A 60,948-nucleotide genomic window follows, 5' to 3' on the forward strand; every position below is an offset into this window, starting at 1 on the left:
AATGACCACTCTACAGAAAAAATAGATTGAAATAAAGCCTTTATTACCAAAAATGATATGTAATAATGGTGATGTGAAAGCATCAAAGACCTAGCAGGGTCATTGTTACAGATGGCAGGATATGGAATTTTAGCGTGACAAGAGTCTTTCTATTAAAAGTCTTATATTTTGGGGCACCTGGGTGGCTCAGTGGGTTAAAGCCTCTGCATTCGGCTCAGGTCATGATCCCAGGGTCCTGGGATCCAGCCCTGCGTCGGGCTCTCTGCTCGGCAGGGAAACTGCTTCCTCCTCTCCCTCTGCCTGCCTCTCGGCCTACTTGTGATTTCTCTCTGTCAAATAAATAAATAAAATCTTTAAATAAATAAATAAATAAAAGTCTTATATTTTGATGATTCTTAATTTTTTTTACAGAACCAGTTCATGTATGCACTTAGGGGTTTTTTAAATATATGTTTTTATTGATCATTTTTTAATTTACACCTAAGACTTTGTGCGCAATCTCCAGCACACTAATATATTTCCACCCCTTTCTTTCTGCCATAAAAAATGCTTATTGGAATGCAACTCAATGAGAGTGACATTGTCACATGGGTAACCTTGAAGCCACGCTAATCTAGTAAAAACAAAAAAGTAAATAATTCACGGACTGTTTTGAGTAACCCTCCCCTAATGACCCTGTGTGTACTTACTTACAGCCTGCCTCCTCTAGTGGACTTCAGCCTCCATGTGGGCAGGGGCAGCCCCAGCTCCAACACAAGTCTGCACATTCTCAGATGCAGGAGTTCATTTTTTGAGTTACTGAATTTTGAATAACAAGATTACATGTTCCGCCACTCATACCTGGTCTGTGTGTCGAGATGCAATAGACAAGATTGCTATTCCAGATTACCACCGTGTTTGCAGATCAGGTAGAGTGTGCCCCAAGTGACCCGATTCACAGCACAGCCAAAACCATAGGAATAGTTCTGTAGATTTGTGGAGCTTACTGCTGCCATTCAGTATGTTATGCTTTTCACAAACAGAGAAATGGAGTCTTCAAGAAGTTAAATAACTGTGTAGATCAAGCAATGGAGCTAAGATTGAGACCACAGGGACCGCCTGCAGAGCCCCCCTGCCCACCCACTCCTCTGCTGCCTCCTGAGGATCCCTCCCCATACTCCAGATTTCTCTGTACCAGCTCATCTAACAAAACTACAGAGCACCACGGTGTGAAGATTTGTGGAGAATGATCAGTCGAGCCCTTGATGAGTCCAGACAGTCCTTGATACATAAATTTGTTTCTAAAAAAGTCAACCTCAAAACCTAATGTCTATCTATGGAATCCCAACCCCCCCCATTAACACCCACAATAAAACGGTAAATATATTCCAAGGAGAAAGCAAAGAGGGGGAGCCATTTTTTCACTTGACTCAGTAAACTTGCTGAATGCTTCGCAGGCCCCAGGCATTTTGTAGCCCTGGGGTATACAGAGGTAACCAACACTCAGGCTTGCCCTGGGAGCCCAGGATACAAAAACAAATGATTTCGATACAATATGCTGTGTGGTCAGTGAAGGGAGAGGTCCTGTCTTGCAGGTAAAGACCCTGAAGGAGCTGATGTCTACAATGAGTCTAAGAATGTGCACAGCAGGGGAGATTGGACACTCCAGGGAGGAGGGAAGCATGAACAAAGACATGGGATCAAGAAAGTGCCTGGTGCCCTTGGGGAATCATGTCAGGGGCCCTGGGACAGAAGGGGAAGGAAGAGCAAATGTTAGCCTTGAGGAAGTGCAGGGATCCCAGGTGATAGGAAGCTGGGAAATTATATTGGAATCTGTCCCTTAGGCCAATGGGACCCATAGAAGTTCCTAAAGTGAAGGGAGCAGCTCAGTGAAATGTAATGGAACGTGCACAACATGGAACCCAAAATGTTCAGACAGAGTTTAACACCTGAGGAGACAAAATCGACCCCAATATGATCTTAAAGCCACAAAACCTGACCTGCACTGATCTGAAGCTATGTATAGACTTTATTTATCCAGTTAATGTTGATACATTTTTCTGAACAGAAATATTAAACTTTTGGGACTTGAGGTGCTACCTCAGATCCTGCTGGCGGTGTTACATAATATTTGGTATGTATAATGTATCACCTTTCAAAAATCTACAACATTCCAAAACCCAGCAGGCCCCAGTGGAGTGGGAAGGCAGACCTATCCCATTCCAGCAGCTCCATGAAGGATGGAGGGGAGGGACTGTGATTTGAGGTGGGGAATCGAGATCAGCTGTTGGGGTATGTTCAAATGATGTAGGGGGAGGGGTGGCATGGTAGAAGAATAGAGGAAAAAGAAATGATTTTGAAAAATGATTTGGAGAGAAGTCAGCAGGATTTGGTGACTATGAGCAATAGGGTTACAATAGGGCAGGGACAAGGACTCCAAGTCTTTTGCCGGGTACCCATATGGATGGTGTTGTCACCTTAGAGATGGTATTCACAGGAAGCAGGGCAGGATTAGGAGGAAGCATTATAGATTACATTTGGACACAGTGAGTTTGAAGTACCAGTGAGACATCAAGATAGAGCTGTCTGACAGAAAGTTGGATATACAAGTCAGAAGCTCAAGGGAGATGTTTGGCAATGCATGGTGGTAAATTAAAATTTGGTAGAGTAATCCCAAGCAGAATTATTTTCCACCTGGCAAGCAGAGGAAGGCAGAGAGCTTCTGTCCAGGCTCTCCAGAAACTCTCTAAAGAAGGGTACAGTTGAGGTACAGTTGTCAGGTACAGTTGAGGCAGGTGCAGGAAAGCAGAGAAAAGGCTCTCAAGTTGCTCTAATTGTCTATTCCTCCTGCCTTCCTTGTGTTGGCTTGGTCACGTACAAAGCTTCTTGCTCCCATTGGGCCCCATTAGCACCAAAACACCTCTCCCTATACAACCTGCCCTACTCTCCTATGGTGGTCACTATCCACATCCTCTTTTGCTAATTCCAGAGAGACGAGTTATCAGGCAAACAACATGGTAGCAAGCAATTCAAGTACCATTACCTGGCAAAAAAATAGAAACACATTGTTGAGTTTCTCTTCTATTGTTATAGAGGTAGAAGAATGTGGGTTTGTGCCTCTTCTGAAACTGGTGCAATAAACAGTTACAGAATCTTCTGAGCTGATTTTCATTAAGGATATGTAGATAAAATAATAAGACAATCATATATTCTTCCACCACCACACTTTTCCTAGTGCTGGATTACTTGTATACATATTTTTAGTCTCCTCTAGATAAACACTGAAATGATTTCAAAAGTTGTTTGTAAAACACAAGTGTGTCCCCTAGTAATAAACCACTGAATTCCAAACCAGAGAGAATGTATAACAGTGTACCCATCAAACAGTCACCAACAAGGTGGCTTTATTCAAAAATGTAGTTCTGGAGCAGAAGATAAACAATGGAATTGCCAACTGACTGCAAAGTCATTTTCTATGACACAAATCCTTCTCATTTAATAAACATAGATGGTAGCACAGCAATTTTCTGTTTTTGTCATTAGAATGTGTTACTCATTTCAAATGGACAGAATTCTGTTGTGGAACATCCACCATGAAGCTGCTAAAAATGAAGAACCTGGTCTTAGATAGAAAAAAAGACAAGATGAAATAAAGGCATTTAGCAATATTGTGTCAATAATATCTCTTGATTTCTCTTTTAACGGCCCAGAGTATGTGGGCTGGATGCTCTATTCCAGGAAAATATTTGAGGAACTAAGTTTTCTTCCTGTCAAACGCCACTATCCCACCAGCCCCCAGGACATTGGGCTTGTATTCCATGGTTAAAGTTGAGTCTCAAGGTCCTATGTGTTTCAAATCATGGGAAGAAGAAAGGTGGGAGAATGAGTGTATAATGTTTGCAGCCAGGTCCAAAAACGCCATAAACCTTTTCTGTTTGCTTCATGGCTAGAAATTAATTAGGTGGTTGAAACCTAGCTGCAAGGGAGCCTGGGAATTTTGTTCTCTAGCTGGGTAGTGATGAACTCAGCTACCCACTAGTTGGGAGAAGGGAATACTGAACCAGAATCGACAGTGGTCCTCACCGATCTGTGGTTCCCACATCAAGCCCAGTGACAAGGTAAGCCCAGGCAGATATTGTGTCAGGATTCCTGGACTACCCATAGGTCAGATCTCCTCTGCATGGAGATGAGGTAAATGCACTCAGAAAATTAAACAGAAAGAAGTGGGCATTTGATTGGGGTACATAAAGGGAAAACTAGATCACTGTCTTCTAAGGTGGACTGTCTCTCACTCCCAGTGGAAACAAAACCAAATCAAGTCACTTCACTTCTCTAGCTTACATTTTTTTCAAACTAAAAGAAGGAGGAGGAGGAAGAAAAAAGGAAGGAGAAGGAGAAGAAACTAATGCTGGTGTGCCAGGCACTATTGAAAATGTCCTTAATCCTGACAAGAACCCTACACCCATAGGGATAGAAGACCAGACTAAGGCACAAAGAGGTGTGCAATCTTATCCCAGGTCACAAAGTTGGAAGAAGTAATGGAGATGGGGATTCAAATCCAGGCAACCGGATCACAAAGTTGATACTTTCAAACACCATGCTAAGTGGCTTGGTGGAGAATAGGTATTTAATAAATGTTGAAAATGATACTAATGGCAATTCCACTATTCTTAAAACATCTATCAGTCTCGTTAATCTTCCACCCCCTGAGAAATTGCAAATAAGTATTCTTTAAACTGCTAATACTCAAATGTGAATTGACACCAGTATGGTTAATATTTCCTTGGGCTCTCAATCTCTTTTTACAAATAAGTAAGCACAAAGTAAGTAAATAAGTAGCACAAAGTAAGCAAATAAGTAGCACATGTGAATTGGAACATGTGATTCTTAAGTCCAGTAGATTCCCATTTTGCGTAGGCATATTTGTACTTCAAGGCACAAAGTGGCCCAGTTTCTAAGACAAACCATTGCTGATTTATTTACCGTTCACCAAGTGAAAAGTCCTCATTCTAGTTGTAGAAAACAAAATTGAAGCCCTGATTGGGTCTCTTCTCCTTTATATATAACTTGTTCGAAAACCATTAATCCATAACTCAACGGTCTTGACCTTCATATCATAAGACATAAGATATAAAGATATAAGATATAAAATATCTTAAATATAAGTAGAAAGGATAATTCTGTCATTGGATTACACATATTAATTCTTTCCTTTAATCTCTCACAAACTTGACAGTGAATTCTGGCATTTGCTTCAAATGCTCAGCCCTTTCTAGACAGCAGTAGCTAATCAAATGAGTTTATAATTTGTTCATACATTTGTCACAAAGCCCTTAATATAGTTCTTTGAGTGTGCTCAGAACCATCGGGTGTGGTTCCCAATTTAGCCTCGTGACAAGCTGTCATGTGTTTCTGAGATTAAAAACAGCTAAACAAGAATTTTGAAACTTAACTCCTGTTCTGAACTAAAAATATAGAATTAATGATTACAGAGCATCTCCAAAAAGGTATTCTATATGATATTACATATACACCTTGATTTTCTTGTTGGTTGTTTTGTTTGGGTTTTGTGGGGTTTTTTTGTTTGTTTGTTTGTTTGTTTGCTTCCACATTTCCTTTGTTGCATGTTTTAAGTCAAGTCACTCTCTCTTAAAGAACCGTGTGCTGTCTCCACGTGAAGGCTTCATTTAAAACTAGGATGGGGGATGCTTTTAGCCTTCACTCATCAGGAAATGCTCATCCCCAGATTCATCTGCCCCTCTCTGGCAGATCACTCCAGTCCAAAACAGTCATCAAGGACAAATATCCTAACTCTCTTTCTCTTTCTCTGAATTTTCCCTTTGCCTGCTGTATAGCAAATTTTAGGAGACCTTCCTTGATGGGAAAACATAAGACTATAGTTGTAAGTAAAGGGAGCTGACTTGTATTTGGATTTCTGATGTGACAGGATCACACTAGCATTGATTATATCCTCTTATCTATGTAATGGCTCTGGAAGGTCGATATTATTTGTAATCATTTCACATTGTTTATATTTTTATTGTGGTGTAGTTGACATACAATAAACTTCACAAAAGTATAAAACTTGATAAGTTTGACATATTTACACACCCCATAAATCAAGATCATTAACACATCCATCATTCCAAAAGTCTTCCCATGTCCCTTGGAAGTTCTTCCTCCCACCTCTGTCTACTCATCTCCAGGAAACCACCGATCTACTCTCTATAACTCTACCTCAGATTGAGTTTTGTAGAATTTTACTTAAATGGAATCCTACAGCATTCAGATACTCCTTTTTGTCTAGCTTCTTTCATTCAGCACAACTATTTTGAAAGTCATCAATGCTGCAGCATATTGCATATTTCAGTAATTCATTTGTTTTCATTGTTGGGCAGTATTCCAATGTATAGATGTCCAACAGTTTAGTCACTCACCTGCAGTGTATATTTGGGGTTTTTTTCCAGTTTTTTGGCTATTATTTAAAAATCTGCATATATTTATAAACATATGTTTCTACTTCTATTGGATGCATATGTTGGAATGGAATACCTGCCTCATACAGTAAATATATGTTTAATGTTTTAAGAAAATGACAAAATGTTTTCCAAAGAGATTATAAAATTTTATATACACCAGCCATGAATGAGAGTTCCAGTTCCTCCAAATCCTCACCAACACTTAGAATGGTCATTTTTTTTTAATTTTAGCCATTTTAATAGGTATGTGATGGTATCTAACTCATTCTCGTTTTATTTTGCATTTCCCTAGTGTGCAATTCTGTTGAGTATCTTCATGTATTTATTTGCCATTCATAAATTGTTTGGTGAAGTGTCTACTCAAATATTTCGCCCATTTTCTTGAGTTTTGACAGTTATATTCTGGATATAAGTCCCTGGACATACAAGTCAAGACATACTTTGCAAATACTTCTGCCAGACTGACTTTTTTCATTCTCTTAATAGTATCTTTGAAAGAAATTGTGCTCTTACTGTGTTTTATCTGAGAAATCTTTACCTAATATCACAAATACCTTTTCCCTTATTTAATTCTAGGGGTTTTATAGTTTTTTGTTTGATGTTTTAGGTCTATGGTTCATTTTGAATTAATGTCTGTATGCAAGGTGTGAATTCAATTTTTTGCATATAGATATCCTATTTTTCCTCACCATTTGTTGAAAAGCTGTCTTTCACCACTGAATTTCCCTTGCATCTTTGTCAAAAATTAACTGTCCATGCTGACAAGATGTGGAGCAACAGGAACTCTCATTCATCACTGGTGGGAATGCAAAATAGTACACACTTTGGAAGACAGTTTGACAGTTTCTTACAAAACTAAACATACTTTTACCATATGGCCCAGCTATTGCAATCTTTGGTATTTTCCCAAAGGCGTTGAAAACTTACATCCAACCAAAAATGTGCACCTGGATATTTGTAGCAGCTTTTTCATTTTTTCAGTTTTTGCCAAAACTTGGAAGCAATCGAGATGTCTTTCAGTTGCTAAATGGATAAACTGTGGTACATCTAGGCAAAGGAATAACATTCAGTGCTAAAAAGAAATGACTATCAAGCCATGGAAAGACATGGAGGAAACTTCAGTGCGCAGTGTTAAGTGAAAGCAGCTCATCTGAAAGCACTATAGGTTGTATGATTCAACTTACAACATTCTGGAAAAAGTAAAAGTATGGAGACAATAAAAACATCAGTGGTTGCCAGGGGTTTGAGAGGTGGAGGGATAAATTAGCAACGCGCAGATGGATTAGGGGGCAGTGAAACTGCTCTGTGTGGTAACATAATAATAAATACATACCATTATACATTTTTCCAAGCCCATTAAATGTACAACAACAAGAGTGAACTGTAATGTAAAATTTGGACTTTGATTATGAAGTTTCATCAATTGTAACAAATGTACAACTCTTATGAGAGATGTTTATAATGGGGAAGGCTATGCATATGTGCAGACAAGAAGTACATGGGAAATCTCTGAAATTTCCCCTCAGTTTCATTGTAAACCTAAAATTACTCTTAAAAAGGCTTAATTTTTTAAAGAGAATATAGTTAAAAATAATGAATTTAACATGTCAAATCTCTTTTTCAGTGATCTTGTTGCTAACATACATTTTCTTTATGGGTATTCATTTTCTGAGATAAAATAGAGAATAATAAATATAACTTTTTAAAATTAGGTGTCTACTTGTGTATGGTCTATTTATGGACTCTGTAGTCTACTCTATTGCTCTATTTATCTTTTTGCCAATTCCAGTCCTAACTACTGTAGCTTTACAAGACTTGAGTTCAAATAGTGTCAGTCCTCCAACTTTGTTCCTTTTCAGAGTTGTTTTGGCTATTCCAGATCCTCCGCATTTCCATACAAATTTTACATTCAATTTGTTTATTTCTAAAAAAAATTTTTTAATTAAAAAAAAAAGCCTGAGAGATTTTGATTGGGATTGCCTTAGATCAAGATATCAATATGCAAAAACTTTACATCTTGACAATTCATAAATATGGTATATCTTTCCATTTATCTAGACCTTCTTTTATTTATCTCAATCTTGTTTTATAGTTTGCAGTGAATTGATCTTAACTATCTTTTGTCATATTTGCCCCTAAATGTTTTTATCCTGTTAAATGTTATTTTATTTCAATATCTGATTATCCATTAAGAATTTATAGAAATACAATTGATTTTTTGTATATTAATTCTGCATCCTACAGCCTGATTAAATTAATTTTTTTAAGTCTAGTAGCTTTTCTGTTGATGTCATCAAAATTTCTACATAGATAATCATGTCCTACTGAAAAAAGACAGTTTTTCTTCTTACTTTCCAATCCGGATAACTTGTATTTATTTTTCTTGCCTTATGACTCTGGCTAGGATCTCTAACACAGTGTTGGATAGAAGTGGTTGGACTGGACATCCTTGTCTTCTTCCTGAATTTTGAAGTAAAGCAGTCAATCTTTCATAAGTATGATGTTTATGTAGTTTCCTTGTATACCTTTTATCAGATTGAGGAAGTTTATTTCTATTCCTAATTTGCTGAGGATTTTATCGGGAACGATTTTATTTTTGCCAAATGCAAAATGTGTTTATTAAGATGATGATGTTGTCTTTTTTAGCTTGGTAACAAGATGAATTACATTGATTTTTAATTGGTAAATCAACTGTATATTCTTGGGATAAGTTCCACTTGGACATGACTTATGACCCATTTTATATATTGTTGAATTCAGTTTGCTAAAATTATATTCAGAATGTGTATGTCTATGTTCATAAGGGATATTTTCTGTCATTTTCTCCTCTTGTCATGACTTTATCAAGATTAATAATAAAACAAATTTTAAACTAATTGCTTTACTTCAATTTTCTGAGCTTACCTTAAAATTGTATATCTTGTTCCTTAAGTCTTTGGTAGAATTTACCAGTGATGCCTCTGAGCCCAGAGTTTTATTTGTGGGAAGGTTTTTAACTACTAACATAATTTAATTATTAATTTAATAATGATATTAATATATTGCTATAGTTATATTTAATGTTAACTTATTATTTTATCATTAAATTTTAAATATTATATTAAGTATTAATATAAGTGGGGTTACTCATGTTATCCACTGCTTCTTGAGTCAGCTTTGTTATTTGATAGCTTACATTTTCCAAGGAATTTGTCCATTAAATCTAAATTGTTTAATTTATTCAACATCAAACATCAGCATCAATTATTTCTAATATTCCCTTATCTTATTTTAACATCTGTAGAATCTGTGGCAATGTCACCTCTTCCTTTTGATATCTATAAATTTGTGTTTTCTCCCCGCCCCCCCAACCATCAATTTAGCTACAGGCATATTGATTTTATTAATCTTGTGAAAAAACAGCTTCAGGTTTTATTGATTTTTTTTCCTATTGTTTTTTATATTTTCTATTTCATCAGTTTCTGTTCCAATCTTCATCTTTCCTTTCCTCTATGTACTTTAGGTTTATTTCCTCTTATTGTTCTAGTTTCTTAAGGATGGCAGTTGAGATCATTGATTTGAGAACTTTCTTCTTTTCTAATATAGGAAGTTAAAGCTATAAATTTCCCCCTAAGTATTAATTTAGCATTATTCCTCTCTTTTTGATATGTTGTATTTTAATTTGTATTCATTTCAAATCACTTTACAATTTCACTTCTAATTTCTTCTTCAAAACAGGGTTATTAGGGTGAGTGGGTGACTGAGTCGGTTAAGAGTCTGCCTTCGACTCAGGTTATGATCCCAGGGTCCTGGGATTGAGCCCCAAGTCAGTCTCCGTGCTCAGCAAGCCTGCTTCTCCCTTTCCCTGTGCCTGCTGCTCCCCTTGCTGTGCTCACTCTCTCTCTCTCTCTCTTTCTCTCTCTTTCTCTGTCAAATAAATAAATAAAATCTAGAACAAACAAACAAAACAGGGTTATTTCGTAGCATGTTATTTAGTTTTCAATAGTTGGGGATCATCCAGAGATGTTTCAGCTAGTTGAAATCTATTGTGATTAGAGAACATACTTTGTATGACTTAAATTTATTGAGATTAGGGGCACCTGGGTGGCTCAGTCGTTGTCTGCCTTTGGCTCAGGTCACCATCCCAGCAGTCTGGGTTTGAGACCTGCATTGGGCTCCCTGCTCAGTGGGAAACCTGCTTCTCCCTCTCCCACTCCCGCTGCTTGTGTTCCCTCTATCACCGTGTCTCTCTCTGTCAAATAAATAAATAAGATCTTTTTTAAAATTTATTGGAATTACTTTTATGGTTCAAATTATCTTCATAAATATTCCTTGTGCACTTCAAAAGAATATATACTCTGCTTAGGGGTTGGGGGGAGTGTTCTATAAATGTCAATTAGGTCAAACTGATTGATAGTTTTGCTTAAATATTCTATATCCTTAATGATTTTCTGTCTACTTGTTCTATCAATTATTTAAGAAAGTTATGGGAATCTCAAATTATGATTGTGAATTTGGCTATTTCTTCTTGCAGTTTTGTTGCATTTCATTTCATGTATATTGAAGTCTTGTTAGGTACACAAAAATTTTGGATTTTTACCTTCTCTTGATGAAGAGACTACTTTATCTTCACGAGATGAACTTCTTTACCTTTGTTATCATTCTTTGCTGTGAAATCAGGTTTGTTTGACATTAAGATACCTTCTCCTGGGGCACCTGGGTGGCTCAGTGGGTTAAAGCCTCTGCCTTTGGCTCAGGTCATGATCCCAGGGTCCTGGGATCGAGCCCCACATCGGCTCTCTGCTCAGCGGGGAGCATGCTTCTCCCTCTCTCTCTGCCTGCCTCTCTGCCTACTTGTGATCTCTGTCTGTCAAATAAATAAATAAAATCTTTAAAAAAAAAAAATACCTTCTCCTGATTTCTTCTGTAGGATGTTAGCATGGTATATTTTTCCATCTTTTACTTCTTATTTTTCCATCTTCTTACTTTTAATCCATCTGTGTCTTTAAAGTTTGTTTCCTATAGGTAGTGTACAGCTGAATTTTCCTTTTTTAAAATCCAGTCTATCTCTGGAGATGTTTACACCATTTATGTTTAATGTGATTATTAGTATGGATGGGTTTAAACCTATCATCTTGTTATAACTCTTTTTTATTATTTTAGTGATTAATTTAGACTTTTATACCATGTATCTTTAACTTATTGTGGTATTATACCACTCCATGGATATATAGTATAAGAACCTTACAATAACATATTTCAATTTATCTCCTTCCAGGTTTATGTCATGCATCTTAATTTTACATATGTGATAAACCCTATAGTACATCGTTATTATTTTTGTTTAAGCAGCCAATTATCTTTTAAAGAGACTTAAATATGAAAAATCTCACATATTTGCCCACATAGTTATTTCTGGTGCTTCTCATACCATGGTATAGATCTATATTTCCCTGTGGTATCTTTTTTCTTCTGCCTGAAGGATTTTAAGATTTTAGAATTTTTAACATTAATAAGTCATATTAACAATTTAGTATTTCTTATAGTATGGATCAGCAGATGATAAATTCTTTCAGCTTTTGCATGTCAGAAAAAATCTTAACTTCACCTTTGTTTTTTGAAATACATTGTTGCTGGGTATATAATTCTTGTTCAGCAGATTTGTTCTTTCAGTACTTTAAAGATGTTACTCCACTGTCTTACTGCTTACATTTTCTCTGAAAAGAAATCTGTGATCCTTAACTTTGTTCCTCTGTATGTAATATGATTTTTTTTAATTGGTTGCCTTTAAGATTTTTCTCTTGCCACTAGTTGTCAGCAATTAGGTTATTATGTGCCTTGGTGCAGTGTTTTTGTTTTTGTTTCCACGTTTATTACGCTTTAGGTTCATAAAACATCTTGGATCTTTGTGCTTGTAGTTTTTATCACATTTAGAAACTTTCTGGCCATAATATATTCAGATATATTTTTGTCCTCTCCCCCCTTTCTTTTGAGGACTCCAATTATATGTATATTAAGCTGCTTCAAGTTATCCCACAGCTCACTGATGCTCTATTCAATATTTTTTAATTCCCTTCTCCATCTTCCTTTTAGACAGTTTCTACTGCTCTAATTTTGAGTACACACATCCATTTTGCAATGTCTAGCCTGCCATTAATCCCATCTGATGTGTTTTTCATATCACACATTGAAATTTTTATCTCTAGAAGTCACGTTTTAATCCTGTGTTGCCCCAACCCTGTCCCAAAATTCTTTTAAAATATGGAATATAGTTATAATAGCTATTTCAATTTATTTTTCTTTTATTCTAAAATATTTGTTAGTTCTACATCAGGTTGAATTGAATGGGTTTGTTTTTTTTTCCTTTTCATTATGTTTTGTATTTTCCTGTTCATTTGGATGTCTGGTAATTTTAATTGGATGACAAACACTATGTACTTTATCTTGCTGGGTGCCAGATACTTTTAAGTCCATAAATTTTATTGAGACTTGTTCTGGGATAAAGTTGGCTTGAAATACTTTGATCCTTTTTGGTCTTTATGTATGTTAGATGTGGGGTCCCTGGGTGCTTTTGGCTCAGATCTTGATGTCCAGGTCCTGGGATTCCAGCCTTGCATTAGGCTCCCCACCCCCTCCCTTCTGCTCCTCCCCTGCTAATGCTCTCTCTGTCTGTCTCTCTCTCTCTCTTTCTCCCTCTCTCTCTCTCTCAAATAAATGGAATCTTTTTTAAAAAATACATTAAGTGAAAATAAATAAAATGCTTTAGGTGGGACTGCAACAGTATTTAGTCTGCAGCTCATTATTCTTCACAACTGAGGCAAGACCCTTCAGTGAACACTACACAATGCTCTATGAATCTTGAGGTTTTCTAGTTTGGCTGGTAGGAAGAGTCACTATTCTTTGTAAGCTCCAAATACTCTTACCTGTCATCCTTGAGGGTGGTCCTTTCTCAATCCTCAGGTTATTTCCCTATATTCATGTACTGATCAGTGTACAGCCCCTTTCTAGAGGGCAGTAACTAATCAAATGTACTTATAAATTGGTCATACATTTGTCACATGCTCCTTAATATAGTTCCTTGAATGTGCTCAGAACCATTGGGTGTGGTTCCCAAATAAGATAGCCTCATGACAAGCCATCACATGTTTCTGAGATAAAAACAGTCACACAGGAATTTTGGAAACTTAACTGCTGTTCTAAACTAAAAATATAGACTAATCATTATAAAACATGCCAACAAGGTATGCTAAATGACATCATATTAACTTTATGCTTGTTTTATTTTTCAGAGACATTTTTTAATTCAAAGTCAAACCAAGAAGGAATTCCTTTGGGGACAATTTTAAGCACCCAGTTGAATGAAAACCAAAAGAAGGTCTCCAAATGGCTTAAGTCCATTATTTAAAGTACTTGCTTTAAAGAGATGGTATTCTGCTTCAAACCACATCCTAGTCCTCTTCTCCAAGAAGAAGCGATATTTCATATAAGAAGAAAAACTTATGACAATTAGTTTAACACAATTTTACAAGGGGTAGGCATAAGCCAAGTGAGTCGACAAATAGTCATATTGTATATGAAAACAAATTTTAACAAGCCTGTTTTTATTTTCGTAATCCCTAGAATATAGTATATATCAATAATTGCTTGCTGCATAAATTAATGAGTTTCAATGAAAAGTTCCCTTCCTTCAAATTTTGGTCAGGCTCTAAATCATCTATTGGATATTATATAGACATATTGAAAAATCACAGGTTTATCTAAGAATAAAACTCAATCATTGAACAATTTTTAAGTTTATTAAAAATAAAAGCACCAAAGATGGTATGACACAAAAAAATAAATAAATAGAATAAATAAATAAAAGCACCATGACTTAAATAAAAGAGACAATAAAAAAATAAATAAAAGACATAAATAAAAGAGCCATGACTACAAATAATAACTTTTAGTTATTCAAATCACAGTAATGCTTTCATTATTTTCCATTTTATTTTTAGTTTTCCTACAATCTGAGCTTCTCCTACTTTAAAAAAATATATGACCCAAGTGTCTATACTAACCAGCTAATTAGGACATAGAACAGCTAATCTGATATTCAGTTCAGCCATTTCAAGGTACTGATGCATTTGAGAACACATTTAGGACCACATGGAACACAGAATAGGGCCATGGCTCATGGATATGAGCTAGATGTGACTAAACTGTATTTTCAGGCAGGTTAATTCCCTTCCTTCAACAGGAAGCATTGTTAAAATAATGCAACTCTCCCACATGATATCGATATATTTTTTTAAAATGAGCATTTTGCATCTGGAACCAAATGAAAGCTCTGAGATGAGCATAGTAGAATTCAGCCTTCTTGCTTGAAAATATTCCAGGAGGAAGAAACAGGAACCATATATACAGGCACATTCGAGTCACCACAAAATTCAAAGTTGCTTCTCTGAAGCAGATCATCAAAAGAAATAGCCTGATTTCTAAGTTTTCACCCATTTACCCAAGAGTCATTTATAACTTGAATCTATCTCACTTCGGATATCAGGTCTGCTCTTAGATCTTATCCAACCAGGGATAGTCGTGATATTATCTCCTGAAGGGTGGAATTTCTTTCCTTGCCAATAATGGCCTGCTTTGGGTACTCCTCTAATTCAATTAGCCCTCATTTGCTAAGCCAAATTTGGGATCACAAACCTCTCCTGGGAAAATTCCAAAGACCATCCATCACATTCTGTCAGTTCTACTTATTCCGTAGCATGTACCTAAACATGTGTACTCTTGAAATGTGGAATAGGGAGAAGGAGAGCCAAGAGCGTGGGAAGTCACGCTATAACCCAGAAAAGGAAATCAAAGCAAGCAACACGGAAATGAGAAGCTGATTAACCACAGATTTGTAACTCTGATAAAGACAAACAATGAAAGATGTATAATTTCATCTCTCTGCTATTAAGCTATGGTTATATAATCACTTATATTTCAGTGAGGTGAATTCTATGGGAAATAAAGTATTTTCCAAAGTTCCGTAAGTTCTTTTAGCTTCACTGAATTTTGGTACCCTTAAAAGACCTCACAAATCTGGGTGCTAGGGTGGCTTAGTGGTTAAAGCCTCTGCCTTCGGCTCAGATCATGATCTCAGGGTCCTGGGATTGGGTCCCACATCAGGCTCCCTGCTCAGTGGGGAGCCTGCTTCCCCCTCTCCCACTTCCCCTGCTTGTGTTCCATCTCTCACTGTTTCTCTCTGTCAATTAAATAAATAAAATCGTTAAAAAAAAAAAAAAAGACCTGACAATTCTACAACTGATAAACTTTAAGAATTCTATTGCCTGTTCCTTTGGATTTTCCTAAAGAAGGAAAAAATGAAACAGTGTTCTGGTTTTGGCTTTTCTTTCAAATGAAATCCATTTACTGTCAAGAAGGAGCTCATCTCCTGAGAGAATCTGTATCATCAAACCTGAGAATACTCTTAAAATCCTTAAAACAATAGGATTTGAATGGGGTTGCCTCTGAGTTTTAATATATTAGTGTAAACTGACATAGCTGAAGAAAATGAAGTTCATGGAAAATTGGCAGTGTTGTCCTAATTACCTTATAATATGGACATTCCAGTCCTACAGTATCTTGAACAAGTACTATATGTTTGTATAATCATTGACATAGAATCTAGCCTGGTATTTAGGATCAGAATATCTGTTTTTTTTTTTCCCTATCAAATCCTCAACACTATTCCATGTTACAGAGAAGTTGTTCAATACATATTTATTGAAAAAAGAATGAAGTGCATATTTTAAAAATTATGTTATAGGAGCACCGGGGTGGTGCAGTCAGGTAAGCAGTGGACTCTTAGTTTTGGCTCAGGTCATTATATCAGGGTCCGGAATCAAGTCCTGGATGGGGCCCCACACTCAGCAGGGAGTCTACTTGAGATTCTCTCTCTCTTTCCCTCAGCCCCTCCCCACCCTGTTCTCTCTCTCTAATAATTTTTTTTAATTATGTTATAAGGTACCTCTTTTATTATCCTATATATCCTATATACTATTCTACATATCCTATTATCCTATATTTTCATCGCTATTATGTTATGGATTATGCTATGGATTTTGCCTGGGATGTAAGGCAAATATGAGGGGGAAAACCGAAGTGAGTAACATTAACAAAAACGAAGAGCCACCTTCCTCTGGATAGAAACCAACAGTAAGCACCAAAAATCATTCAGAGCATGGCCTCAGAAAGTACCGGGCAGCAGAGCTGATCCAATCAAAAACTGATTCTGGTCATCTCCATGAACCAATGCCCCTTCACAAGGGGTTGGAGACCCTCCCAAGACCAATCAGCCAATCAGCCAGCACTTTTTAATATCCTCAGGCTGAGTAAGTCACAGGTATCCAGGAGACACCAGTAAAAGATGCGATGAGTCCAAATTCTCCAAGGACAAAACACTTTTTCGACCCAGTTAGAATGCCAGCGACTACAACTGTCTTCTCTGTACCTCCTATCATCTCTCGCATTTCACCTTAGACATCACCAGCTGTAAGTCTGTACTGAGCACATTATGCCCCCTCAGCCCCTGGTACCCTCCTTATCACATGTTCATCCAATATACAAGGAGGCGTTTGTTGAAATTCTGTGGGTGCCATCAGGAATTGGGTCTATTTATTGCTGATGCCAGCTCCAGACAATAAAACGAAGGAAGGGGATGGAGAGACAAGGAAGGAAAAGAAAAATAGAGAGGGAGGGAAAGAGACTGTGGTCAACCATAAAGAGATGTTTAGAGTATGGCTTCCTTCTGAGAGAAGAGTTATAATTCTAATATTGGCACAGACTAGGTAAAGCCCTCTTTTCATTAGCCAGAAACAAAAATTTCACAAAGCTGTCATTTACCCTGTCCATATGCATACACTAGAAGCCAGAGGCAACAGGCAGGTGGAGCTTACAGAATGTTTCGCAACAGCCCACAAAATGGTTAGGAAAAAGCCTGCATGAATGTTTTTAAAAATGTGTCTCCAAGCTGGCCCATGAACACCATCAACAATGCTTGTCCTTCCCCTGCATGAGGAGGACAGGACCAAGTGTTCAGCTTTGAATGTCATTACGCCTTTTAACTCTTTAGTTCCCAGTACCAGGTGTTCCTGGCTAAGTCCACTAATAACAATGAGAATCATAACCAAGAATGCATATATCTTCAGAAGGCACAGGAAAAAAAAAAAAAAAAAGAGCTGGTTCCAAGTGCAGTTTGCCAAGGGTTATTGAGATATTTGGTATGCCTACAACTTTTTTCAACTAAAATTAAGTTTTAAAAATGGTTTCCAAGATGTCAGATGGAATGTAATTGGTGGGTAATAACAACTCAAAGAATCTTCTTTGACCATTAACCAAATTAACAAAGAGACCTCACTCTGGTGTTTCATTTGCCTCCCTGGTAGCCGCCACAATAATCATCCATCCTTAGAGCCAAGTGTCTCTCAGCCTGATGACTAAGTCAACATAGAAGCAAGAGGGAGCATACACATGAAGAATACTCATTTTCACTTTCCTTCCAATGAAAATGAAACAAGAGGTTATTTCTTATTTCCACATGTGTCTGTCTGGTGAAGAAAATGTTACATCAAAAAAATTCTTGTAGATGATGGATGTTAACTAAAGTTATTGTGGTGATGTAAGTAAAATCCTTACACAGTACACCTGAAACTTAGACAATGGATGCATATCCATTTTATCTTACTAAAACTTGGGACCCAATTCTCCTACAGACCTAAGAGAAAGCAGTCACCAAAGCACACTATAGGTGCTGTTTATTCTCATAATCCCTCCCCATTCCACTTTTACCAATAAAATGTCAACTTTAAAATGTGAAACGTCTATGGAGGAACCCCCAGGGCATTATGTTACATATACAGCACACGTATACACGCACACACCTGAGGGGGCCGGGTGGTCACACATCTTTGGAATCCATCTGGCCTATTTCCCCACCCCCGCGACTTCGTTGCTCTTTTGTGCAAGTGACCACAGACAGTAGATCTAAATTCAGCACATGTGAAGGTCAAATGATGCAGCAAACAGAATTTGACCTCAAACAATATGCCTTTGTCCTTTCACCCATCCCCAAAAACGTGTGCATACACTGAGTTTTGCTTGCTGCAAGTTCATAAATCTTTATCCCAGATTACTCGTTTCTTCATCTAATGCTTACAGAAAAGAAAAGACATCTGGATATGTTTGTTCCTCCCTCTCCGGCCCCCACACCCACCCCACCCCCCGTCCCCTCAACACACACGCAACAGCTGTAAGAGCAAGGAGAGCATGTTTTTAAAATTCCATTGGTTCATGTAGGCACATAATGTGAAGCAGCTCCAAAATGGACATCAAGTAAAAAATACCAGTTTTCAAAAGTCTGTAATTATGTATTTACACAAATTACATAATCCTGTATGTATTTACATACAATTACAGATTATCAAGTAAATAACACAATGTTGTAGTGTTAATGAGATGAAATAGAAGGAAAACACCATAAACTAAAGCCATTCATTTATCTACAACACAGGACCTGGCAGGACAGGTTCCCCAACACTGACCTAGTATGTCCTTCACACTGCCTGGGGACATTCACATGACAGATGGGAGGGTGGTTCAGTCCGTTCCCGCTAAGTCTCTGACCAAGGTGCAAGTGCTGGCACCAATAAGATAGTGGTTTGGCTATCTGAGCATCTGTTTGTGAAAACTGGAACCACCCATTCCACAGTGGCTCGGAGCTGCCATCCAATGGGCTTTGGGTCTCTGACGACAAGAACTGGATGCAAACCCACTCGCTCTAATGCCCAACAGGACAATCCCCAGCCAAAACCCTGAGCCAACTACTCTCCCAGAACACTTATTTACATAAATTGCATAAGTCAATATTTATTTATTTACAGACCATTACAGTTTATTGTATCCATTGCCAAAAGCATATAACATTTTGTTTTTCTTTAAAAAAAATTAAAAAAGAAAAGAAAAAGAAAAGGGTACCCAAACAAAATAACTCCAAAAGTAGACATTAAAGTAGCATTTTCTAGGAATGCATGGAGATTTTAATCTTTTTCGCAAACCAGTTGCTTTTGTCTAGGCCGATTATCTAGCATCTCATGCTACTTTAAGATTACTTTTGGCTACCTCCTAAAACCAATTTCTTCAGTGCTAAGTATTGTACCTATGACATCCTAGAAACTTGCTTCTTCCCTGTGGTCAGATGTTTAATGTTTTCAGCCAAAAACAGCAAATGCTTTTTGGAAAAACTAAAGCCTGAATATGTGCACATTTCAGCAGCAGCAAAGGGTTAAGTAATAAATAAAAAATACTACATCTTGGAATTAAATGCAATTTCTGTTTTGAAAGAGAAAAAAACAAGAAAATAAATGAAGAGGACATTCTGAGTTTATCATAAATCAATTATTTTACATTGCTTCTGTCCCCTCCCCCCAAATATTTCTTAATTCCAAACATTAGACTTAGTTTATCCTTAATGCACATCAGCAGGAGGGCTTTGCTACATATTCGAACTTTGACTATAGAAGGGCCACATGTGCTCATGGCAATAAGTCATGCGGTTCTACTTCAAAACAGCTTTAACTCAACAGTGACATATTTTTATTTTTCATAAAGAATGTGCATCAGAGCAAAACAAAGTTGGAATATTAAATTTTAAAATTAGTTACATAAATCCTAACACATTTTTTAACTGTCACTTTCAATTTCCCAACATAACTGGCTAGAAAGTGTTATATGTGGTACGAGAATTTGTTATAAATTCCTTTTTCTTAAATATTGCTTTAAGAATTTGGCTCTTTTCTCCTTAGTATATAGTAAGAAATAGTCTTCCTTGCCCAAGGGCAAGTTCCAAAATTATTGCTACTAAAGAAATATGTATTCTTATGCTTTTCAGCATAAAATGTTATAAAAGCCTTGTAAAAGATATTCTATATAGTAACCTCCCCTCTAAAAAAATTGAGCGCTGTGAGGACCATTTTTAAAAACAAAACACAGTCAACAGGTATAATATTTTCCCCCCTCATTGTCATTACTGATGAAGATGTATTAGTCTCGTTTTGCAAGTTTTATGTGAAGGGTGCTATTTATTCCCATGTATTATGATGGTTCACACCAAAAGCAATTCTCTATAAAAGATGTTACAATGACCCCTATGATGCTTGTATAATGTCATATTTGATAGCCAAATGTACAAATAAAAAGTCTCCAAGAATGATCCCGTTTAATCTGACTCTTGTCCCTTAAAAAAAAAAAAAAAATTTTTTTTAAAAATCTGTGCTACAGCTCTTTTTTTTTTGTTTTGTTTTTTTCTTTTTGAGGATTCTAAATCAGTATAATGTTTGATGTTAGTCCTGTTGTCCTGGAGGCCAACTAAAATAAAAGCATACTTAATTGTTCAGCTTTGGTATATTCTGCAATAGTTTTAAACATGTAGGATATATGCCAACCCTTGTATTTTCCAACCGTGAAGTTACAATGATGGAATAAGTCACTTATGAGAGAGGAAATATTACAGACACAGAATAAAAGTTTGAGACCCAGTTTTTCTTTAATCCTCTGGGATAAGCTATGAAACAAGCAGTCTGAAGAGTGAATACTCAGTGTCATGAATGATGTGCATAAATTTACAATAATATGGGCACAAAAGAGATTGTCGCCTTTAGTACATTAGGGTCATTAGAATTTCTCATATCCATGCACCGTTATATTTACTTGCATGAATTTACCACAGGTTCGTAGCAGACTTTGCCATTTAATGCTTATAGAGCCTAAAGCTTCCAAAATGCCTATCTGGCCTGTACATATTTCATTAAAAATAAACTCTATATAATAAATAAATATATAAAATAAATAAAATGTTGCCTTTGGAATTTCTATAAATAAATTTAACTTTTTTTTCTTTTTTTTTCCTTTTTTTTTTAATTTTTTTTTTTTAAACTAAGAGGTCTTTGCTTTAAATTCACCGGGATGGCACCCGTGAGCATGAACTGAAAAAGTCCTTTAAGTAAGACTGCACCCTCCATGCCTTTGAAAATGCAGCGTACCCTTGGCGCAGGCCACCAGCCAAAATCCTGATGAGTCGAAGTATGGCAGCTGTGCTGATACAAGAATGAAGTACAACTGATCAAAAATGTAAAAGCGCGTCTAAATCCCAGCATGCATCAGGCCGCGGTCCTCTCTGCTTCTGCTTCTCTCTTCCAACTCCCCTGCTACTCATCCACGCACACACTCACACCCCCGCTCAGTCTCCCTCTCGTCCTCTCACAATAAATCAAGCAAGTGGGCAGCGGCGGTCCTCCAGGAGGACAAGCCTGTTTAAGTGCAGAACAAAATCAGCATGTTCCCATCCAAGCCTCCATCGTACATTATGCATGCGGCAAAGTTTGGCAACAGTGGAGCTGGTGTGATGACACAGCTAATCAATTAAGAACCCACCGCGTGAAACCTTTATAGTGGTTACTTTTTTAAGGGCTCAAGTGAAGAAATTGTCTTTGTCAACTTTGGCTTAGAATATCCTTATATAGTTCGGGTACTTTGTCGGGGTCCACTGGTCTAGGTAAAAAATGTGTGAATTTCTGGTGCCGTTTAGTCCTCGTTCCTTCTCTTGGGGTCCCGTCTTTATTTAATGCAACATAGTATCGCCTTCCAGTGTCCACGTGTTTATATAGATTCGAAGAGTACGTGTTATACCAGTTTTCTTCAAACTGTTCTCTGAATACACACTCTTGGGTTAGTTTTTCCTGTTAAAACAGACAAACAAACAAGTAAGTATTTTGGCAAAATACCTGCTTTCTGTATTTAAAGCAATATTTAATCATGACATAATATAACTCTGGTGAGAAAACACTGATTTTAACCCATTTTAACCATCGTGGTGTATTTGCAAAAGTGCCTGACTGTATAAACTTAACTACATGCTAACTGCTTTTCATGTTGACTGAAGTGCAAAAGATTCCAAACATTTTCTAGTTAGATTTTTTTTTTCATATGCCCATTATTTGAACGAGCCAAAGGATGACCAATGCTATGAGTTGTTCTCATTTTTACAGCAGCAATTAGGACGGCGAGCATCCTGCGAGGGAGAGCCTTAGCCGAAGCCAAAAGTTCAGATAACTGCCTCATCTTTAATATATGCTTTATAAAGTACTTGCAGTGTAGACCAACATGCTCAACATTAGCACTGAGGTTGGATATCTTCTGCCCTCTGAAGCAGAAGAGTTTACTTACCACTCCATAAGAGTGCTTTTCAAACTTCAGGGTTAAGGAAGAATCACCTGGGATGCTTCTTTAAAATGCAAATTTGCAATCTCCAACCCTTTAAAATTCTGATCCAGAAAGTCTGGAAATATGCATTTTTAACAGGCCCTTGGGGGAATTCTGATGCAGTTAATCCACGGTCCACATTTCAAGATAGAATGCTTTCTATGTGACTGAGTCTTCCTGAATACAAAGAAGTAAAAACAATTGTTGTTGCCCTCCTACTTCCTTTAATTTAGACAGAAAGAACCCCCCAACTTAAAAAGCCACATTCTCGGGCACACAGCTACCAACAGAAAAGCTATACTTATTCCTACATTCAAAGTTAGAAGGTTCCACATTTTTACAAATGTATTACATCTCTCCCTCCACCTGAGCTTTATAAAACTCTAAGTCCCATTTAACCCCAGGACCCAGGGCTCCTGCAGTCATGTGTTTCATGGGCAGTAGTCGTGACCAGAATCAGACGCCTTACATCCCAAAACCAAGAGCACACCCAAGTCACAAATGCTATCCTCTGAAGAAGAAACTAGGCAACGGGATTGACTGACCTCTTTGCTCTTCTTACCACTGGACCGCAACTTTTCTAATCAATACCTTCCTTGATGGTACTTTTAAAAAAATGAACACAAAATGACCTTTAAAAATATTCCCCTTGTTCTTGCCCATCTGGCACCTTACATAAATAAGAAAACAAACAAAAACCAACACATGTCCATGCACAGACTTAAAACAGCAGAACAGATAAGGGCATTTGACGTTTTTCCCTTTCTGACATTCAGACCCAGAAGACAGCAAACTAGACATCACCAAAATACAGATGTCCTTTTTCACTGCACACACCTGAGACACAATTTAGTACATTGAGTTCATAGAGGGCAGCTGGGCAGAATCCATCATGTCCTTGCAATGGAGTAAATCAGGGAAGCAAAGGGAGGAAGGGAGAGAATTTGACAAAATCAACAGTCCAATGTGAGGCCGGCTCCCCTATTTCTTCCATGAACTAAAGGCTTAACACCCACTCCAAAGCATACAGCGCTTGCTGGCACCTCCTCTTCCAAGCCCCGAAAGGGTTTGTGACACAATATTACCTCACTGGACAAGTTTTTCTTAAATCAAACAGGGCAAAGTCAAAAGGAAAAACAACGTGTCTGTCAAGGACAGAAACGATGGGGAAATTTTGGAATGCCATGTTCTTGGGTTTGTAGGGACAAAATGAATTGCGGGGAGTGAGAAGTCATGCGGGGCTCCCCCCTCAGCTGGATTACCCATTGGGGTGCCAGGAGAAGCTCCACCCTCAGAAAGAAACCTAGAGGCTCCACATGGAAACCTAGAGGCTCATTCTTCTGAGAAAACACAACCTCTACCCTCCCCTGCGCTGGAGGACAAGGCTGCATGTGATTTCTCTTTCATCTCCATTAAGACTGAAGAAATAAAAATAGTGTGTTAAAGACATTACCAGCTATTTTAGTCGTTACTTCCATCTGTGTAATAAATATTCTCCTCACAGACAAGATTATTCCTGGCTAAAAATGTCTGGTTTGGGTTTGCTGTGATTAAGTAAATTTTCCAAACAAATTATGTTTTTGTTTTTGTTTTTTTACCTAATAAAATGGACCAGCATACGGAACTGCATGTTGAACCTTTAGTTCCTCAAAAAACATGAAAAACTAACTCAAATGAAGCTTTCTTTTTCTCAGCAGGAAATAGTATCACCTGACAGACATTTCACTTAAAAAATAGAACACTTCTGTCTCCTTTTGGAACCATGAGTTATGTACTAGTCCTGTTTGCTTTATAGAACTATCACACCTATAGTAAAATGGACTTTGTTGGATTAGAAACACAGACATGTCACCTCAGCAGAAGACAGGTAGTTTGCACGCTAGTGAAGAGCCCAGCTGAGGCGTCGAAGGCCCACACAGATTCCAGCTTTGCCCTTCACTAGCTGTGGGACATTTACGACCATGTACTTAACCTGTACAAGCCTCAGTAACTTCAACTTTAAAGCAGGTTAGTATCTTGGGAGAGGGCTATTACAAATATGCAGTCAATGAACATGCTTGGCACAGATGAAGCCCTCCATAAACAATGGTGGTTGTTGACATTATGTTAACATCATAACCTCTCACAACAGGGTGGAACTTTGGAAAAGAGCTAATACAACTTCTCCTGTTAAATACATGGGACAGCAGGACCCAGATGTGAAATGCCTTGCCCCTGGTCTGTACCATGGGATCTCTTTATTATGGGAATAAAGCCACTTGAGCAAGAAGTTTCCAGGAGCCCTACTGGAGGCCCTGCATTCTGGAGACCAGTTCCTTCTGGGATTTTTTGCTTTTCTCTAAGCACTGTGATTCCTCCAGACCGGCTCCTGGTGCTATTGCCAAAGGGCCAGGCACTACAGAGGGCCGAGCAAGGAAAAGGCTAGGGCTCGCAGACTATGCTAAGGAATTACATGAAGTAACTGTTACTCTAAGACTCATATATGCTTCCTTACTTCTTTACCTTAACAAAATGTAATTTTTAGAAAACAATATTCGCTTTGCAGGAGGACTACGTAGAAATTATAAACAAAATTCTACAGTGGTAGGGACATCACAATCTAGCAAGGGAACACATTTGGTTTCAGAATTTATGAAAAGATTCTCATTGTATATGTTCTGAGAGGTTTGGGGTTTTTTGTTTTTTTTTTTAGTTTATTGAAAAAAAAAAAACTTTTTTAAAAAAAGTTATAAGTGAAGAAACTGAACTAGCCTTCTCACTGCTCAGAAAACACTGCCCTATTTCCCCTAGCAGGCTCTTACAGCATTTTTTTACATACACATGATAGAACTTTCTAGGCAACCCAGAAAATGAAGTGAATTATTCCATTTAAAACAGTATCATCTATAGCCAGCACTTTTTGTGATGGTTAAGAGTTCAACTGCCTCCTACACAGAAGGATTGTCTGACTTCAGTTAACAAGTTAAATGAGATTGTGCAGACATTACATTGAAAAAGCGCTGGTACATTTCAGCTCCTGTAATTATAACACAATTAGTATAATGCCACTCAGATAAACTGACATACCTTAAAAATTAAAATGATCATTAAGAATTAAAGACCTTTTTTATGCCATGTATATGCTTTTAAATAATTTCTTCCTCTTATTGGGGATTACATTCACGTGTGACTTCTGTTTTTGGACAGACAGATAAAATAGCAAGATTTACAGAATTGCTCTCTTTATGATTGCACTTTAGAACTCAGTGACAAAATACTTAGTCGAGGTGACTACTCTTTATATTTGTACCTCGCAGTAATTTTTCTAAATTAAAAATAAGCAAACGAGTGCAAGTTGGGACAGCAAAAACATATTAGCCTGTATTCTTCTATATATGCAGAGGAGGAAAAAAAACTTCTGCCTTCCAATCAACTCTACACTTTAGAATTATAGAATTCAGATGTTTTAAAACTCACCACATGTTTCCAATGCAGACAGTTTATAGAGTATTCCACTATAAAGTGATCAATTCTTGTTTTATTGTATTTCCATGTTTTAATTTTTTTTTAGATTATTTAACTATAGCTGTTTATGGCATACCTATCTTTGAACTGTTGGATTATATCACTAGGCTTGGGTGGAGAATGTGGATTTAATTCAAAAGTCTACTAAAGTCCATGCTTTGGAACAAAATCTGGTGAATGTTAGCAACTATGGAAACCTCTTTTCATTTTATATCATCAAATTCTAAGCAGTGGGAAAAACTGAAATTAAAACTTCAAAACTTTCACGAATCCTATTAAAACCAAAGAATGAGATAATAATGTGAAAATTACAGCACACCCTTGAGAATGCTTAGGAATGTTATAAGACATAAACTCATATAGATACCACTTTAAAATATTAGACAATTGGAAAATATGTAATCCACATGGGCATTATTATGCCCAATTCATATCTATACCCACTTAAAAACTGAAATCAGAATTTTTCAAAACATGAGGCTCAACAGTTCTCATGGAAAACATAGGCTTATGTCATGCTATCATTTTAAAACATGATTTCTATATTTATATGCATATAAAAATATATTTATGTTTACATATTTATAAACCTATTTATAAACATATATGGTGTAGGTTTAACCACTACCCAAAATGGTTGCATTTATTCAATTCAATGGGTCACTTAAACCAGTTGAGCAAACTAGCCCAACCCGTAAGTTCGAGGTCAGCAACTCTACAGAAACCAACTTGATAGTAGAGTTTCCAAACATTCTGTAAGTTAATGATTTGATGTAATCCCTCGTTCTCATATCTCCCATTTATTACAGTCATGGTATTTAAACCTCCCTCAACCACAATTACTCGTACAGATGTACTCTTCCTCATTAATAATCTAGCAGTAAAGACTTAATGGGAGTTGTTGCAAGGATCGGGGTGATTAAATATAATGACTAAAGGACCATTAATAAGAAGCCAGGTCTTTTAACTCTTCTCTCCTGGGAGAGGTCCCCAAATAGACAGAAAGCAACAAACACAGAGGAGAATAGGCAAGAGGGCACTATTTCTTATTTTATTAGACTCCAGTTCAGAGCCAACCCCCTTGTGCCCTTGATATGGCTCACCGTAAGCCCCCCTCTTTCAAAACCTCTTTCAAATTCCCACTATTCCAGATGGGCCTGCTTTCATATCCATGATCCTGGAATTGTGGGAACAATTGAATCAGTTGTGTCTGGCCAATGTAAACAAAATGAAGCAAGGTGGCAGGCAATTTTTGTTTCGGTCTCATCAAAATGTAGAGAATATTAAAAATTCTGACATTTCTCTCCACTCCTTCCCTCACCAAACACTAAACAAAACAAACACAAATGACTTTCTCTCCAGAAGCAGCTTACTTGGGCAGTTGGGGGTTCAAATATCGAGGCCCATCTGAATCCAGGGGCACACGGACACTTTCTACGCTGTGCGTTCCCCATCCTGTGGTACCAGCAAAGCTGCCAAGACAGAACCTGCCACAGACAGGCTAGTCAATTCAGATGCCTTCCTTAGAATCTGCCTCTAGACACAGATATTTGTTTAGCAAATCATATTAGCTCATCAATTTGTAATTCATTTCCAGAGATGTAGTCCCATAGGGGAAAGAAAACCATGCTCCAGGTGCACGAGGATTCAAATTCGAGAAGTCCAGTATTCACTTTAAGAAACATCGTTGCTTGTGTCCCTATGTGGACCATTAAATGTGGCACATTTAATGCTTCCACTGAGACCCTGACAGGAAAAATTCATGAAACTTCTTTTAGGATCTCAGAACACCATTGTAAAAAGAAATCACATGTAACATTTCTTACCCTAAAGGATGATCTGGTAAGAGTAGCACGCCATTCAGTGACAACTTAAAAAATACATCAAAGACCTGCAAACTCTGAAGAAACCTCCCTGTGCATAGCTCCTAGCTAGCTCTTAGCTCCAGAGGGAAGAGCCCAGAGCAGAGGGACGGCCCTGGAAGAATCTGACTGACACACAATAGCAGAAACCCCTAAAGCTGAACAGCTGGGAGGAGAAATTAAGGAAATAAGGGATCCAAAAAGACAAAGACAATTGAATCCAACTACTTTGTTTCCAAGATAACCATCAGATATACCTTAGGGAGTAGGAAAAGAAAAATGTGCCAGAGGTTTTCTATGATAGACAAAAACGGGTTAAATTAAGAACTTGGTTTGTAAAAATAAAATTAAAAGAAATCAAAAAATGAACCAATACAATGACAGTAGAAGCCCAAAGATTATTTTTGAAGAACTGAAAGATTTGTAGAATTTCCTTATGTAAAGGAATGCCGAACTTCCACAAACACAGACACACACTCTGGGAATGGGGCAGGAGGGGGGATTGATTAATAATCCTGGGCCTCAATTTCCTTTCTGTAAAATGAGGGAACTGGACTAAGACATTTCTAAGGTCTCTTTGGGTCTAAGATTCTAGTGATTCAGTGTTGGAACCTCAAAATGGGAAAAGCAGAGCTATCCACAAGAACTCTGGAAGGACATATTGAACAGGAAATGGAAAAAGAAACTGTTGTGGAGGAAAATAGGGAAAGAAACTAAATAAAATGTGCTGCATCAGTTGCCCACTGCAGAGAGGGTGGGGACAGCTGATCAGAAATGCAGACTGAATTAATGCTTCCAGAAGCAGCCAAGGGAATGAGATTGCTATTTCAAGGAAGAAATGAGGACAAGGAAGAAGACATCCCTTTGGCACAAGGGGCCCTTCTCTCTTCTCCCTGGGAGACCATTAGAATGATCCTGTCCTGGAAGGGGTCTTGCCTACTTTGTCCTTACACTTCGGAGCCTGCCACTATCCTCTTTGCCATGTTGGCTACCAGAAACATGGCTCATTAACAAATGCTTGCCTGACCCACAAACCATACATCATAAGTTCTTCCTTGGAGAATTCATTTGGGAGGAAAAACCAAGTCTTGCAAGAAAACAAACTCAAACCCAATGGGAAAGCTGGACTCGTGCATAGGGTAGACAAAATGCAACCTCAAAGATAAATAATACCGAACTCTTGAACTTCTCAACACCCACCTCCAGCCAATGCTCAGGGGCCCTACCGCCCCATCCCCACCCAGTACCCACAGAGAAACCCTCTGTAAAATAAAATCATAAGGGAGATAAAGCCTGCCTCTGGCATCCCCCTTACTTCTTGGGTCCCCAGCTTCTAGCTCCAATCATACTCATGCCAGCCCAGATTTCTCTGGAACCAAACTTTTCCTCCCACCCCTGACTTTGTGACATATAAATGGCCCTGCTCTCTTAAAAAGTGACAAGTGTTGCTGTCTTTTCTTCTTTGCAACACAAAGGTGACTGTGTCTAACTCTCTCAGGGCCCTTCTCTCTGCTAAAGTGGAACAACCAACTTCCAACAGTAATCAGGGCTAATACCATCAACTAATAATTCCATTGCTCCAAAACAAAATTCATACACTGACATAGATCCTTTTTTAAAACCGTGCTTTAATCCTGAAAAACCAGTTCAAGTGGTAGACATTTCAGGTGTTGTGATAGCCTGGTGAATCCACTAATATGTGAACATAGGAAAAAAAAAAAAAAAAGAATTACAATAATACAAAAGTAAATGAAATCCCAAAGAAAGAAACTTCTTTAACTATGTGGATAAAATAACAATGAGCTACATATAAAAATAAAGTATTTAAAATTAATCTTAATTAATCTTGATTAATCAATTAATCTTGATAAGCAAGGCTTTATGGTTAACACTTCAAAGAATGATTCCAGGGATGCAGGAATGAAGGAGATTTATATCTATTTTCATAGACTTCGTCATACATCTTCGTTCCAGAATTCAAACTTGCGAGAAACACGTTTGCTGTGCATCTCACATCCAGTCAGGAGTCTGAGAGGCTGCACAAGGGGCAGCGTTCCTCACACTCATCCATGAGGAATGCTAAGGGGACAAGCTTGTGCTAACGAGCCACTGCAAGCCAAGCAGTGCGCTGGCTGTTTTATGGGCTTCATCTCCTCTAATCCTCACAGCAATGCTGTGATGTGGCTGTCATTAGCCCTGTTTCACGATTACAGCTCAGCAAGTCTGAGTAGCCTGCCCAAGGTCGCACAGCGAGTGAGCCACAGAGCTGGGATGCAAATAAGCCTTGTGTTTCCACTACTCTGTGCTTTGCCTCCAGCTTCAAACCTTTCCAAGTGCAAGTATAGGCTTCATTATTTCACCAAAACACTGCAAACTGAAATTCAACTTGAAAGATAATGAAAAAGAATACAGGCCACATTGACACAGCCAAGAGAAAAACTATATGAAACACAGCAATTCGTGTGGAAAAAAGGATGGAGGGATGAAATCTAGGGCCAAGCGTGGACAGAATTACATTGAGAACATACAATGCAGCACGGCAGCTAAACGGGTAAAAATCATCCAATGCAAAGCAATCACATCGTGCACCCCAGGGAAAGGGATGCCTTTAGTATGACCTTGGCAAGTCTGTTCTTGGAATACTGCATTGAGCTTTGAGAGCTTCATTACAAGGGAAAAAGCAAATGATGGAGATTTCTATGAATTCCTGTACACACCAAAAAAGGAGTAAGAAAAGAGGGGATCAACTCATGTCAGGATTTTAAGCATTTATAAAGAGGACAAAGACAGCTCTGTATATGTCTCTCCCACTTAACACCATAACCTTTTAATCCTGAGGGGGAGGCCTCAGCAGCAGGGGTGTCAGGAAAGCAGACATTTTTCTCAGCCACCTGTTTGGATGCCGCTGAGTTGTACCTGGTCAACAGACTGAGAAATGATGTCTGTGCATAAGTACACATCGGTCCCCCACATGGCAGAGGCAACAGGGAGGAGGTGGCCCGGCCACCACTGTAGCTGCCTTCAGGGTAGCAGCTCCTCCTTGCCTCCAGGGGGGCCAGCTTTCTTTGTGGGGCTCAAGGGCACCTCCCATGCCATGGCTGAAGACAGTGACCGGAAAAGACCTTCCAATGCCAGCAGTGTAGCCTATGGCAGCAGGTGGGAAAAACAGAAGCAGAGACAGGACCACGGCAGGGACACCAGGATTAAAAATAACGAATCAGGATATATCCAGCAGCCACCATGTTTCTGAGCCCAGCCGCAAAGCTGCCTTCACACAAGCCTTCCTCTCCTCAAGACACCTGCCTATTTTTCTCCATCTCCTCTGTGAATAATCCTGGAGTTCTCTCCTGCCCTGGAATTAAGCTCTCTCCTCTAACTTCTCTGAACCCTTTTTGTACATAATTCTATCATACCAAATTATAATTCTTGGTTTGTATATCTGCCACCCCTCACAAAATTGCAAGTTCTTGGGCCAGTTCTAAGCTGGGAAGAGGAAGCATCATTTGCATTTGTATGTAGAGTTGATCTCATTATTTGTGATAGTTCTGTTCTCTAAAGCCACCATGAACATTGAAGTCGAGAATATGGATGCACTGCTCATAAGAGAAACACTGGGTCAGGTTCCACACAAATCAGTCATAACACTTTCATCAAACCATCAAGAAATAAGCTTGTTTTTTGTGGGTTTCTATTTAAGTTAATGTTGTAGATTCATTAACAGTGAACTCACAGCCAACAGCACTGTGGCTCAGGCTCACACAAGACTCTCTCACTAATCTAGTGTGCTCCATAAGACACATCGCAGCCATCTTGCGTTTGGAAACACCAGATAGCACTTCAGCGCTATGCCTGGGGGGCATTTTAAACAGTAAAATCACCAACAAAAAGCACAAAAAGGGAAAACGTGGTACTAAATAGATCCCCCAAAGGACACTTGTTTATAGTGTGAGCTGAAGAAAGAGAGCAGAGAGCATCACCTGGCAAGACCTCTGCTGGAAATGTGCTCATCAGGCCATTCCCTTCTGCTTTCCCTTGAATGTCTGTAGATGACTGCGCAAGTGCCACTTATTAATGACTTAGAGTCACAGGCAAATTTGTAAGGACACGAATTTGCAAATACACAATCTGCAAATAATGAGGAGCAAGTGAATTTCCAGGACCAGCATGTATTAGTAGTGGGTGGTGTCAGTGATGTTTGTTGGCTCCACAAAAGCCAGCAGGAAAAACTGAGGGAGTAAGTGAGGGAGTGAGTGAGTGAGGGGTATGTATGAGTAAATGGAAGAGTGAGTCAGTGGCAAACAAGTGAGGGTATGAAAGAGTGAAAGTATGAGTATGTGAATTAGGATGTGAACAAGTATGTGAGTGAGGGTATAAGTGAGGTTTGAGTGAAGGAAGATGTCAGCAAGTGAGTGTGTGAACAAGTGAGCCTGAGTGAGGATGTGTGTGTGTATGTGATTGAAGGTGTGAGACAGTGAAGGTGTGAGTGAGTGTGTAAGTGACTGTATAGGCAAGTGGGTGAGGATGAGTGAGTACAGGTGTGAGCAAGTGACTGAGTATGTGAGCAAGTAAGGATGTAAGCAAGTAAAGGTATGAGCAAGTGAGTGTGTGAGTGAAGGCATGAGCCAGTGAAGGTGCGAGGAAGTGAGTCTATAAGTGAGGATATGAGTGAGTGCGTGAGTGAGGGTGCAAGCAAGTGAGTGGGAGCATGAGTGAAGATGTGAGCAAACTGAGCAAGTGTGTGAATGAGTGAAGGCATGAGCTGGTGACGGTGTGAGTGTGTAAGTGAGTAAGGATGTGAATGAGTGAAGGTGTGAGGGCGTGAGCAAGTGAGGTTGAGTATGTGTCTGAGTGAGTGAGCAAATGTGGGAGTGAACACGTGAATGAGTGAGACTGACCCAACTCTGATCAGCCTGTCTGGCATCACTAATTCAAGGAACCGGAGGAGACTGATACACTTAAAAGAGAAGCAGGAGGCTCTACGATTCAGAGCCTGTCTGTGCAACAGGCTCCAGTGAGGAGGAGCTCAGGTTCTGTGTGACCAACAATCCATTCTAACCCGAGAGGTGGTGCTGGAGAGGCGAAATGGAGGATGCGGCGAGGGAAAGTAGCAGTGGAAGAAGCAGGGGGTGCCTGGAGGCGGTCAGCTCGTGCCTGTTGTCCCCAGTGTTTATTTTCTCTTGGTGGTCCTCATACTGCCCAGTTTACAAATTAAACAGATTTCATGCGTGCAGGGAGGCTCAGGACAAAAAAAAAACCATTAGTCAGCATTGCCAGTCAACTACTTAAGTGAAATATCTATTGCACAGATATGCTGTTCTTTTCAAATGTATATATGAACTGCTCTGTAACAAATGCATTTTACAATGTTAATGAATTCACCGGATGTTTTGTCATAATGTTTTGTTTTTTTTTTTTTCAATCAAAAGACACAAGCATAGGGGCCCCTGGGTGGCTCAGTTGGTTAAGCCCTCTGACTCTTGATTTCAGCTCAGGTCTTAATCTCAGCATTATGAGATTAAGCCCCACCTCGGGCTCCATGCTCAGGGAGGAGTCTGCTTGAGATTATCTCTCCCTCTCCCTCTCCCTCTGCCACTACCACCCACCACCTCATGTGCCCTTTCTCTCTCTCTCAAATAAATCAATAAAATTTTTTTTACAGAGTGGTGGGTGGGGGGGGGGGGTATTCCTGGGTGGCTCCATTGGCTAAGTGTCTGCCTTCAGCTCAGGTCATGATCTCAGGGTTCTAGGATCAAGTCCCGCATCCGGCTCTTTGCTCAGTGGAGAGCCTGGTTCTCCATCTCCTTCTGCTGCTCCCCCTGCTTCTTCTCTCTCATACTCTGACAAATAAATAAAAAAATCTTAAAAAAAAAAAAAAAGGCACAAGCACAATTACTATCCTGTGTGACTCCCTAACACTTTCTATCAAAAAGGGAACCTTACACACAAAATGATCAGGAACCACTCTGGTCTGTCCTCTAATCTTCAGAAATTAGGTGCTTAGGAGCCAGGATCCTCAGGAAAAGAAGGAAGGAAGGAAGGAAGGAAGGAAGGAAGGAAGGAAGGAAGGAAGGGGGAGAGAGAGAAAAGAGGGAGAGAGAAAAAGATGGAGAGAGAAAGAAACAGGTGATCTGGGACCCCAATGACAATATATTCATACTTTCAACATGTAGTAAGTGCCAACTGCATGCACGACACTGTTTTAAGTACTGACAGTTCCAGAGGAAACAAAGGCAACCACATCCCTGCCTCCACAGAGCTACCCTTTAGGAAATGGAATTCCAGTAGGGACACGGAAGAACCAGAGCCAGTGGAGGCTCTGCCCCAAGAAACAGTCACACTCTGAAGCTTTCTTCGCCAGACTCCTCCAGCAGACCCTGAGATAGCAGTGTAGAGCAGGGAATAAGAGTAAAACCAAGGTCAGGAAGACAGAAGGGATCTTGTGTGAACTCTGCACCTGTCATGAGGAAGATTCTACTCCGAGACTCCTGAGCCTGAACAAAGACCATGGTTGAGCATGTTCCCTGGTACCCAGGACCTCCTCCTCCAGATGAAAGGAGAGCCATCTCCTGAGCTATTAATGATTAAAACCAAATCCTTTCCAAGGCCTTTAAAGTCTCCAGACCTGTGTTCTGTGACTTTGATCATTACTGAGGTGGGAGGTCTTAAACATGTCTCAATAAATCAGTAAAGCTAATCCACAAAACAACACATACTTAACTAAAATTAAATAAACAAATATATTTGTTAAAAGATGATTTTTCCATGAACTTACGGCCATTGGTACAGATGCTAAGGAAACAAGGCAACCACAAAATAAAAACTAGGCTATTAGAAAGGGGGAAAAAAATTCCAAAAATCATATCTGTAAAGGAAATGCTAAATCCTTCTCTATACATGGTTAATTCTGGTAAAATTATTTTGTACTCACAAAAATGGATGGCAACTCTTATGCATATATATCAGACAAAGTTTATTCATTCACCTATGCTCAAATCACAAATTTACCTATGTTCAAATCACACTAGGTGACCTTGAGAAAGCCACTAAGCCACTAAACCGTCACTCTCCCATCTCTAAAACAAGGACAGTGTATGAACTAAATCAAATAATATAGAAGATGTTCCTCTGAGGTGCTGCCCTCTTTATCACTGAAGAATTATTACTCGATCTTTTGAAAATTGGCAATGTACATATGCAGTAGAAGACGATGCTCTATTTCCCAAAATATCAGTTTAAAACCACCTATTTCCAGAACATGCTGCTAGCAAGTGGATTACTAAACAAATGTCCCTTTTCATTTCCTTTATATTAATTACATGCTTTGCAGACTATCTACAGGACATGCCTAAACATCTACCACCAAAGTAATCTGAAACTGACAAACCCCAGTGACAAATTGCTAAGTCTAGCGGTGCCTTGCCATGTGGTACAGTATTCCATTCCACAAACACACTAGTTTATCGTGCTTGCTCAGAAGCTCTCACAAGTGCTGATGCAGAATGCCCAATGGAGACAAGAAGGCCTCCACTCCACTGCCGGCCTCAAGCTGCCTCTCCAGCATACCACTAAGCCTCCTTGCTGGATTTCACACCTACTGGGATGGGATATTTTCAAAACTGGCATCTGCAGACCCTGGAAGACAAAAGACTTTAATTTGGAGAACTGCAAGTTTTCTATATGAATGTTTTCACTTGGTCATTCCACCTCATGAGAAAGTAAAGGGACTGTTTTAAGGCTATTCTGGGCACTCCAGATGACCACCTGTAACCAGATACTGGCGCCCAAAAATGCAGTTGTGCTAAGTAGTGCTAACCTGTGCTACTTTCACCATCAGGGTTAATAGGAAAAAAAAGACATACCTAGCCCATCATCTGGTCTCCCAAGAACTAGAATAGGAAGGCTGGGCGGGGGAGGGGGGGGGACTATCCTCCTGAGGTGCTCCAAGGAACAGGTGGGCTCAGCTCAAAAAAGCTTCAGGGCCACACTGACAGTGAAGCAGTGTCTTAGCCTCAGACGGATAACATCTTCCGTCATACTAAATCAATTGCGCCAATCTGGATTCTATTGGTCTTAGAGTTTAGTGCAAATTTTAACATTAATATGTTTTGAATTGAAGTTGCTAAAGAAGTATAAGAAGTTCGTGTCAGTTCCTATTCAAGTGACATAGTCACAATCATTTAAATCAGTATGGGTTTCTAAGGATCTGAGATACTTTATTTTTTTCCTTTTTTTTTTAAGATTTTATTTCTTTATTTGACAGACAGAGATCACAAGTAGGCAGAGAGGCAGGTAGAGGGGGTGGGGGGGAAGCAGGCTCCCTGCCGAGCAGAGAGCCTGATGTGGGGCTCGATCCCAGGACCCTGAGATCATGACCTGAGCCGAAGGCAGAGGCTTTAACCCACTGAGCCACCCAGGTGCCCCTATTTTTTTCCTCTTAAAGAGACTGATACATTCCTTTACTCCGTGACAGGTATCTCCCCCCACCTCTACCCCACACCATGTAGACACCTTGCAAGGGAAATTCTTTGACTCGCATACCTCTAACCCAGTAGAGACAACTGCTGAGACCACTGTATTTTTTTTTTTTTAAGTTGATGTGCATAGGAAACACGGTCGAAAATCCATCACACCTTGTTATTACATGGATTCATATAAACCAGGACCCAGTTGTGTCTCTGGAAACATAATAACCAAATCTACTAGGAAACACATGTTTTATAAGCATCTCCACCAGAATGATGGTCAGGTTCCAAAGCACTAGTCTGAGGGCTGCAAGAACCAGGCATGAGTCACACTCTGCCATCTACAAGGCCTGAGTCTTTAAATAAGGAAGAAGAGGACTCTTTCAGTAGGCAACCACATCCTAGGTAGTGCTATCGACACACGGTGCCCAGATACAGCAAGGCTCTGCATCCAAGCAGGTCATGACAGGCCGGAGAGCTGGCTTGGCAAACACTGACCATATGCCAACTGCACAGAACATGTACTGCTGGGCCTTTAAAAAATAGAAAGATTATAAAGACAGAGAATCTGACGCCTAGAAATTTAATCTAGTGGAAAAGACCAACAGGAATTAAAATTCTAGACAGAAAAAAAGTAAGTGCTATAAAAGGGATACAAACCCGAAATCTGCACGTCATCTTTTTGTATCACTTTTATAGATTCTATGCTCTGCTTTCCTGTATCATTATGATTTTAATGATTGTGCTACCTTCTTTTAATGAAAAGGTAAAATAGCTTTCACTAAATGGCAAGCTTCTTGAAGGAGATTAATTGTTTTCATGGTACTCTTTTTTAAAGAGATATTTATTACAGTCAATTACTCTTGATGCTTTAATGTATCTTGATAACAGGAGCACCTAGGTGGCTTAGTTGGTTAAGTGTCTGCCTTCAGCTCAGGTCATGATCCCAGGGTCCTGGAGTTGAGTCCTGCATCGGGCTCCTTGCTCAGTGGGGAGCCTGCTTCTCCCTGTGCCTGCTGCTCCCCCTGCTTTTATGCTCTCTCTCTCTGACAAATAAATAAAACCTTTTTTAAAAAAATAAACACAATATCTTGGTAATATTCAGATAAGTTAGATGAAGACGCTAAAAGTAACTATCCAAGCCTTACTTCTAGTCTCCTTGATAAGAACAAAAGTGACAAAGGTAAACTAATACTCTAATAAATTCGAGTTCTCTGGCCAAGTATGTATGTGTGTGTGCGTGCAGTCTAATACCCTCTCTATGACTCAGGCAGGATACTCTAATCTTTACTTTTGAAAGCTCATGAGCCTGAACTTGTCTGCCCTACCTTTTCTGAGACTCCTATTCATCCCTCAAGATCCAGCTTAAATATTACCACCCAATTTCCTTGAGCAATTATTTAAACACAGTTTTGGACCCCAAGATATTTGTGTGTTTCTCTAATGTAGTACACTTCACACTGCACTGAATTATTTATAAATATATTTCTCCTACCAAATTTTGAGATCTTTGTTGCACTGTTAAGCACTCAGCACAGTGCTAGGCACATAGTGTGTATAAATGTTTGTGAATGAATGAGCAAATGAAGGAATTGATGCATGAGTGAATTAACACATGAATGTGAGAACTGAACCCCGCCCAGAGCCAGAATTTTTCAGGTTGTCCTTCAACCGTATCATGATACGCGTTAGCAATAACGTTTTTCCTATTGCCACATTCTAACAGGGTACCAGAATTCCATGCATTTTTCTGAAGAAATATTACCCCATTCACCTCTGGCCTTTTAGATACATTCCCAACATAAAGTTGTAAACAAAAAATTATGTACATGAAAAGAGAAAATTTATCCCAGAATACATTTTAAATTAATATTTGCTATATTTTGCTTTACCTTTTGAGGGGAAATCTTCTATTTCCCCAGATCTCCTATTTACCTTCTTTCATAATAAGATAAGTTTTTCTCAAGGTTTCCCCAACATTTAGAAACTTCTCCACTTTAGTTTACTGAGTTTTATGCAACTTCATATAGGCAAAAATTCTTTAAGCTACAATTTTTAGTGTACAGTTGACCCTTGAACAATGTAGGGGTTAGGGGCACTGACCCCTTGCACAGTCAAAAATCTGTATAGAGGGGCGCCTGGGTGGCTCAGTGGGTTAAAGCCTCTGCCTTCGGCTCAGGTCATGATCCCAGGGTCCTGGGATCGAGCCCCGCATCGGGCTCTCTGCTCGGCGGGGAGCCTGCTTCCTCCTCTCTCTCTCTGCCTGCCTCTCTGCCTACTTGTGATCTCTGCCTGTCAAATAAATAAATAAAATCTTTAAAAAAAAAAAAAAAAAAAAAAAAATCTGTATAGAACTTTTGACTGCCCCCAAACTGAGCTACTAATAGCCTACTGTTGTCTAGAAGCCTTCCCAACAACATAAATCATTAACACATATTTTGTATGCTATATAGGTTACATACTATAGTCTTAACAATAAAGCTAGCTAGAGAAAAAACAATGTTAAGAAAATTGCAAGGAAGAGAAAATATACTTACAGTACTGTACTGTATTTATTGGGGGGGAAAAAAAAAAACCCTGCCTGGAAGTGGGCCCACACAATTCAAACACATGTTCGAGGGTCAATTGTATTTAATAACAGAATCATCGCCTGTTTCTTTTCTTTCCTCCTCCCAGTCTCATCACATTGAAAATATAACGTTTTGGTCACTCCTCATGTCCACTGCCACACCAAATACGATAACCACAAACCAGATGGAAAATGTGATTCTTAGCCATAGAGGAGCACAGATCTCACCTTCATTCCCCTTTCCTGCCTTAGGTACATGCAAAGGGAAAACCATCTGGCTGCCCAGAAAGCTTTCTTCCAAGCTCTGTACACAAGAAGCAAAAAGATCTTCCTCCATAAACATTTTGTGTACATAGAGAACACCATGCATGAGGCAGACAAGACTCAGGAGGAAAGCCTAAAAAATCCAAAGCATGAATTCCTGAGATCCAGAGTAGGAAAAGACTCTCCAGACCTTGAACTCAAGCTACTCATCTCAGAGATGAGGAGAATGAGGGCCCAGCACTTACTTCACTAGTGGCAGAGACAGAGCGAGAGCTCAAGTCTCCTGACCTGTAGTCATGCATTCACCCCTATACTACCTCTTTCCAGCCCCAGTTCCAGCCCCAGCCCCCTTGGGCGGGACACACCAGGAATGGCATAATCACAGTCCAACTCAGCATGGGAATGGAAGAGGCGGATTCTCCCTTCCAGCGGAGTTCTCAGTACCCCTGAAGACACAAGCAGACCCAGTGAGGCCCACATCCATGTGTTTCATGAAGCATCAGAAAAAGTCGCAATGCTTAGCTCATTTTAATCCAACAAGTATTTATTGAGCGCCTACCACGTGCAGAGACAGGCAAGGTGGCTGGTGAAAAGTACTGAATGCTAGGCTAAAGTATTCAGGCATTTGCCCTCAAAGGCAAGCACTTGAAGGGATCTGCACTGAGAAGTGACACTCATATGTGAGTCTGGAAAGGTAATTCTCCCATGAGTGTGGAGAATGGACCGGAGAAGGGAGAAGCTGGATGCAGAGAAGCCATATGAGGAGATAACTCTTCCACAAAGGAAATCACAATTTGCAAAAGCCCTCCTTATTATACTTTCCTCCGAGCAGTTTCCAAGCCTGAATATGCTCTTTACGTGAGAAACTGTGCATTTCTCAAGCACAGGAAGAAATGGGGGACTTTTCTTAGACTCGTCCCTTTGCCTAGCTGGGGTTCCACGATCGGGTCATCAGTGAGCCGTGTGGGTTTGCGGCCATGTAGCAGTGGAGGAGGGACACATCCTCCCCAGCCACACACTCTGTGTGTGCTGAAAAAGCCCTACATGCGGCAGTTGGGCTTCCCAGAAAACATGCCAAGATGAAGTTCTCCCAACTCTCTGCCACCTGGCCATCACTTCAGGCAGTACCGTCACTGATATTCATTGGGTCTACATTCAGGTTACCTTCTAGAGCCTGCACTCTGTTCTCAGCCTGTGCTGCAGACGGGGGCACACAAAGGCAGGAGGGCAGCCAGAGGAGAGAAGAGATGAGCAAGAAGCCACGGGAGGAGTCCAGGCAGGGAGATGAGGCTCGGCTGGACAACAAACATAGATGCCACCGTGCTGAATAACAGTTCCACTGCTCTCCTTGTCAACCAATAAACTGCAGGAGGCTGTCATGTTGGCAATTTTATCTGAAAGACTGGTCCTCTCTCTGGGGGGAGGGTACTCTACAGGGACATACAAGGTGGTCCATGGGGTGGGGAATAAAAATGGCCTCTGTGTTTACTCACTTGTCACCTTTTAAAATGTTTACCTTAATATGAGTTTTATAAAGTAAAATAATTTCTATGAACTATATTTTATATGTAGAATCTTTAAGTAATTTAATATACAGTGTTGAGATTCATACTCAAAAAAATTGTTTTGGTGGTGGCATATGATCAAAAGAGTCTGGAGACCATGATGAGAAACCATGGAACTTTCCACCCACTAAAGGTTGGATTGTACCCTACACACAAGAAGCAGTTTACCAAGTTCAACTGTGACCAACTTAATTTAATCCATAAATTAAGTCTCCATATACCTAAAACTGAAAAAAAATTGAGGGGGTGACAAAAGGAGAACATCATTTAATGTTTTAAAAGTGTGAAAGCCAGGGCACCTAGGGAGCTCAATCAGTTAAGCATCTGACTCATGATTTCAGCTCAGGTCATGATCTCAGGGTTGAGAGGTTGGGCTCCGTGCTAGGTGTGGAGCCTGCTTAAGATCTCTCCCTCTCTCTCTGCCTCTTCCTCCTCCCTCTTTAATAATAATAATAATAATAATCATATAGCTTCTATCTTTGCACTTAAAAGCACTGACAAAGATAATTTAGGCAGTAAATAACTTTTTTAAACCACAAACTGTGTTTAAAATGCTAAACCAAATCTTACACTTAAAAACATATTATAAAATAATCTATTATCTCAATGAAGCACTTTTTCTAAAAAGGCTAACAAATCAACCAATCTAGATTCAAATTTTACCAAGGCAGAAAAACCAATCTCACACCATTAAAAATGGTGTGTGCTATATTCAAATTACATAGGCCATTTTTTGTCATCTGGAGTGTTTGAGTAAAAATTTTATACTATTCCAACCCTTGTGCGCACGCACGCGCGCGCGTGTGTACACACATATATATATTTACTAACATGTGAGTAGCAAAGGAGTAGATCCAGAAAGTGTTTCTCCTAACTATATATGAAAATGCCCTTTATTTCTGTCTCCAAGTCTGCGTTTTCTTTTAATTTTCAATTTTTTATAGATTCTATCAAAGTTCTCTTATGTAGATAACATGGATTAAATTCTCATTTGGCTACCAATATTGGCAAGGAAAAACTAAAGTTTGATTTCACTAGGAGCCTTTTGTTGAAAACTCAAGTTAGTCTATAGTAACTAATAATCTATGATTCACAGGCATACATTTAGCAAAAACGTATCAAGTTCCTACTGTGTAACAGGCACTGTTTTAGAAACTCAGCTAGCACAACTAGAGATAACAAAGATGTAAAGTCAGTTCCCTTCTCTCAAAGCAGAAGAAGGAACTCTGTCTCATTCACTGCTGTCCCTGAGCACATGGAAAAGCACCTGGCACCTGCTAGGCTATAATAAACACTTCTTAACTGCCTCCTTCAAGTTGCTTACAACCCAATAGAGATGGGAAGTGAGACACGCAAAAGAAAAAGAAAGAGAGAAAGAGAGACACAATACTTGCAAATAATTATAATATTTTTATATTCTTATTCACATACAAGAATATCTGACAATAACTTCCATCTCCCTCTTCTCTCTACATAATGAAAGTCTTATGTAGCTCAGAGAAAGGGTTTATACTCACTGCACGGTGGTCTATTTCTAGTTTTAATTACACTGCTTTACAAAGCTTAGAAGATAATTTCAATTCATTTCAAAAATAACTTCCATTCAATACAAGAAGATGGGATTTTTCACACTTGTGAATTTTTATTTACTTGATAATGAAAATTGTTTGGCATATAAATAAAGCATTTTCTCAGAAACTCTGATCTAGTGAAGATCCAGGGCTGATATCTATAAATAAAAACAAAATGGTTTTTCTCAAAAAGCAAAAACTTACACTCTCTCCAAACAGACTCAGTTTCATTTCTAGATATTTATAATCTAGAGAAAATGCAGTTCAAATCAAATGTGAGGCTAAAGATTGGCAAAGACTCTCCCGGTACTTACTGATCCATATAGCTCCCCCTTCTCATTCATCCCGAGGTAGAGTCCACTGTCCACGCCTCGAATGCTGACCAGGCCCACTGCTATACTGATAAATTCCAGAATGCCTATGAGACAAAGGGCAGAGAGCAAAAGACAGGTCAGAGCACAGAGCAATTCCTTAGTCTCAGCATCCCTAGGACTCTTTGAGAGGACACTGAACCCAGTTCCCAACTTGGATAATCTCACACTCATTAAAGAAGTTTCTCCTCTTAAAACCACTTCCTAAAAGAACTGATTTTTCAGCTAAACTCTATAATAATGATACAAAAGTACTTACCAACACAACATAAAACAAAACATTTTAAAAATGAAAAAGCTAGGATTTACAGATACCCTAAGAAGCAATATGACAGATAAACCAAAATGCATCTTCTAATTAACCTAATAAGAGTACAACTTAAGAAAAAAACAAGTATTTGTGTATGGGCATATATTGGAAAATATTCCAATGAGAGAATGGTCTTCTGTCCCTTAAAACAAGAGTACCAGGTGTTAACCAAAGACCTGATTGGTTTATATGGAAAAATAAACCAAGATAAAGTTATCATATAACTTTATTAAGCTCCATCTGGAAAATGAAAATAGCCTACACACAACCTAAATATTTCTGCTTGAACAAAGTATTGATTTTTGCTGTACTTATCTAAGCCTCAAAAAGCTAGTTAAGCAATTAAGATAACATAATATTCGGGGGGGGGGGCGCGGAATACTGATACCAAAAGTGCTCTTGATTTAAAATAGGCATGGAAAACTCTATCTTAAAATCAAACTAACACAATGATCTTCTTTCCCCCCCTCTTCTTTCCCCTTGCTTACCCCACTAAGAATAATAGCACCTAAGCTGGGTATAAATCCAGAATTTTATGGCCATATAACAGCAGTTTAAATTTCCCTAACCATAGTGTCGTTTTATGATGATTACCCCACTGTATATTTGGGATGATGCTAGCATTACTTGTGCTTAGCCATTTGCTCAAGTTTGTTGTAAAGTGCTACACTTTGTGTAGACCTTGAGTTAACACGTACCAAATACTAACTTTTTGTTTTAAAAATACTTTCAAATATTGAAAAATTCACTTATATTTAAGAGTTTAGAAAGAAAAAAAAACTAAGGATAACAGTATGCTATAGGCAGTCTCATGTGACTAATAAAAAAGCACTTATATGGATTTTTAAACAATTAATTTTGCAACTTTCACAAAATACTCTGTGGCAATTGAAAGAAGATATGCTCTACATAAATCTGATGAAGCAAAGGGTTTCAAAGTGACATAAAAAAAGAAGAGAGATTTCTTACAAAGGGGTATTCTTAATTCTTTGGTAAGCACAAAGTGTAAAAAATATCTTATGTTTACATTTTATAGAATATCACATATATTCACACGTGAAACTATTTTCATAAAATGGGAAATAGCGTATGGAAAAAATATAAAGAGAAATTACAAATTGCATTTTGGATCTGATAATCTGTGACTCTGTATTGGAAGATGCATCTAAAAGCAGCTAGTTTGGGGCACCTGGGTGGCTCAGTTGGTTGAGCATCTGCCTTTGGCTTGAGTCATGATCCCAGGGTCCTGGGATCCAGCCCCAAGTTAGGCTTCCAGCTCAGCAGGGAGTATGCTTCTCCCTCTCCCTCTGCCCCTCCCTTCTGTTCATGCTCTCTTGCACATGCATGCTCTCCCTCTAGATAAATAAATAAAATCTTTTTAAAAAGTAAAAATTAAAAAAAAATAAAAGCAGCTGGTTTATTACTAGCCTTCCCTACCTCACAATGCAAATGGAAAGATAGATAAGGAGATATCTCCATGAGATTCATTTCACATGAGATGCCCTCCCTTATTGATGCAATTATTTCATTTCACTGTACTATTTCCAATTCTTCTGATTAAAAAATAACTTACATTGTGGCATTTTATTACATTAGGAGCCATATGCATATGAACCTCTTCTTAGCTACCTGAAAACACACCACAATATAGGTCATAGTGATCCTGAAATCAGTGTAAGGAATTCATCAATGTCCAATTTTCCTTATAAAATGAATGACAGGACATATTTTGCTCCCATTGAGGTCTGACCACTTTAATATCCCATGTCAAGGGGGAAGACTTTAATCACAAAACTAAAAGACACTTGCATCTCCAGACACGGTCTTTGATGACCTCTTGGTTTTCCCTAACCAGAAGGCAGCTTGAAGAACTAATCATGAATATTCATCATCATCGCCCATCAGGCCCCAAAACAACAGGGGCCTGTGATGGTACAAAACCATCTGACTAGATTGTCTTCAGAACAGCAAGAAGACTATCAATAAACCATAACAATGACAATCCTAATAGCTTGAACACTTGAGCATTTAGTCTGTGCCAAACGAGAGGCCTCTTTCACTCAATCCTCAGAACAATGCTAGGCATTACAATATGTCCATCTCCAGCTCACAAATGGGGACATTGAGGTTTTAAAACGTTAAACAACTTGCCCCCAAGCAATGAGACACCAAAGCCTGGATCCTTACTGATTATGTACTTTTATCACTGTTTTTACCTTTTTTTCACTGTGTCTGTGGTTTCTGTACCATGTTTATATGTTCATTCCTTTACTAGTGACTCGAAGATGTTACCCAGATCAGACTCCACAGACCCAGTGAGCAGGACTAGAGATAGCAGAGAAAATGAAGAACAGGTATGTTCCTGGGACTGTGCTCTCTCATCATGCCGAGTTTGGGAAGGTGGGCATCTGCTATATATGTGGACTATTTACACAAATTGTTTATGTGCACAGAGTTAACATCTAAGTACTGAAATTATTATTATATATTTCAGAAATCAAAGTATTAAGATACCTATCTTGTTTCTTTTTCTGGCATCAACAAGATAGCTGTTAATTCATATGCACTGACTTATTTGAACAACAAACTATTATTGAGTGACCATTATAAGCCAAGAAACATGCCATTTGTTAAATATACAAAGATGAATAAGATATAGCCAAAGCCCTATATCCTCAAAGTGCTTACCATCTAGTGGAAGGAAAAACAAATAGATAAATAAAACAATGTGACAAAGGCAGTGAGAGGAGATGCTTAGGGTACGGTCACAGAGGCTTAGGAAAAGGAGTCAGAGGGGGCCTCCTGAAAGTGAAACAAGTTTCTGAGGGGCTCTCCCTATGAAAAGGAACTACCTATATAGTGACCCCAGGTGGAAAAGATTTCATCATCTCACACCACCATCCATATCTCTGTAGCTCTTTGGAAAGCAGAGACCTCAGAAGAACAGCCCAGCCTTTTTGAGGTCACCTCAGTGATCCAAGGGCAAGCAGAACACCTGAATGTGTGAATCACAGCATTCCCCCACACACAGGGAGAACACCAATGTTGTAAGGTCAGAAAGACCTGGCAGCCTGGCAACAAGATCCCCAACGCCCAGATTGGAATCCTTAACATTCCTGGTACCATCTTGCCCACAAGAAACTCCATAACCTCCACCAAGTCAACCAACATCTCTCTGGGCCTGAGCCAAGCAAGTGCTTCTAACCATACTCACTTGAGTACAGCCCACTCCCCAGGTTATGTGTTTGTGTGAATGTGCAGTACAGAGGCCTGGTGGAGCCATAGCAACCCAGGAGGAGGCATCTGTGTAGAAACATTTCAATGTTTAATGAGCAACAGGAGAGGAAGGTTAAGAAGGGAAGATCAAGGAAGAGAAGAAAGAAGACTGAAAGAGAGGGAGGGAGAGAATGGTGGAATTGTGCCTAATGTTAAAACTGTGACCCTCACATGCGTGCCATGGCGGGCTGTCTCTCCTCTTCAGCAGACACACCAAGACATCCTCAGTTCAAAAGGGCCATAGTCATGGATAGTGACGAAGTGACAGGGGAAGCACAGGGTCAGTGGCTAGAGGCATTTGCCTCTTCTCTTTCATAACAACCAACAGTTCTTTTGAGGATGTGTTCACTGGGCTCAAGGGGGTCTGATGGGGTCTGAGGTCATCTCTGGTCCACAAGAGGCCAGGACAGTTCCTGGGACCACTTTAGGAAAATGACCACACCAGACTTCATCCTTGCTCCGGACTTGCTAGGTATTAGTGGTCAGCCCAGAGCCCTGTTCAAATGGACCATTAACCCAAAGCTGGCCAGCTCCCAAAAGCCCCTCTGCACTGAGCCTCACCTCCAAGTGAGCCTCCATAATAAGGCCAGCCATGGCACATGGGAGGACAGGCAGAAGCTGCTCCACTCTGGCCCATGCTAAACAACCCTCTAGCCTAAAAGCCCCCAACACTTAACAGAGCTGCATTCTTTAGAGGACAAGAATGTATGCAGACTGTGGAGAGAGGCATGACATGAAGCTTTCGAAAATAGATTAACCCCCCTCCCTACAAAGCTCCCTCCTCACCCAGAGAATCCCACACCAGGGCTGCCAAATCAATCATCTCAAAGCTAGGGACAGAGTAGGTCTGAGTCCGTAGCAACTTGAGCAGATCTCAGAGTTTCCTTAGGAAATGACTGACTAAAGGGGAGTTTACAACTCCAGTTTTTCAAGAATCTGAACGCATTCAGAAAATCACACCTTACATAGGAAGTCTTTCCCTTAGTGAGATATTGAACAGGAAGCCCCAGGTCATGCTTATCTAGGGTCCTGATAAGTTTGGCCTTTCAGAGCCAGCACTCCAGGCCAAAAGGCACAGCAGCAGAGAAGCACGCCATCTTTCCACAAAGTCAAGTGGTCAGTCCACTCAGGTTTCCTTGTGCCAAGTAAAATAGTAGATCGGGACCAACGCTCACTTTTTTATTATTCTGCATTGCCATTTCCTCGATTGATTTTCTGTTCACTTGTTTCTAACAAGTTTCTCTTTAAAGAGAAAAAATATATATATATATATATGAAATGAAACCTCTCACTCCCCCAAACTATTACCCAGAGATAGAATTTCTCGTTCCTTTTCTCCATGCTCAACCTTATGGCCACACCACCACCCCCAAAGGAAAAAACAAAGGGCTCTCTCAAGGTCCCACCTAAGTTGTCACTGCCGCAGCTCCTGCTGGGACAACGGTAATATTTCCCCCCGCCCCCATGTCCTCTGCACTGCCGCTGCTGTGTCACCGCCAAGCTTGCCAGCAGCTGCAGTCACCTGCGGCTGCATGGGGGTGGCAAAAATCATTTTCCAGCATGTTTCCTTCTGCCGGGTCATTGCACGTAGAAATGCACCTTCTATTTGAATCAAGGTGTAAACCTACCCCCATTCCCTACCTACAGCTACTCTTTTCTAGAGAATCGGAAGAGAAAAAGGTGAAAACAAAGTCCCCTGAAGGGAGCCGGGATGAAGAGAGGGAGGCTGCAGATAAGGCAGGGAGGAGGGCAGAAGGAGAGGCTGCGGGGAGCTAGCTGGAGCGCCAGGTGTGGCGAGCTGCCGCAGCCCCTCGGCCCCCACCCGGAGCCCGCTGGCTCCCCGGCCCTCCCCTCGCACTCCCCGCCGGGTCCTAGCGCCGACGAGCGCAGCCCTCTTTCCGGGCGGGGCTGAGAAAGCAGGGGTAGGAGGCTCCCAGCACTCGCACCTCGCTGCAGAGGTTGCTAATATTGGGACCTGCCGCAGCGGTAGCAGCGGGAGACCGCGGCACTGCTGTCACCCCGGGGGCCGCTTCTCTCTGCAACCGGATGAAAGACTTAAATAACCCTCCTGCCTCACCCTCCTTCCCCACCCCCACTGCGCACAGCCACCCACTCAGCTCCATCCAAACGAGGGTGAGTGGCACAGCGGAGCGCCAGGCGCGCCCTTCCCCCCGCAGCCAGCTCCCGGCCGACCCCCGAGCTCGCCAGTTCGTTGACCCTTCCCCCCAACCCGGGCCAGGGCTCTCCTCCCCTCCCACCCGCACTGCCCCTACCAACGCAGCCAACAGTGCCTAGCGAGTCTAAGGAGTAGACATGTCACTTCCTTGGCGACACCTTTCTCCAACCTCCAGGATTGGGGGTGGGGTAGGGGGTGACGACGTCTAGTTTTTGTTTTATGATCTCTATTCAGCTGCTGTACCAGCAGTCCTTGTCCGCTGACCCCAGAACTCGCCTCTTGGGTTCTCTCCACCCTCGTGGTTCCCATAATACCACCCTTGAATCCTCACTCTCCCCTGTGGCACTTACTGGATTTCTAATGACTGCATTCAGCAAACATCTTACCCTAAAGGTGACTGCATTTAAAAAAAAAAAAAAAAAGCCCGTGGGGGGCGGAGGACGTGTAGGAACCCCAACTGGAACATCCCATAATCTCTCCACGCCGGGGACCAGTCGGGCTGCGCCGGGGTTCGGAGGCGCTCTCTCCAAGGCAGGGCTCGACTAAATGCACACAATGAAGCTGCCCCGGCCTTGTAGCGGTCTACCCCGCTACGCTCCCTCCTCCACACCCCCTGGCCCAGAGGCCGGGGCCCAAGCCCGGGCGCTGAAACGCAGGCCCACGGGCCGCGAGCTCTGCTCCCGGAACGCCGTTAACAATAGCTCACCGCCCCCTCCGCCCGCCTCCGCGGCCCTTTGTCCCCCCCACCCCTTCCCCTGTGGCTCCGGCCTTGTCGGCGGGGGCCCCCCGACCCACCTCCCGGGCACAGCGGAGCCATCGACTCTCCGAGACCTGGCTGCGTGCTTCAGAAGAGGGAGATGGGTCCAAGATAGCACTGGGGAGGTCAGGGGTACGACCTCCAGCCTGTCCTCCATCCCCGCCACCAATTCTCCCGCCGGTGTGCGCGCCTCCGGCGGTTCCCACACCACAAACAACCGCGCTGCCCGGGGCGGCGGCTGTCAGCCCCGCCGGACCCACACTCACACACAAAGAGGAAGCGAAGGGACTAAACTTGGGCAAAAAAAATCTCACTCCCTAAACACGGCCAGAAGTGTGTCAGCCCCAGCCCGTCGCCCCCGGACACAAGGAGTCCCTGCAGCACCGAAGGGCGCACTCCAGCCGGTTAGAAAGGGGGACGGAAACGGAGCGTGTTTAGGACCGCGCGGAGCTGGCCCGGCGGCCGCCCAGTGCGCCGGGGGGCCCGGGCTGCCGACTCCGCACCTGCCGGCTGGGAGCGCGGGAGGACTGGGGCTCCTGCCGCCAGGCGCACCTAGGCCGCCAGCCCACGCCACTAGCCATCCGCGCCTGAGCGGTGCAGACGTCCAGCGGGTGCCCGCTGCGGCCCGGTGCACACTCGGCTGTCCCACCCACGGCCGCCCACTGCCTGTTGTTCGGGTACTGAACGCTAGGCACTGTAGCAGCCCTTAAAGCGGCCAGATAGAACAGCACTTCTAGTAAAGTTTAGTCCTCGCTTTGCAACAACCAGAGCTGAGTTTATTTCGGGGAGGTGGGGGGTGCCGTTATATTTCAGCTCAATAATTGCAAAGCAAATTGACAGCTTTGCCTTTTCTTTCTTTTCCTTCCTTCTTATTTTTTTTTTTTTTTTTTTTTTAGCAGAGCGGAGACTGCCAGAAATTTACACTAGTAGGTTCAGCCTGGGGCTTGGGCTTGTGGTAAGCAAAGGAAGAAAATCCAGGGCCTCGTGTATCTGGGACCATCCCCATTCCAGGCCTGAATCTTCCTCACCTTCTGGCATCATATACAGCCCCACGAGCCTAAACAGATAGTTTAGGCTGTGTTCAACATCTGGCATTAAAGCATGAGGAAGAAAAATCACCACAGGACTTTGTTTTTTACGACCTAGTTTAAGTGTTGTCAGGTGGGTTCACTGAGAAGTTAACTCCTTCCAACAGCCTGGTTGTCCAACTGGCGCTTTCCTTTTGGTAAGTAAGGAAAATCCCCGAGAGTCCCTCGATCGGTATTGTGCTCGCTGACACTGTGCTCCTGGGCTCAGGATGGCCCCCGCAGGCGTGTGTGTGCAGGCACTAAAGTGAGCAGAGTCACCAGCACTCGGGTCTGCAGCCCTCAATGCTGAGTCACAAGTACCCTCCTTGGGAAATGAAATCCTCGGGATGCCCTTTAAAATTAGCTCACAGCTTTTGCACGCGCGCGCACACTCACACCAGAGAGCCACCCAGGAAACCCACACAGGGCTGCACAATATAGAAATATGGAGCATCGGTAATAACTTGATAGCTGCAAGGACAAACGCCCCTGGTGAGCGTTCTGCCCTTTCCTAAGTCATTTTCCCCCAGCGCCTCTGCCTCTGCTGCTCTTGGAGTCTAAAATATTACTTTAGTCCTCCCAACAGAACAATCAGTCAGCCACCTTCGCCTACGGGGTTTTCAGACCCTCGCGGTGGGAATAAACAATACGCTTAATTTACAATTCAGGCAGTATACTTATTAGAAGAAAAAGAGTAGGAGCAAAAACTTCATTGGGGCACAAGATGATAACCACTGCTTTCAGCAAAATGCATTTTCAAGTTCTCAGTAGTTAATGATTAAAGCTTTAAACTCGTGGAATCAGTCCATTCAAAAGAAACTTCCTAAACCCGACCTTCCCGAGTATCTGATGCAAAAGAACTAGAGACTTTTGTTATATTTATAAATCATGCCCTCCTTTCAAAAAAGTAGCGGGGGGGGGGCGGCTTTCAATGTAGACTTGCATCAGTGCCAGCGGCAGATCTGCAATTACCGAGGCTTTTTCTTTTTTCTTTCTTTTTTTTATCTTTTCTTTTTCTTTCCTTTTTTTCCTTTTTTCCTTTCTTTCTTTTTTTCTTTTCTTTTCTTTTCTTTTTTTTAAGCTGGCAAGACAGAGACAGAGGGACAGGTTCCCTTCCCGCATCCCCCGCCCGGCCACCACCTTCTTGGTAGTTATAACCCGAACATGTCATCGCACGGACACTAAAGGGTTAATGGTATACCTACCAAATCTGCTGTGGTCTTTCCTGGTTCCCTGGATAGTACCATTGGGGAAGATTTCTAAGTGAAATCCAGTCCTGCAGTATAGCTGCCTCCGCCTGAGAATCCCCTTTAAATGATCCAAGTCCGTGACTGCGGGTCCCCTGGGAAGCCCCCCTGCTTCGGACTGACCCAGGTGGTCACTTAACAAAACCGGACTGTCCACCGGCAACACCGGCACATTCCCAAACGGTACCGCGTCCTGCACACCGAAATAGTTCCCAACTTCACCTAAGGGAGCCATCAGAGGACTCGGCTTTTGGAGCACAGGAATAAACAATAATGACGGTATCAACCCAGAAGATATTAGGCGAGGTATATCCAACTCCCCTCCCTTACTGCAGTTGCAGAGAGAGAAAAAAAGGGGGGGGGGGTTCTTTTCTTCAATCCATTAAATGCATAAATAAAAGTAATCTGCAGTTTCACTGGCACAGGTTCAAGGTCAAACCACTGATAGTCTAAGAAACCACCACTTTATACTCACACACTGACATATTGATAAACATATCTATGTATCTCTATAGATAGATCCCCAGCTCTTAGCAGGCAGGAAGGTCTTCATCCCATCCGACCGTAATAAGGAAAAAAAATCCGTAGTTTCTCCATTTGGTTTGAGATCAGAATGACCATAGCAACTTAAATGCCTAGGCGTTATTATAGGGATTTTTAAGATGCACGGGCTACGTCAGAATTTACGGATCCCGACTCCAGGAAGGCATGCGCTGTTTTTACTCTAACCGACTCTGCAGACATCAGCACGAATCCTTCAAGGGGAAAAAAAAAAATCTCACGTTGGCGGCGGCGACAAAATCTCCCCTTCTGGTCCCCCCTCCAAAAATAATAATTATTTTTAAAAAACAAAAAGAAGAAAAAACTTTAGGCGTCCAAAGCTAGTATCCAGAATTCTCCAGAGGCTCGGCAGATGTCCATTGGCTTAGAACGAGTGGCGAGCGGCGAGCGAGGAGAGCCACGACCGGGAGCTCGCGTGCCGCCCTGGCTGCCGCGAACAGGTGTTGCCGCGCCGGCTCGCGGAGCGTTGTAGCCGGGCGGAGCGCTCCTCCTGCGCAGCCCCCGCCGGCGCGCAGAGTGGCGCAGGCAGCGGCATTGGGCTGGGTTTAAGGTAGCGCCGCGGCCGCCCGGGCTCCCCGCGGTCCTAGCGCCCGCCTTCACCAGTCGCGCCGCTCTGCCGCAGGCCCGGCGCAGCGTGCCAGAGCACGAGACTTCTGGGGGACAGCCGCGGTACACTTGCTTTACAAAGAAAGATGCATGGAGAGAGGCAGGAGGCAGAAGCCCTGAGTGTCCTGCGGAACTGAATCTGGTAACCTAAATTCTTGCTCGATACATTGATGAAGGTTCAGACTACAATTGGGAAACTAGTTTTCACAAGGACTCTGTAATTTGAAGTGCATTATAAAATAAAACTTAGTTGAAAGAGTTGGAGGGAAGTGGGCTTGATTCAGTGAGCTTGAATGGATACGGCAGTTTCTCTTTCATTCTTCTGCCAGACACACACAGAAGCGCAAACTGTACTGCAGGTAAGCCGGATGGATGTGAACCAGCGTGTGTGCGTGTGTGTGTCCTGTGTGTGTGTGTGTGTGTGTGTCTGCATCTCTCTCTCTTTCTCTGCATCTCTCTCTCTCTCTCCCTCTCTCTCTCTCACACACACACACACACACTCACACACGCGCGCGCGCACGCACGCAAACCCAAAGGCAGATGTGGCCACCGTTTTGTTCCGGGCTTCCTGATGGCATCCTGGGTCCCGGCCGCCGCGGTGCAGTCGGCAGGGGGGGCGCCAGAGAACCGCCACTGTCCCCGAGTTCGACTAGCGCGCTCATCTTTGGAGAGTCGGGGTGGAGAAGAGTGCGCCAGTGGGCTCTCTCTTTCCCCCAACCACGCTAATTAGGGAGAGCTGTGCCACTCCTCGCTGTTTCAGCCTGTTTCGCTGTTGAGGAAGCGAAAGAGGAGTTCCAGTGTCTCCCCCACCACGGTCTGAAGCCCGCCGCAGAGCGGGAGAATGGGCGCGAGGCGTGGGGGTGGGAGGCGCCCTGGGGCCCGCAGCCGCTCCTTCCTGCTCTGCCTCGCGGGGCCGCAAGTGGAAGCCTGAGCTCCAAAGCCCAGGCTCGGCTTTCTGCTCGCGGCCGGCTGCCTTCGCGCCCAGCCACAGACCGGGACAAAGAAATCCCCCACCCCGGGCCTCCGGGCGCCCTACCGGGCCAGGCCGGCGTGAGAGCCCGGAGGCTGTGCGCTGTGTGTCCCGGACAGCCCGCAGGCGCCGGGATCCCCTGAGCGGCGCCCGCATCGCCCCCGGTCCCCAACACCCAGGCGCGCAAACATTAGCCCCGCAGCCCTCCCGCGGGCCCCTCTCTTCCTGGCTCCTCTTTGTTCACATTGTCTTAGAAATGGCCCGACTCTCGGGTCAAAATGGTGAAAGTTGCCGAGACTTGAGCACATCTCCAGACTGCAGGACATGTGAGTGGGAAGCAAAGTGGAAGCAGAGACCGGACCCCTGTGGTGGGAAAGGGAACCAGCCTTTTGGGGGAGTGGGAGAGGGAGAGCCTCAGTAGTCAGCTAAAGGCTGTAAGTGAAGAACAGGGGTTGGCCCCACAAGGGACGAAAGGGTTTCGCCTGAAGACGAAAGGCAGTCATGAATTTGCAGATATCTCGGGCGCAGGACGTGCTGGCGACCTGGAGCGACCTTCCCCAGCCCCCGGGGCGGAAGGCGTGCTTGGGCCCCAGCAAAGAGGAAGGAGAGGGGCGAGGTGGTCCTCCCTTCTTGCCATTCCCACACCCCTTTGCCGCAGTCCCAGGTCATTGGGTGTCCGCGGGCTGACTCCGTGCGTCGTGCTTACGTGTTTATGAAGCACCAGAGCCCTGCCCTGTGGTATTTACAGCAGTCACATCGACGGTGGGCTTTAACGTTAACTGCTCAGTGGCAGATACAAGAAGCCCGGGAGGAAGTGTCACTTCTCATAAACCACCCGAGTAGCTGGCATTAATCACGGAGGCAGCCAGTAGCGTTGGGTTAAGCATGGGTGTCCCTGGACCACTCCGGTACAGAGTGCCGGGTGGATTACTTTTTTATAAAACCTGATAACGAGAAACAGGCGGACCGGGAGGGATGGAGAGAGGGAGACGCTAGATAAGGGAAGACACGAGCAGCACGTGGACATTTCCACTGAAGACAGGACTGGGACAGTTTCCACCAGCTGTCTCCAACCACATTCTTTCGGTCTGAATTTAGATTGTGAGCCAATGAGCAAAGACCATTTCCGCTTCCGAATCCCGCAGCCTCGTGACTGTCACTTTAAAAAGGATGCAGCAGTGGGAGAGCGGGTTAAGTAGCCGATACTGCACTTTCCCAGTTAGAAGCAGCCTGCCTACTCAAGCATCTCTTTTCTACTGCAGTGAATTTAATTCACATTTCATCCGCATCCCTAACTCTACCTGCAGGAAGCTTTTGCTGCTTCCTTGTCCCCTGAACTTGCCCCGCAGGTTTCTCCCTTCTTGTGTTTGGTCCTGTTTTCCCATTACAGAAATGCAAACAATGTCCCTCCTTTCATTGATCACATCCCGTTTTCTCCAGAACTCTCTCCACTGGCTCTGTCTGGCTGACTTCCTCAAGATTCCCTTCCTGATCTGCCATGATCGAGAGCTCCTATGCCCACGCCTGTATGTATGTTTTACAAGTCTTCTCCAATTAGTACATAGATGTTAAGCTCCAAGAGGAATGAGGCCTTGCTTTCTAGACACGTGGTGTAATTGGCTTAATAACACCTGCCTTGGAAGATTGTTGTTAGGAATAAAAGGAAAAATGCACATAAAACAGGCAGCACACAATAGACACTTTAGACATAGTAGCTATTATTATGCTGATCCTAACGTAGTTCCCCCTAGAATTCTGCCCATGAAATATTCAGCAAACACTAATACTCATTTCAATCCCGATTCTCTCTCAGTCTCTCTCCTTAAAATATTTTAATGCCTCTGGTTTTCTCCTCTTCCAGTTTGTCATCTGTCTTTTCTGCTCATAATTTAGTGCTTAGACCCAAATAGACATCATTACGAGGTAAATGAAGAGAAATATGAAGAGGAATGAGCTCTAGAATAGGGGTCAACACATCTAGAACCAGCTTCTCCAACCCTCCCCACATCACCACAGTCTGCTCCCTATGATTACCGATACCCCTTCACGGCCCCGGGTGAGTGGCTATAAATATGGGTTCATGATACATGTATGTAAAAATGGCCGGTAAGCTATGAAGTACCTACAAATTTAAGGTGACCACTGGACAAAAGTGCTCTGTCCACTTCTACTGCTTTGTTCATTAACATGTGTCTCCTCCTTTGATTTCTTTGGACCCCCCAAATGCACATCACCAAGGAATACTTTCACTCCTTTCCTACAACAATAAAGGTATGACTGGCCCTCCACCCTTCCATCTCCATTTCCCCCATTCTCCTCACCCCACTCTACAGCCCTTTGGTTTGGGAACTGTGGAGAGTGTGGAGTGAAGAGGAGTGTTTGGGAAGGTTGAAGTCTGTTCCTAGTCTGATTCCCATGGACTACATCTAAGCTTCAATGGTTAAGAATTCTGGTAAGAGGACAGAACTATTGTAGTCAACATTTATTGACTCCTTTGCTATTGTTCCAGACAATCTACTAAGTGCTTTTGTGCTTTATCTTTTTAATTTTCAAAACTGCCTTATGAAATTGGTACTACTATTATCCCATTTTACACATGAGAAAACTGACTTATAAAGATTAAATAAGGGGCACCTGGGTGGCTCAGTTGGTTAAGTGTCCAACTCTTGATTTCAGCTCCTGTCATGATCTCAGGGTCATGAGACTAAAGCCGGAGTCCAGTTCCACGCTGAGAGTGGAGGCTGCTTGAGATTCTCTCTTTCCCTCTCCCTCTGCCCTTTCCCACCACACTCACACTCACTCGCTCTCTCTTTCTCCCTCCCTCTCTAAAAAATATATATATACATATATTAAGTAGCATGCTTTTTGCTACAGTGTCAATAAATGATGGAATCAAGTTCACATACTTCAGACCCCCATTATGCACACTGCCTTCTATTATAATAGACATATACTTTTAAATTTTTATAAATGGCATGTTTCCATAAAATAAATATATAGAAGCAAATAGCTTATATACATATATGAACAACCAGTTAAAAGACATAATGAAAGACTAAAGACCTTAATTACAATAGGGGTGAGGGAAAGAAATATAAATTCCTAGAAATATAATTAACAAAAATGTGCAAGATCTAGATGAAGAAATACATTTAAAGTTCTCTAGGGACACAAAAGTAGACTTGAACAAACAAAGGTATACAGTGCTCTTAGATTTTTTAAAAAAACCCTCAATTTCCTAAATATGTAATCATTCCTAAATTAATCTGAACACTTAACCCTGATGCTAAAGTTAATATAGAAAATTAAATTTAAGTTGACAAAAACTGTTTGATAAGAAAAATAGGAGAGTAACTAGCCACATAATATTTTTAAATATTTTTAAGCTATAATACTCAAAGAAGTGTTTTCATATGAATTATTAAAATTAGCATATGAATAATGAGTTAAAGCAATAACATAGACTAGAAATCACAGAAATAGACCTAAATTCATAGTATAATTTAATACATGATAAGCGATCATGGCGGGGAGGACGGGGGTGGGGGAGCAGGGAGTGAACTACTAAGTGAATGGTTTTGCAACAACTGAATAGACAACTGGGAAAAAAATAAGTGGTATCTATTCCTCATACTTTACATAAGGATAAAACCTAAATGGAGCAAATATTTCAATATTTAAAAAAAAATAAAAGCACTAAAAGAAACAAGGAAGAATTCCTTTATAATCTCAGTTGTGAAGTTCTTTTTTTTTTTTAAGATTTTTATTTATTTATTTGACAGACAGAGATCACAAGTAGGCAGAGAGGCAGGCAGAGAGAGGAGGAAGCAGGCTCCCTGCTGAGCAGAGAGCCTGATGTGGGGCTCGATCCCAGGACCCTGGGATCATGACCCGAGCTGAAAGCAGAGGCTTTAACCCACTGAGCCACCCAGGCACCCCAGTTGTGAAGTTCTTACTAATTGTATCACAGAACCCAAATGCCTAAAAGGGAATAATGACAAATTCTACCACATACAAAACAAAACACTTGTTTAACTGCATGGAGGGAAAACACAAATTCAGAAGATAAATGACAAAATGGAAAAGTATGCATCTCATATCAAGATAAATAACTCATTTCCATAATATATAAAGAGCTCATATAAATCAATAAGAAAAATATGACTTCTGTTTTCCAGTCTGACATGTAAAAACTTGGAAGTCACTCCACACAACAAGAAGAAAGTTAGACAAACTAAGGCTAACAACTATTCTTAGATCCCTCAAAGAATTCAGGTCACAGGACAAGCTGCTGCTGTGAAAACTGAAAAGACAGATAGAGATAGAGAATCACCCCTTACTGGAGCAGAAGCCCACATCTGGAACCAGTATCAGTCGGAACACTAAACTATAGTTCATGAATTAATTCCTGGGGACTCAGTTTGGACAAGTATGAGAGTTAAAAATTCAGAAAAGGCCTAGTGTTAGAAGGGCCCCTATGCTTTCCTGAGTTGTACCTCCAGGAGTTCTACCACATTCTCACAGATCTGAAAAAAATTCCTTCCTGCTTCTTTCAGGGGAAGGGAAAAAATAGCCATTTTAAAATGTGTCTGGAGTTCTCTGTTCTTAACAAAGCCTGCTCTCAAAGGAAGATATTTTGCCAGCACCTAACCAAACTTGACGAAGGGAAATATCCACCTCCAACCCCCTCCAGACTTCACTGTGGGGAAAAGGAAATACCCAGCTGGGGCTTTCTAAAAGACTGAGACCTAGTCATTGGAGTATAGAACACTTCCCCACCCCTACATCTTACCAGGACATCCAAAGGGCTCCTGTATAATAAGAGGGATTAGAGCTAAAAGAACTGCAAGACTCAGACCCTATTTTAGAAATCTCTAGGGAAACCCAAAGACAACAAGGGAAACAAAAACAGGGACACCGAAAGAAATTTTAGCCCCTGACCGAGAGCTACTGCAAACAATAATAACAGCCTAACTCCACACCAGATAAATATAAAATCTCCTCTAAAGGCTTGTCTACCTAAGTAAATTTTACTGGGTACACCATATCCAGCTTTCAACAAAAAATTACATAGCATACTATAGGTTTAAAAAAAAAAAAAAGCAGAGTATGAAAAGACAAAGCAAGAATTAAAGTTTTTGGAATTATCACACCAGGAATTTGAAATAACTATGATTAATAAGTTAAGGGCTCTAGTGAACAAAGAGGATAACATGCAAGAACAGATGGGTAATGTAAGCAGAGAGAAGAAGACTAAAGGAAAGAATCTAAAGGAAAAATGATAAATCCAAAATACAGCAAAAGAAATGAAGAAGGCCTTTGATGGGTCATCAGTGGATGGAATATAGCCAAGGAAAGAACCAGTGAGCTTGGAACATATGTCAATAGAAATTTCTCAAATTAAAATGCAAAGATAAATAAAAGAAAGAAAAAATGGGACAGAATATCCAAGAACTGTGAGAAAATTACAAAAGAAGTAGCATACACATCATGGGAATAACAGAAGGAGAAGAAAAGAGAGAGAGAAAAAAAAAAACAGAAGAAATACTTGATAACATTGAAGAATTTTCCAAAATTAATGACAGACTCTAAGCCACAGATCTGGGAAGGTCAGAGAATACCAAGTAGGATAAATACAAAAATATCTACAGTGTGTCTCATATTCAATACATATTCCATGTCTGCAGTGTAAACAAAGACAAAGAGAAAATCTTGAAAAAGGCTACAGAGGGGGAGGAAATCTTTCCTGTAGAGGAACAAGGGTAAGAACTACACTGGACTTCTCTTCAGAAACCATGCAAGCAAGAAGAAAGTGGAATAACATATTTAAAGTGCTGGGGGGAAAAAAACAAAAATACTAACAATAGAATAAAATAGTTTACAGAAAATACAAATGGTTTTTAAATATTAATAAATATGCTCAACTCCATTTGTAGTAAAAGAAATGCAAAAACCCAGATATACCATTTTCTACCTATGAATTTGACAAATTTTAAAAAATAATACAGAACACTGTTAGAGTTTGGAGAATTCAGATGCTCTCATACATTACTGTGGAGATGAAACTGACACAGCCTTTAAGAAGGGCACTTTTGGGGTGCCTGGGTGGCTCAGTGGGTTAAGCCTCTGCCTTCAGCTCCGGTCACAATCCCAGGGTCCTGGGATGGAGCCCTGCATGGGGTTCTCTGCTCAGCGGGAAGCCTGCTTCCCCCTCTCTCTCTCTGCCTTCCTCTGCCTACTTGTGATCTCTGTCTGTCAAATAAATAAATAAAACCTTAAAAAAAAAAAAAAAGAATCCTTTAAAAATAAAAGAAGGGCACTTTGGGTAATACCTACTTAATAAATCACAAATACACAGATCCTTTGATTCAGCCATCTCCCTTCTGGAAATTTTTCTTCACTATCTATGTACCCATGTACAAAATCATGTGTGCAGAAGATTCCTTACTGTAGCACTCTTTGTAGAGCCAAAAGAGTAGAAACAGCCCACGTGTCCATCAAGAACGACTGGTTACGTAAATTTTTTTCCCTCATGTTTTTTATTTTTATTTATCTTTATTTTATTAACATATAATGAATTATTTTTTTCAGGGGTACAGGTCTGTGATTTATCAGTTTTACACAATTCACAGCACTCACTATAGCACATACCTTCCCCCATGTCCATCACACAGTACCCCAATCCTCCCATCATCCTCCACTCTAGCAACCCTCATGGTTACATGAATTTAAATAAATTCGCAAAATAGAATCTTAAGGAGCTTAGTAAAGGAAAAAAAAAGTTAGGAATCTGTTTGTATACTCCTAAGGACTAATCTCAAAGGATATTGTTAAGCAGAAAAAATACAATCCAGAACACTTTATATGTTATGGCATCACTCATGTCCTAAAGGGAAAACTTTCGTATTTATAAATGTAAGTAATATCTCTGGAAATACATACAAGAAACAAGGACAGTAGCTTTGAATGTCTTCGAGAAAAGGAATTGTATAGTTATAGGACAATGGATAGGAGGGAGTATTTTCACTATATACACTTTCTTACCATTTCGAACCACAGGAATATAGTGTTTATTTACAAAAACAT

At 41.0% G+C, this 60,948-nt stretch overlaps 1 protein-coding gene across 2 annotated transcripts; it reads right to left on the reverse strand.

Moving 5' to 3' along the window:
- Positions 1-21,395: 21,395 nt before the first annotated feature.
- On the reverse strand, positions 21,396-52,555 carry FGF9 (fibroblast growth factor 9). 2 transcript variants are annotated; one of them, XM_080799481.1, is made up of 3 exons: positions 51,684-52,555; positions 42,836-42,939; positions 21,396-22,201 (listed from the first exon to the last, which is right to left on the reverse strand). In XM_080799481.1, the coding sequence occupies exons 1-3, from the start codon at positions 51,958-51,960 to the stop codon at positions 21,956-21,958; spliced, it is 627 nt and encodes a 208-aa protein (XP_080655607.1). In that variant the 5' UTR covers positions 51,961-52,555; the 3' UTR covers positions 21,396-21,955. The 2 variants fall into 2 exon arrangements, with proteins under 2 accessions (XP_080655607.1, XP_080655608.1); XM_080799482.1 differs by lacking the exon at positions 51,684-52,555 and adding an exon at positions 49,450-49,796.
- Between the last annotated feature and the right edge of the window lie 8,393 nt (positions 52,556-60,948).

Source organism: Martes martes (genome assembly GCF_963455335.1).
Source record: "Martes martes genome assembly, chromosome: 3".
Lineage (NCBI taxonomy): Eukaryota > Metazoa > Chordata > Mammalia > Carnivora > Mustelidae > Martes > Martes martes.

What these genes read in the sequence shown, in the direction of transcription:
- FGF9 (XM_080799481.1), bottom strand. Translation starts at nt 51,960, where the DNA reads ATGGCTCCCTTAGGTGAAGTTGGGAACTATTTCGGTGTGCAGGACGCG. An exon ending in GAAAGACCACAGCAGATTTG is followed by an intron (nt 42,940 to 51,683) that starts GTAGGTATACCA and finishes TTTGTCTCATAG; the next exon opens with GCATTCTGGAATTTATCAGT. An exon ending in AGGGGGAGCTATATGGATCA is followed by an intron (nt 22,202 to 42,835) that starts GTAAGTACCGGG and finishes CTGTTTTAACAG; the next exon opens with GAAAAACTAACCCAAGAGTG.